This window comes from Cannabis sativa, chromosome 9, assembly GCF_029168945.1.
Source record: "Cannabis sativa cultivar Pink pepper isolate KNU-18-1 chromosome 9, ASM2916894v1, whole genome shotgun sequence".
NCBI lineage: Eukaryota > Viridiplantae > Streptophyta > Magnoliopsida > Rosales > Cannabaceae > Cannabis > Cannabis sativa.
In genome coordinates, this window is record NC_083609.1 from 24,647,351 (window position 1) to 24,719,439 (window position 72,089).

A 72,089-nucleotide genomic window follows, 5' to 3' on the forward strand; every position below is an offset into this window, starting at 1 on the left:
GGCACTGACCTCCAGATTGACCTTTCTTGCGGCGACAAACTGTCTCTGGAAGTTGGTCTTTAGCTTGTTCCAGCAGCCCACGGATCCCGGTTCCAGTTTTTTGAACCATTCCTCCGCGGACCCACTTAGAGTAAGTGGGAAGCACAGACATTTGGCGTCATTGCTGACCCTCATGACCGTCATGACACGGTTGAACCGTGACAAGTGGTCGCTAGGATCGGAGTTCCCTGTATAAGCTGCCATTTCGGGCATCTTGAAGTTCTTAGGGAGCTCCGCCTCTAAGATGTGCTTAGCACATGGCTCCCGATCCTCGCTGTCTGAGTCGGAATCGTCTCCTTTCTGTCTCCGGGGGACTCGGGCAATGTCTTTTCGAAGTATGGCGAGTTCCGCCATGATTCCTTCATTTAACGTACCCGTGGAGGCAGCGGGTCCGTATCTTTTTTAGTCAAGGTGATCTCGGAGATCACCTTGGTTCCCATTGATTTGATTTCTCAGATCAACGGGAGGACACCTCTGTCCTCTTCTCCCTCTACCCCCGGGTTCTTGGTGCACGGAAACGCTTTTTCGGTCCTCTCGATCCTGAGGGCCAAAGCTCCCTTTTTGGGGCTTGCCCCTCTGCGGACCTTTCCCTTTAGGGAAATCTGAGCGGACCTTTCGCGGATCCTACGCCTTTTTCTTTCGCCTTGGGGTAGAAGTAGGGTTTTTTGTCTGGTTCCCTTAAGCAGGGTACCTTATAGGGCTAGGCTCCCTAGATTTCTGCTGTTGGGAACTAGGCGAAGACGTCGCTGGCTCCTTGCCAAGTCCAGCGGTCCTTGCCTTAGGGTGCACGTGAATGCCAGCTGCCTCCATGGCTTTTTGCATGGCCAGCATCACTTCTTGCATTTTCTGGTTTTGCACTTTCTGAGCTTCGATCTCGGCTTCGTGATCAATAGCTTTTTGTCTGAGAAGCACCAGTTCCGAGTAACTACCTTCGTCGTAGGCATACTCATCGAGGTTTCCCTCGTAGTCATCATCGGGGATTCCTTCCTCTTCCTCGGACCCCTCAGCTGCTCTTGAGGCTACATCTTCCTCATTCGGGTCTTGAGCATCTTCAAGAGGGCGAGGCTGACGAGTACTTCTAGTCTCCACCATGTTTGTGAAGTCAAGTGTTTGTTTAAAGTGGCTTTCTTCAGCTCTCAATGAAAGCACCAAAATATTGACCGAGGTTTTCGACAACTAATAAAATATTATAAAGTTACTGAGCTGTAAGAAAGTGAGAGAACGATTTTTACGTGGTTGGGGCGTTAATGAGCCTTAGTCCACGAGTCTTTGTTATTTATGGATGTCTTTAATACAGAGAATATATTTGGGAGAGTTTCACCCTTATAAATACAGAGAATGTTCTTGGTGAGTATTTACTCTACTTGCTCATATGCAGCCCAAGGTTCTCGATCCCATTTAATGAGTTTTGAGGGGGTATTTATAGTGTTTTTGGTGGGGTGATCCCTAGAATTATCCTTACAAGTGTATTTGTAAGTATCCATAAAGTTAGGTATTCCCAATGAATATACCATGGGTAATGCATGGTCAAATTCCTAGGTGCTGTAGGGTTTTTATGTGGAATGTCCTTATTGCCTTTTGATTGACGTGACTCTTCACAGTGTAGCCGTCGCTAGACTTAAATGATCATTACTGTGCCGCTGCTGGTTGGAGGTTGTGCCGTCAGACTTTATTGCGTGTAGCAGTCCCAACACGCTTCCTCCCATGCGGCATTTAATGCGACTTGATTGCTTAGGAGAAGCCTGACACCTCGCGGAGATGCCTTAGCGCTATTCGAGCTTCCGGGAGCATATGAAGTTCCATGTGCCTTCTCCGGGGGCTACGTCCTGGACGCTACCTTATGGCATAAAGACTTAGCAAATATTGTGAATTGCTTGATCCACGTGTCCTTATCTGGTTGGTCCACGTATATTGGGCAAAATCAGGGGCAACACTTATCTTTCAAGATTAAACGGTGCTAACTTGCTAATGAACGTTCCTCCATTAGGGAGGATTACTCACTAAAACAATAGCTATGTAAAACCAACAATGGAGATTGAATATCCTAATAATAATAAAGCTCATTATTTAATGAAAGTTGTATTTTCTTCTAATATTTATTTTAAATATATATTTAATTAAAATTTCTAATTTAGAATGAAAAATTCTAAATATAAATTTTAATGTAATATTTATAAATTATACTTAGATGGATATGAAAATAACGTGAATTATTTCCATCTTAGTAATAATTTCCATAAATATTTAGAAAAGTATTCAATTTAAGTTGTTTCAAAATTAATTTAAATTAATTTACAACTCAAATTTAATTTTCTATAAATATATATTTCATTTCGAAATATGAAGTGTATAAGAATACTACTTTCGAAAATGCTTTAAAATAAAATAAAAATAAATCCTGAAAAATTACTCTAATTTTATGTTGGCCCAAAATTAATAAAAGTTAATTTTCAACAAAAATATAATTTTCCTATTTAATTAAATATCTAAGAAAAATTTCAAATATTTAAGTATCATGATTAAGAATCAACTTAAATATTAATTTTCTATTTAATTAAATACACTAGAAAAATACTTCAAGCAAAACAGATAATATCTATCTAGACTTTCATGGACTAATTAATTCAATTTCTAATTATAATATATTTTAGTTCATTTATTTTAATTAATCATTAAATGAAAAAGTCATTGATTTAAGTTGGTCCAAAATAAATAATTTTCAACTTTAATCTATTTTTCAAATAAAATTCGAAATTTTTGCATCAAAATGATGCAATTTCGAAATTTTAGAAAAATGATTAATAAAATAAAATAAAATATATTTTGAAAATTATTCAGCTTTAAGTTATTCTGAAATAAGATTCCAAACTTAAGACAATTTTCAACTTTAATTAAGTAACATGAAATTAACAATATTTAAGTATCATGATGAAAATCAACTTAGATATTGAATTTTTAATTTAATTAAATGTATTAAATTCAAGAAATAAATAATTAAGTATAGAGGAAACTTAATTATTAATTCTAGTTTATTACTAGGTAAATATACTAATCTTAGATTGTACCAAAATTAATTATGAAACAATTAATTTCACAATCAATGATATTTTCCTATTTAATATTAGAAATAATAATTAGTATAAAAATAACTATCTAGAATATATATCATTAACTAAGTGTTTTTCTAAAAGTAACTTTAAAATATTAAAATGAAAAATAAATTTCATATATTTTAAAAGTTAATTATGTTGCTAATTCAATTTTAATTAGGTTAGACTAATATAATTAACCTAATACAATTATTTAAATAAGGCAAATGGGCCTTCACAATTGGGGTAGTTCATGTGAGGAGGAGCTGGGTTCAGTATGTCGTACCCACTTCTATTGGCCCCCAACTCTCACACAAGGCCCAAAAGAGAGGAATTTAACCTTTAAATAAATAATTATTATTCATTGAATAAGTCCAAATCTAATTGGGCTTAAATAAATTTACTTATGTCAAAATTTATTTTAGAAACCTAGTCCATTTACTTAGTAAAAATTTAAATGAGGTTCCTATATGCATCTAAGCCCAATAGCAAACATATAGGCTCACACAGGTCAAATGATTTGGATGGGCCCTATCATGTTACTAGGTTTACACAGATGAAAGAAGTATAAAAATTACCTGTTACAAATTATTTATAAGATCTATTGACAATTGGACTATGATTAAAATCAGATCATTGGATCTGTCAACAAGTTAATCATAGCAATTTAGATCAAATAAATAATAGGTTTGTTAAAAAAGTTTTGTATAAACAATATTAATAAACAAACATTGTCCATGTAACAGATGTGAAAATAAGATATTAATATAATTAAATTATTATTCTTAAACTAACCAAATAAAGGAAACTAATTTTAAAATATTTAGGTTTATTTGAATTAAATATTAAATAAGATCAATGTTTTGAAAGGAAAGAATCTTCAATATCACTTTCAGATCTTATAATTTAATAAAATAAGCCAATTTTAAAATAGATTTGGTTAGATAATTATTATTTTAGGAATAAAATAATAAATGAATAATACTTACCATAATTATATGTCAAAATATCTCAATTAAGCAATATTCAAATTTCTACAAAAATATCCAAGTTATTTAAATATTTAAGATATGATTTATAAATTTCCAATAAGAAAAAAAATGATATATATAGAAAAATATCATTTTTAAACTTATAATTTATAAATAATTAAATATTTAACAAAATAAAAAATTTGAATTTGAAAATATTATGGTAAGTATATCTATAAAAATATCTATGTTAATTTCAAATATATTAATTATTTAATTTGTCATATAAGATAATTTTAATATAATATTTTAAATAAAAAGATAAAGTTATCTTTAAATTTAAAATATGTCAAATATCAAACTATCTAATCTTATAATTAAATAATAAATAAATATTAAAGAAATTAACAAATTTTTAAATTTGACCATAATAGGAAATATTTAAAATTGGAAAAATTCCAAATTGAAAATATTTTAAAATTGGAAATATTTCAATTTAGAAATATTTAAAATTGGAAAAATGCATTTTGGGTAACAATCCCATGAAAAAATTGGATTTTTGGGAAAAAAAAACCCCAAAAATTCGCAATTTGTGGGGAACACCATTGAACCCCGATTTTCCAAAAATCATAACTCTTTCAATTTTTATCGGAATCGAGTTCCGTAAAAATGAAAAATTGCTCAATTTTTCACAAGGAATCCAAATAAAATATTTTAAAAAAATAAAAAAAAATATTTTTCATGGAAAAATTCGTACAACACAAACTTTCATCACATAAACACACAAACCAACATGAAACCATCCAAATCAACACAGAAACATATAAATCATCGTTTTAATTCATATTTCATGAAAGTAAATCATTACCATGGCTCTAGTGCCAGTTGTTGGAAATTATTTCACCAGGATCTAGATTTACTAACAAGTATGTTTGATTAACAACCTAATATGAATTCTAAAACAATGAAAAATAAACACATATAAAGTTTAGAAAACCTTACAGTGGGTGCAGCGGAATAATATGACTCCTTCCATTCAGATCTCTAGCCCTTAATTCCTTTCTGTAGCAGAGCATAATCAAGATCTGAATCTGGATCTTTTTTTCTCCTTCTTTGATGCAGATTTTCCATAGTCTTACATACTATGATTGAGATACCGCTTGATGTGTGTGGGCACTACTCATCACTCAAGGATTTTCGAAAATACAGAGAAGAAAAGAGAGAGAAGGTGGCGTGTGGCCTTTTTAGAAGGAAACTAATGTTCAAAGTTGTGTGTGTGTGTTTCCTGAAGCCAACACTTTCTATTTATAAAAAACCCTCTAGGTTTAGGTTAGAATTGTATGGCATTAAAATAATGGAAACTATAAATGGTATTTCTTGTGCATAGTGGCCGGCCATACAAAGGAATTGGGCCTCACTTTGCATCTTTCCCATTTTGTTATTTTCCATTCCCATTTTCTCAAAAAAGCCATTTTTCCAATTATTTAATAACTTAAAAATAATTATTAAATAATATTGCCATTTAATATATTTATTAATTTAGACATGTAAAGTCTCTTAATCAATAAATAAACCTAAAATCTCTTTTCTTTATAATTTCGCCCTTGCTTAGTGAAAATTCATAAAGTAGACATAGTCTAACTTTTAGAATTATAATTGATTAATTAAAATCAATTAACTGAGTCTTACAAGCAGTATGGTCTCAACTAGTGTGGGGACCATGGGTCTATATAACTGAGCTTCCAATAAGTCGAACCGAATTTACCAAGTAAATTCCCTAACTTATTAATTCCTCATTGAATCCACACTTAGAACTTGGAATTGCACTCTCAGTCATATAGAACGCTCTATATGTTCCATGATATAGACACGTCATTAGTTATCCATTGTTATAACCCTAATGTGATCAATGACCCTCTAATAGATGATCTACATTGAAAAGGCACTACTGTTACCGCTACACATTCAATGTATTTTATCCTTAAAACACTTAGCTCCGTATAAATGATATTTCAGCAAAGTGAAATGAGATCTCCACCATTGATTTCTGTTTAGCCAAACTCGAAGGATATCATCGTTTCACTTCTAAGTTCCTATAGAAGTTATAGATTCCATATTTATGGTAGCGCTCCCACTCAATTATACTGTCATGTTCCCAAAATGTACGTATCACCCTGACCCAAAAGTAGGCTTAACTAACAAATGAAAGAACATGTATAATACTCTTGAGATCGAACCTACCCATATCAGGATTAAGGTCATTTGATCTAGGATCAACAACTGATATTGAATTGGATAGATATTATGGTAAGTTTTAATATATCTAATCAAAGTTCAATATCGGTCCCTTCCGATGTATACTCCATACATCCGATACTGGTAAACTTTGCCAATGTCCTGGAAAGGACATAACACTTTTCCAAGGTGTAAGAATACGTATCGCTGATTATACCATGTCAGTCTAAATCCAGTGTTCTGACAAATCAGGGAATAAACTTTTGAACATATAATTAAGATTATATTCCACTGTGCTGACAACACTATAATCTTTAACAAACTCATATGTTCTGGACTTAAAAAGAATTCATACATTATATACATATAATCATGAAATAAATCATGTGAACCATGCAACATAAAATGTTATTTCTGATCTTTATTAATAAGTAAATCTGATTATATTGAATTGAGTTTTATTTAGGGCACAAAACCCAACAAAAACCATTGGTTTTACTTTGTGACAACACTGGAGCAATAGCCAATAGTGAAGAGCCTCGAAGCCATAAGAGAAGCAAACACATTGAGAGAATATACCACATCATCATGGAATATGTAGTAAGAAGGGACGTACTGGTAGAAAAAGTTGATACTGAAGACAACTTAGCTGATCCATTTACCAAAATCTTGATAGTCACTACATTTGAAAAGCACATAACAAATCTAGGATTAACTGAAATGTACTGATTGTTTTATGTTAGTGCAAGTGGGAGTTTGTTGGATTTTGTGCCCTAAATAAAACTCTATTTCAATGTAATCTTTTTATATTCATTTATCTATAAAGAAACAAATTTATTTCATTATTTGTTTAATGTGTTATTTGGTTCACGTGTTTATTTCATGATCATTTGTTTGATAAATAAATTCATCTGAATCCTTATCACATTGATATTCTTGTTTATTGTAATTTCAACACAGTGAAAAGTAATCAAGATTGTGTGATTAAATGTATTCCTACGATTTATCAGTACACAAGATTTAACTGATAGAATAATCTGCAATGCAGTTTACTTGCACCTTGAATAAGTGCTATGTCCTTTCCAGGGCATTGGTTAAAGTAAGCTTGGGTTGGATGTGTGGTGTATGCATCAAAAGGGACCGATATTGAACTTGGATAAGATATAATAAACTTACCGTAATATTTATGTAATTTAATATCACCTAGTTGATCTTAGATCAAATGATCTCAATCCTGAGATGGTTGGGTTCTAGTTCAGTTGTATTATTTATGTTCTTTAATCTGTTCGTTAAAGTCGACTAATGGATCTTCTCGTGACATATAGAGTAAGGACATCATAGTTCAATTGAGTGGGAACGCTAATCATAGACATGGAATCTATAGCTTCTATGTGGACATAGAAGTGAAATGATGATTTCCTTCGAACTTGGCTTAATAGAGATAAATGGTTGAGTACTCATTTAAGTAATTGTATTAGTTTACTGAAATATCATTTATAGGTAGCTAAGTGTTTTAAGGATAAAATACATTGAAGGGTGTAACGGTAAATTTGTCCCTACTCGATGTAGATCATCTGTAGAGGATCATTGATTATTAGGATTATAACAATGGATAATTCATAACGTATCTATATCGTGGAACATATAGAGTGCTCTATATAATTAAGAGTGCAATTCTGAATCTATAGTGGTGCAAGGAGAAATTAATAAGTTAGAGAATTTACTTGGTAAATTCTAGAGCTACTTATTGGAAGCTTGATTATATAGGCCCATTGTCCTCACACTAGGTGAGACAATAATGTTTGTAAGACTCATTTAATTGGTTTTAATTAATCAATTATAATTCTTAAATTATACTATGTCTTATTTATGAATTTTCACTAAGCAATGACTTAATTGTGAAGAAAAAAGATTTTAGGGTTTACTTGTTAATTAAGAGACTTTGTAAAGTCTAACTAATAAATAAGATAAATGACAATTTTATTTGATAATTAATTATAATTATTAAATAAATAATTTTGGCATTTATAAGATTAAAATTAAAAAAAAATATGGCATTTGTAAAATAAAAGATAAATAGTTGAAAAAAATGACAAAATTATAACTACTGGGACCCATTTACATGGACGACCACTTAAGGCTTATTTTTGCTATTAGTTTATCATTTTTTTATTCCATATAATTTAATCATAACCCTAGGTGAAATAGTTTAAAAGGAATAAGATGGTCTCATTATCCAATAATCTCTAATAACCTAGTTTACAATCTGTCAGACAACTAGAGCTCTTGAGATCTCCTTCTTCCTTCTTCTATTTTGAAATCTCCTTCATTGTTCTTCATTAAATTTCGAGCCTATAGTGAGTGAGTGCATGCTCACCCATAGCAAGTCTAGTACTCAATCATAGTGCCTAAGACTATGAAGAATCCAACACTTGAAGGAGAATCGGACTAAGATCTTGATAATACCTAGCGACAAAAAGTAACAAGGGTTAGAGATCTGAGTGGGAGGAGTCATATATTCCGCTGCAATCAATGTAAGGTTACTTAAACTTTATATGTGTTTAAATTCTACTATTTTAGAAATTCATATTTAGGATGTTAATAAACATACTTGTTAGTAAATCTAGATCCTGGTAAAATATATCCCAACAATAAACGTATAAATAAACAAATAAATGAAATCAAAGCTTCGAAAAGTAAAAAACAAAAGAAAAAAAAATCTCGAATGAATCAAAAAATAATAAATGTATTGATTATAAATTTTGAATGTAAAAAGAATAAATAAGTAAGTAATACACAATATTTACTTATCAAATATAACTCACAATCAATTATTAATATTTCTAATACAAAAATAAAATAAAAAATTATTTGAACTCCAGAATTGTTATGAAATGTAAATGTTAATGATATATAAAATGGGAATTTTTTTTCATACAGCTTTATTTTGGTAAAAATTTACTTATTTTGCTCTCATATACAAAATTAAAAAAAAAAAAAAACTCAATTTTTTTTCTTCAAAAATACAATCTCTACAATAACCTTTTCAAAATGGCTTTTCCAAATATTTATATCTGAAATCACCATGAACTCACCCAAATAATTCAAGATCTACTCCATAATCGACGTAGCTTCTCCAAACAACACCACTAACAATGTAGAAGCTTTTTTTGATCACCATGAATGTCGACGAGAAGCTTTTACCGACCACCATGAACTCCGGCAAGAAGCTTTTTCCGATCAGCCATGACAGCACGACCAACGATAGAGATTTCCATGAAAAGTTGACGAGAGAAGATCACGATTGAGGCAGATCTCCCTGAACGCTTAATTACTTGCCAAATTTTCTAGGTTTTTCTTAGTTAAAACAAATTTAATATTGATTAGTATGTTTGCTTTAATTATTTTCTTAATCAATTATTGTTGTTTAGTTGATTCACATATATTGGTGGTTTTAGTTCATAGATTTTAGTATTTTTTCGGTATTTTTCAAAAATCTGGGATGAAAACCAGTGAATTGAAGTTTCTGGGAAGTATAATGAGAATAATGAGTGTGTTTTAAAATTTCAAAATAAAATTATGTTGTTTTAACGTTGTTGTCATGTTTTTTTTTTTTTTGTTGTCCATGATCCTGAAATAAAAGATGTACAAAACATACAATAATAACACAAGATTAATGAGAAATTGATATAACTTTATTATTAAGAACAATAAATAATGAAATAAAGAAATAATTGTGTTCAATACAAGAGAAAAAAATATTGTATCATAACATCTTGACTCATCCTATCTAAAAATGATTAAATTATTATTCAGTAGGATTAATCTTTCCATAATTGTTAACATTAAGATGAAAGTATAAACATAAATTTCAAAATATAAAAAAAGAATAAAAAAATTATTTTCTTGTTGTTGTGAAGCTTCGTTTGCTATTTTGTAACATCTTATCTTCAACTTGAAAATATTATGATAAACTAAGTTATTTTCAACTTTTAGTAAAATATGTTATGAATTGTTTACACTATACTATCAAAAAATAGAAGGTACCAATACTTTAAATATTTTCCTTCATAACTAAGTTGTTATTTAATATTTCTAAAGTAGATCAAAGAAAATTCATACTGAAAAGTAGTTGATTTGAATAAATTGGTACATATAATTCATATTTAGAAAAATAGTGATACATTTAAGGTCATTTACTGATTAGTGTCATGAATAGTTATTTATACGTTGTTCTCATGTATTAAAATGGTTGCTTAACAATATTAAAAAATTGATACACTAGTTTCAGGTATGGAAACTCTGTAAATTTTGGTACAGAGCAATGATAATTGGGATAACAACAAATACTATGTTGATTACGAAGTAGAGAATTAATATCAAAAGATTATACTTTTGCTGAACTAGTGCAGATAATGATGGAGGAACTACAATGCAACTTCGAAAACAACTCAAAAATAACTAAAATACCAACTGAAGGAAGCTTGCCAACCACTCCAAGTCAAGGATGACAAAAATTTGTTGTTTTACATAAAGCTATTAACTAAGTAAACCGATTTTACATGGTATCCAGTGTGTGTGAACACATTCAGCAACACAGAAACATAATCATTTTTGGCAGCTACCCAAATAATAGTGTGCAACAATGTGATAATGACAGAAAGTGACAATGACTCAGTACACTCAGATGTGCAGCAACTTGAAAATAATAGAACAACAATAATTCAACAACTTTTATCTGCTCCACGGGGGGGATCGATTTCAAACGATATTATTTTGGGTGATACTGGCACTTTGACAGCAGGATAAACCATACAGCAACAAGAAAGCAACCAAAAACAAACCCCCGAGGAAACTGAATAATGAAAAAATAAAGACAATAACGATATCATGAAGAAGCTTAACTTAAAAGTGTTAGAGATTTTATTACAATGGAAGAAAATCAAGACATTACAACACTATTGCAATATAATACAAGGATCACCAAAGAGATTAAATAAATGTTACAAAAACATAATATACAACATATATACACTATATATATTATATATTAGAAATATAGAAGAAGATAAGAACACATGTAATATAAAATATGTATATATATATAACAAGAGAATAATATATATACACTCACTCACAACCTTGAGTGTAGATTAGTAGGGATCACCATGACTTGAACAAGGTATTACACCTTTGTCCAAAAGCTTATTTCCCCCTATCTCCAAGCACTAAGGGAACTCTCTAGGAAATAGCTTTGGGAATTATCAAGCCTTTTAGGGTTTTCTAGCAATGTGCTTTCTTGATAGAAAACTTCATCTCCAAAATGAGCACCTTAGACCTCTTTATATAGTGTTTAGGATATCATCACCATTTGAAATTCAAACTCATAACTCCATAGATGTTATGGACTCAAATGTAACTCCTATACACACCATAACTCCTATAGCATTAAGAATTTCAAATTAAGATGTGTAACATCTTTTTACACTCTTAATGTTGGTGATGATGGTGGAGGTTACTCATAGTAACAAGTAACTCCCAAATGTTCCAAAAAGATGACAACTAATATACATTGTCATATGTTACATATTATTAGTTTATTACACATATTTAATCTATATATTATATTATTATAAATAATATAACAATCCCCCACTAGATTAAATATTATCTCTTTAGTAACAAACTTGTAACTTTTGTAACATTTATTTAATCAATCAAAAATATTATATCAAAATATAACATTCCCCCACTTTGATTGAATAAATACACACTTTTAAAGAAGTCTTGCTTAGGTGCATTAGGTAAAATGTCTTTCGACTTGAATTTTACCTTAGTGTAGTTACCACAAAGTTTGATGAAATTTTGGTTGCCGTAGCATTGAACCACTATTCCTTTAGTACAAACCGGTGATAACACACACACCCTCGCTAATGCTCACTTGAGACCGCATGTCTCGCTCTTGCACCGTTAATGGCCATGTGTAAAATTCCAATTCATGGACTCTCTAGAGAATACTCCCAATTCTCATAAGAGGCGGCACCACCTCTAGCCCATATAGGTGGAGTTTTAGTCTCTCACCACTCTTTAGACACTTCTTAAGCTTAAGTGAGTTTTCTTAAGCTTAAGCTCCATTAAAAAACCTTTCGATTTTAACCCTCAATTTTTATAACATGTACTCATTCATAGGTGGGACAATTGAGTACCATATTCACTCTATTGACTTGTTACTACCTATTGAACTTAAGACTAGATGTTTACTAGTGTTAAGATAGGTTACCATCAATGAGAGAAACACTAAGGGAGTTTAGGTCCCATCCCTCGAAAATTCATGCTTTAATCTTGTACGGAGATTAAGCGATTTGTTATAACCTCTCACTATTGATTCCATGTGAATCATGCATGCCAAAATATAGTGTTCACTTTGTGACCACTTTTCTCCTTAAGTACTTAAGCTTTGAAAATTCAATCATAAAAGATTAATTTTCACACAACTCAAATTCTCAATAATTTTGATACCAAGCATATCAAAATTAAACACTAATTTAGACACCAAATATGTCTAAGTTACACTTTATTTTAAGACATCAAACACGTCTCAAATTCTCATATTAGAGTATACACCCCCACACTTTCACATTTCATTATCAAGACAATATCTTGATTTTAAAATATAGAAGACCACTTTGTCTCTATAACTCTTTTAATTAATTTCTTTCTTGAAATTATTTTTACTTAACTTTGACACCAAAATATGTCAAAATTTTACATATGCACATAGCCAAATTTGATTTAGAATTTGAATTCAAAATCAAATAAATTAATTAACAATGTCTCAATACATTTTGATTAAATTTGTGGCTCACCCCCACATTTTTACCATAAAGTGTATATAAAATATCACTTTTGTGTATTTTCCTCTTCAAATGACTCTTTAAGGCCACTTTAAAAATACCATTTGACATTTTTAGTTTTCTCAACAAAACTAAAATATCAAACTCACATTACTACGCATAACATAATGTGATTATTTTTACTCATAATTTTAAGGTTATCTCCTTATTGAGATTAGCCCAAAATTATACCAAAATTAACAAAATTCTCATCAATTTTGTTTACAACTTTGATTATTTAAGATTCAAAATTGCTTCACTATTTTTTGAATCCACATTGATTCATTTACTTTTGAGTCTGAAATTGCTCTTCCAATTTATGGCTCATTTCACAAGTTTGGATCCACTTTTAATCCATTTGTTCTTGCTATGACAAGACAATTCTCATAAGTGTAACTATCATATAGTTCACTTTTCTTATCTCATAATATGAGATGATTATCTCTTATAATCCAATAAAAGATGTAACTTCTCAAAAGTCATCTTTTATTATCTCATAAAGTGAGATGTTCACCACCAAATTGAAAAAGAATTTAAAATATTCTTTATTCACAAAATAGATGATAATAATTTCCACATCAATAGCAATAAACAATATTATATTATTACTATCAATATTATTATCATACTATATATAACTCGTATATTAATATAAAATGTATTTTACTAATTAACATCTCATATGTAGCATACACATAATATCAATATTAAATTAATAAATACATATGTTACATATCTCATATATATAACATATATACTATAATATACATATATATCATATGCACATAATATATACATTAATTACACAACTATATATGTTACATACCTCACACATATATAACATATATATGCACTTTAATACTCATGCATGATATATATTATATATAATATATGTATTATATATGCATGTCTCATATAAATACATAGAAATAATTATTTCTACATATTTAATCTCACTAATATATATTATGGCAGCCGATTTTGTGCCCATATGTGCAAAACACGGATTGGAGTCCGTTGTACGGCAGGGGGGTCCCACCGTACTTTTAAATATTTTTTAATTTTTGAAATTTTGGTGGTAACCGGTTGTTGTAGGTGTGGTTACCGGTTAGGAGTTTATTTTTTTAATTAAAAAATAATTAGGTACGAAAAAAGTACAAAATGGTACTGTTTGTGTTAGTTAGAGTACAAAAAGGTACATAAGTCTTCACTGTTCCTGACAGTTGATGGTACGAAAACACTGTAGGCAGTGGGTCCATGTTGTCGGATTAAGGCTATTTTGGTATTTTCCTTCATTCATAAGATCATATGTATTTGTGGGATGGTAATTAAGTACATTATATAGAGTACCGTGTACATTACTTGTTTCTGCGTGATGTTTAGTAAAATTAGTGTACATAATATCACGTACCGAGTACAAAATTTCACGTACCGAGTACGTTCATTTACGTTTCGTAGTATATTGTTTAGAATTTTTTTTTTTAGTGATGAATTTATTTGTTGTTATACATTGAGTTTTTAGTTGGTGTAATTTTTTAATTGTAAATATTTCGTATATTAAAAATTACCAGAAAAATATATTTTTTCACCTTATAAGATTCAGTTTTTTTTCCTAGGCATAATTTAGTTGTTCGTCAATAATAATTTTGAGATTTGGTGAAGATGAGAGAACTACCTTAAACACACCAAACATAACAAGAAGTATATAAATGTAGAATTTTTGAAGCAATAAGTAGAGTCATAAACGTTAAAACAACAATGGCTAAAAGTAGCTAGTTATAAGAATGACCATAGTAAGACTCTTGTGTGGAGGAAGGCCGTTCCGGGAAATACGCGTTGGAGTGGTCATTGAATGAATCAGATGCTGGTTGATTGTTTGGAGGTTGTTGCCCCTGAGATCCAGTGTTATGTTGACGATTTGGGCACCGTCGATAATCATGGTCTGATGAGCGACAAATGCGACAATGTCTTGAGTTTCTTGGGATCTGCTCCCCGTTTGGTCCTTCCCTTGTATTTCCCGTACCCTTTGTTCTCACAACTTCGGGGTCTTTAATAATGTTGGGGTTGCTACGATATCTTCCAGGTTGTGGCGTCTCTCCTTCCGGATTGGAATTCAAGTCAAATTCTTCCTTGAACATTAGAGTTAGCCGTTCAAGCTCTTCCTTTGCACAGTTGTACGAGTCCTCTGATTTTGCTGCATAGAAAGTGAAGTTATAAGTCAGTGAACTGAGAGATCCAAACCTAGCCATCTCGTAAATGTGCTGTTGTGGCTGTGCTGGCGGGTTAAAATGTAGGTGGAGATTTATCTTTGCGGATTTGCTCCATCACTTCATGAGAAGAGAATTAGGTATTCTTCTCATGTTTAATCTTTTCATTGTAGCCCATAAATGTCTACAAGGGTACCCTTGACTTTCATAGAGCAAGCAACTACAGTGTAGTGCTCTTCGGCCTTCACAGTAATGAACTCGGTATTGGACGTCCGGATGCTGGAACTTTCCAATGGTGAATATCTGCCACTCTCCTTCTTGCTCTTGAGTTATGACAAAATAGTTATTCTCTAAATCAAGCTGCTCAGCAACCTTGTGGTACATAGTTCTTGTGTAGAATTCAGCACATTGTTTGTAGTAAGTGGTCAAGCATGTAGGATTAGGTGGGTGAGGTCGTGTGCATCTGCTTTTGAAGTCATTTGCAGTCTCGTTGTGTCTGAGCTTTGAGACTGTCATATCTATGGTTGTTACAAATTCACGCAAGCAATAATTCTTCTCTAAAAATTTTTTTAGAGCGGAGTTGATGGATTCGCAACGTTGTGTGGTTCTCATTCCTGCAACGAATGAACCCCTTAAATAAGTTTCTGCCCATTGTTGTCTTGACTCGAATGTTGTTTGACACCATTCATTATCTGTTAGTTGTTGGGTTTGGATGACGTCTAACCATCTTGCTTCAAATTCTTCCTCCTCGTAGTAGTTGTACATGAGATCCTTAAATGTTTTTAAGAAGATCGGATCTTTAACCTTTTTCGAAGCATTTGTATTGAGATGCCAAGCGCAGAGACGGTGCGTAACATCGGGCATGTGTTCAACGATAGCCTGTTTCATGGCCGCATCTTGGTCAGTAACTACAACATTTGGCTTCTTATCTCCATGGCATTCTAGAAATTTTTGAAGTAGTCAAGAATATGATGGAAGCTTCTCGTGGAGGAGGAGAGCAAATCTGAAGATGCATGTGTTGAAATGGTGGTTGACGCCAATGAGAACAGTGAGGGGCTTATTGTACTCATTTGTCATGTAGGTTGTGTCAAATCCTAGTACATCCCCAAAAGCTACATAGTCCACGCGTGAGTTTCCATCTGCCCAGAATAAGTTAGCCAAGCGATTCTCGTCGTCAACCTGATAGACAACGAAGAAATTAGGATCCTTCTCTGCGAGACAATCAAGAAATCCCAGAGCCCCTTCTGAGTCCGTCTCTATCTTCTCTTCTCACTTCGCACCAGCAACCCTGTTGTACACATCTCGAAGTTGACATGGCATTTTCTCGTAATCTCCACTTTACAAAGCAACATGAGACATTATGTTGGCAGTTTTAATTCCTACGGAGTTCATCGACCTAACTTGGGCAAGCAACCCATTGGAGACAACTCTATATGATCTCAAAAATTGTACCTCACTTGATGAAGCCAGCTCGTGATTGTGTATTGTGCTGAACTCTTTGCATTTCCAAGTGTTACACGGTTGTGTGAGTAAAATACGCAATGCTGCCTGACATCCGGTTCTAGTGACATCATGAGGTCTTTTTTTTCTTGGTGTGTCCGGTGATGCGATTTTTTTCGAACCCTCGGAACAACAAACCCACCTCCGCATTACAATGACCCCATGAGAACGTCGTACATCGTCTTTCCTTGTGTCGAAACCCATCCGTTTCGCATACATTTCGTAGAATGCTTCCCATTTTTCCAGTTTGTCGAGACTCTTGCCTAGCACGTCCCGTATTTCAATCTCATTCACTGGTTTTATGATGTTTAGCTCTGCTGTGATGGTTTCCCATTCATAAGTGTGTTCGGCATTCATGTTGGCTTGTTATTGATTTGTAAGAATTGTAGATGAGGAGTAAGGTGTAGAGGGTGCTGAGGGGATTGAAATTAGATTTTGTGAGTTTAAAAGGCTGAGATAATAGGGTTGTGTGGAGTTGGTGATCACATTTAAAGTTGTTGGGCTGATATTAATGGGCCTCTACAATATTACAATCTGAACTCAACTCCTCTCGTACGTCAGAACAGTATAATAGTACAAATTGTTTTAATTTCATTCCACATGTAATTGTAAAATAAGGTTATTTGACGAAAAATTTAAAGGGTTGATGTTATTGAATTGAAAGGTTTGGTGGTGGGATTTAAATAGATTGGGGTTATGTTAATGGGCCTTCACCTAAGTTTTTCAATGAGTTGAACCATATTCGTACGTCCGAAATAAAACATTGTACTTTTTTTGTTTTTGAAAAAAAATATGTCAAGAAAAGAAGAAAATTTTAGTAAATGGTTAGTTGTTCACATTTAAATCCATTGGGCTTATTTTAATGGGCCTATACCAACATCTTTTAATGAATTCAACCATTCCTGTACTTTACAAAGATAACGCAGTACTATTATGAAAACCCCCTGCGTGTACACGTGTATTAAAGTGATGACTTTTTTTAGTAGAATGGGTAGTTTTACTGATTTATATATGTTGGGCATTTATTTATGTTGGGCTGATATTAATGGGCCCTTCACCTACATCTTCTTATAAGTTAAACCATCGTCGTACGTTAGAACAGTACCGTAGGACATTAGGTTTTTTGGAAAAACGGGATTGATGAATAATGTTAACATTTGACCATACTACGTATGCCTACACGTGTATTTAATTGTGTAATTCAGAGATTTAAGCACCCCTCTTTTGACACATCACATGTGCCCAATGGAGAACATCCCAATGGAGTACAGCTAACTAAAAAACGTACTATAGGGTTATTCTCCACGACTTATATAAGACGCTTGAGACGCTTTCCAATCCAGCATCAAGTTTAGAGAGAAATGAACTTGTAATTTAGTTATTAGCATTACAATATATCAAGTATGAGTTCAGGTCCACACTGGGTTATTTTCAATGGACCAAATGAAGGTATCTATAGTACGTACGAAGATGCTGTAAGCAAAAACACTACTTCTGATGCGTCCATAAAAATAATTCGTTATGAATCTTTCATAGAAGCTTTTTCTGCTTTATGTCTAAATGGAGAGACGGGACAATGCTTCACTGGGCAGCAAGTTAGAGAACTTTGCTGTGTTAATGAGTTTCCCTGCATGTGGGATTCTGATGATGATAATGATGAAGAGGCTATCCTTAATTCTGTTTGCTCACTGTTTGATGAGGGTGAATGTTCTGGTGCAAATAAATCACCCGAACAGGACAATGTGAAAGATTCGACTAAGAAAGGTGAGGACCGAAATGGAGATGATATAGAAGTTGGGGACAAAGGAGGAGTGGATACTTCTCCCAAAAACAGTAAATGATGCACTGTGTTAGTGTCCAAGTTATGTTATTTTATATTTTAAGCTATAATGTTGTACGATCAGTATTTGTTATGAAATATGTACTTTGGTTTATTTTGGAGTATTAATGTCACTTTCCTCATTAATTAATTGTGGAATTAAAAGTGAAGTGAATCATTGTGAAATCACAACTGCAAACAGAAAGCAAAAAAAACTTAAAATAATATAGTAGAGTTACAAACAACTACATATATAATAGAAGTGCTTCAATCTCATTAAATGGCCTAACAAAAAGTTGATTCAACGGCCATATGAGATGAGTTGTAACAAAAGTACAGTATATATATATAAAAAATACCACGATTGAAACCGAACGGATGTTCAATCAAGTTCTATAACTTGAGGGAACTTCCTTTGAGACGGAGGGCTATTGTCTCTGAACGGGGACTTTGGTCGTGAAGGGCTTTCTCTTGGAGTAGTATTTGGTGATTCTTGTTTCACATGAAGTGGGTAGTGGGGTATGGAAACCTCGGTGTAGTTGAGAATGTCATCCATGATACCCTCTAATTTTTCTCTTGAAGTGTTGGCTTCTTGCATGGTGTGGGCTGAATGGTACAGATGTTCCGCCAGTTTGTATGACTCTTGCTTGGCCTCCGTGGCTCGTAAATGAGCCTTCCTTATAAGTTTTTTCGTGTTCGTGGAGAACAGACTCGAGCCTTGCACAGTTAGGACATCCTGACATGGACGCTGAACGGAGTCTTGGACTCCGTGACGGTGTACCTACGGGTCTTGTGGAAGAAAAAGGATGCGGTGGGGATTTTTGAGGACTTGTTTCAAAAGGGTTGAAGTTTTGGTAAGGGTCCATTTGATGTAGGTAACAGTATAACGGGGTTTGAAAAAAATGCTTAGTTTGGATAACCTAACATTTACTTATATAGTGGGTTGGTGGGTTGATGTAGACGTGATTGGGTTCATGTAATAATATTGGTTTTCTTTTTCCGAATTTAACCATTTAATAGTTAATAAATTTTCACAATGGTAATATTTACCCATTTATTAGTTAACCAATTTTAATAGAAGGAGAAGGTGAATCAAATCCCACAAACAAAATCTAAGCAATATCGGGAAAGTACTAAGTGATGTGACATGTTTATATTAAAAACAAATATACGTACGGTTTTATGATTTAAATAATAATTTCCAGAAATAAAGTAAAAATAAAATGCTTTAAAGTATTAGTACACATGGAAGACATAATGAATGAAGTGAATTGATTTATTACAGCCGTATAAAAATGTCACATCACCATATTTAAATAATAAGTACATGGTTTAAATGGTGAAATTAAAAATGTGATGTGACATCCACTCATTTCAGTAGTGAATAATTTATTAAAATTTGAGATCATAATCGTTGTTGGTACTACTATCATAATTTATTAAATCTGACCTAATTGATTTGTCCAAATTTTAATAAGAAAAATGTCATATTAGTATATTAGAGCCCAACAAATATTAAATCTCCTTAAGTAATTACTGGTAGGTTTCGTGTTTTCAAATAGTATCTTAATTAACTCAAATCAGGGAATCCCATGAGATCTGCATGTCAGAATGTAGTCAGTTTGATTTGATGTTACACTGTGAAATCGCTGACGTACGTTATTTAAAGTATAGGAAATACTCCATTTAACGTCAGTGAGTACACTGTGGGACGTACACAGAAAATTAAATATTGATAAGACAACAATTGATTTTTTTAGTTAGTATCTACAAATTAAAGAGGAAATAGTCCATACTTGGTTAAGAAGATCACAATATTTGGACAATTTTTAAATAATTTCCAACAACTTAAAAACGTGGTCCTAAATAGGAAATGGTTTAAACTGTATTAAAATAAGTATTGTACGAATAAATATGTTCGAAATTATAGTTTACATTTGAAAAAAAATCTTATTATCTCATTAAATTCAAATATTGAGTAAACATAATTGCACCGTACTGTATTTTCGATGTAAGGTACTCTGCACGTATATTGATGTACGTTATTTTCAAACTTGAACTTATTGAGATATGGGAGATCCAGCTTCTGACGTACATTGAAATACGTTCCAAACATATTTTCATATAATTTATTTCTGTGACTGTTGAAATTGATTTTAGGGTTGGAAAGACATACGTAGAAATACGTTATTAGAATAAAGAAATCTTTTATATATGCTAATTAATTTGTAGGAACCACATTACAATTTCTCACTTCTTGATTACAATAAAGTATTCAACATTACAATTTTCAAATAATAAAAGTGAACAACCAACTACCATTACAATGAAGATGTTATGAATCCGTCTCGGTGAAATTAATATTAAATATTTACATTTAAAACCTGATTTGACTAGACTGTACAACCTATCAATGAAGATGACTTTGTGAATGCATTGGAAAAAGGCATTTGGATTAACCCAACAAAATGGATTATTTTTTGTCTTTTGTTAATAAAAACTCCTACAGTACATATGATGTGACATATATATTTAAAACTCACCCAAGTACGGTTTTATAATAAAATAATAATTTGACCTAAGAATGTAAAAACGCTGACATTTGCCTCCCGCGTATCATTTTGTTCGAGAGTCTGGCGCACCGTTGTGTCAAATATAATAACACTCATTCCTCGGTGGCCTTGTCGACTCGGGAGGTTTAGGTTCGGTAGGATGGCATATTTGGGTGGCCGTATTGGAAGTAGTTCCGTCCACCCTACTCCACCCATCCGAAACCTTCGTCAACATTTCCTGAATATACATATACCACATACAAAAAATTTTTAAGAAACAATTCGTAATAATATAATTTTAAAATAAATAGACATAAATAGTTGAGTTATTACCGAAATTTGTAATGAGATGATTGATTGAATTGCTGAAATTCCCTTGATGCACCTACAACACACGGTTGCAGTGCATACCAATCCTTTTGTTTACACATCTTCACTTCGGTGCAACAACAATACATAATTTACTTTTTTTATATATATTATCCCTATACATACGTCTAGAGATAGGGAGTGAGTTCTCTAGGAAAGAAAACAATACTAAATTGAGACGTGAAGGAGTAAGGAGAGGTAGAGGGGTATATATAGTACTTGTGGATGTGATTGTTGAGTGTAGTCTTGTCAAATATTACAAAATAATAATTAATATAACCCTAGGTACGGCTAAAAAAGGGGTGGTATAACCCCAAGATAAATTTGATTTTGTCAATCCCTTGAAAAACGTAATTTGAACAAACCCAACCCCCTATTAACTTTTTCTTGGAAGACGTAATTCGAACCAACGAAATTATCGATTTTGTTCTGGTTTGGTTGACTGTGGTTAGAAAAATTATTTATTTAAATAAGGTAAATGTTGTTCCCATTGTTCCCATACGTTATGAACAACAATGGCCACATAAAATTTTTACATGTATCAACAAATATCCTAATATTATGTCGAAATAAACATGTGTGGCGAAATGAATAAGAAATTAAATTAGGATGTTTACTAATAATGAGAACTCAATATTTTTTTTTTAAAACGATTTAAATATTTCATTAAAATATTATTCGTTGGAATAAATATTGCAATAATTTTTGTAAGATTACATTAACGTATTAATCGTTGTAATCAAGATTGTAATAATTTTTTGAATACTATACAAATATAGATATTTAATAAAAAAAAACAGTTTATTGTTATGAATACAATAGTAGTTTGAGACAAAAAGTGACTGTAGTAATAAAGTCTGGAGAATAGTGACTCTGGTACGCTTCATGATGAACTGAGTACATACTCAGCCCAAACAACCTAAATTCATAATGCGACTTCCGCCATAGTGCATCGGTGTCACTCCGTACAACCCTAGGTCGAACATGATTCGGTGAGTTCGTTAGGAGAGTAGTGAGTCCGGTACCCCAAAGCTAACTTGACTACATACTGTGTGTCACCGGGCCCGTAAACACCGGAAGTGACATTGTGAGTCGTACGAATGGTTGGGTGTCACTCAGTACAACCCAAGGTCGAACTGGATTCGGTGAGTACGTTGGGAGAGTAGTGACTCCGGTATCCCAAAGCTAACTTGACTACATACTGTGTGTCACCGGGCCCGTAAACACCGCAAGTCACAGTGTGAGTCGTACGAATGGTTGAGTGTCACTCAGTACAGCCCAAGGTCGAACTGGATTCGGTGAGTTCGTTGGGAGAGTAGTGACTCCGGTATCCCAATGCTAACTTGACTACATACTGTGTGTCACCGGGCCCGTAAACACCGCAAGTCACATTGTGAGTCGTACGAATGGTTGAGTGTCACTCAGTACAACCCAAGGTCGAACTGGATTCGGTGAGTTCGTTGGGAGAGTAGTGACTCCGGTATCCCAAAGCTAACTTGACTACATACTGTGTGTCACCGGGCCCGTAAACACCGCAAGTCACAGTGTGAGTCGTACGAATGGTTGAGTGTCACTCAGTACAACCCAAGGTCGAACTGGATTCGGTGAGTTCGTTGGGAGAGTAGTGACTCCGGTATCCCAAAGCTAACTTCACTACATACTGTGTCACAACGGGCCCGTAAACACCGCAAGTCACATTGTGAGTCGTACGAATGGTTGAGTGTCACTCAGTACAACCCAAGGTTGAACTGGATTCGGTGAGTTCGTTGGGAGAGTAGTGACTCCGGTATCCCAAAGCTAACTTGACTACATACTGTGTGTCACCGGGCCCGTAAACACCGCAAGTCACAGTGTGAGTCGTACGAATGGTTGAGTGTCACTCAGTACAACCCAAGGTCGAACTGGATTCGGTGAGTTCGTTGGGAGAGTAGTGACTCCGGTATCCCAAAGCTAACTTCACTACATACTGTGTCACAACGGGCCCGTAAACACCGCAAGTCACATTGTGAGTCGTACGAATGGTTGAGTGTCACTCAGTACAACCCAAGGTCGAACTGGATTCGGTGAGTTCGTTGGGAGAGTAGTGACTCCGGTATCCCAAAGCTAACTTGACTACATACTGTGTGTCACCGGGCCCGTAAACACCGCAAGTCACAGTGTGAGTCGTACGAATGGTTGAGTGTCACTCAGTACAACCCAAGGTCGAACTGGATTCGGTGAGTTCGTTGGGAGAGTAGTGACTCCGGTATCCCAAAGCTAACTTCACTACATACTGTGTCACAACGGGCCCGTAAACACCGCAAGTCACATTGTGAGTCGTACGAATGGTATAGTGTCACTCAGTACAACCCAAGGTCGAATTGGATTCGGTGAGTTCGTTGGGAGAGTAGTGACTCCGGTATCCCAAAGCTAACTTGACTACATACTGTGTGTCACCGGGCCCGTAAACACCGCAAGTCACAGTGTGAGTCGTACGAATGGTTGAGTGTCACTCAGTACAACCCAAGGTCGAACTGGATTCGGTGAGTTCGTTGGGAGAGTAGTGACTCCGGTATCCCAAAGCTAACTTCACTACATACTGTGTCACAACGGGCCCGTAAACACCGCAAGTCACATTGTGAGTCGTACGAATGGTTGAGTGTCACTCAGTACAACCCAAGGTCAAACTGGATTCGGTGAGTTCGTTGGGAGAGTAGTGACTCCGGTATCCCAAAGCTAACTTGACTACATACTGTAAAGGGATTAAATTACCGTTACACCCTACAATGTATGTATTCCTTAAAACACTTGACCACGTATAAATGATATTTCAGCTTATGTGAAATGAGTACTCCACCATTTATGTTCGTTTGGTCAACCTCGAAGGAGATCATCCTTTGCTTACTATTCGCCAGATAAAAGCTATAGATTCCATGTTTATGATAGCGCTCCCACTCAATTGCACTACCGTGTTCCCAAAATGTACGTATCACCCTCACCTAAAAGTAGGCTTAACTAACAAATCAAAGAACACGAATAGCCTCTCGAGATTGAGCGTAATCATATCAGGATTAAGATCATTTGATCTACGATCAACTAGGCGATATTGACTTGAATAGATATTACGGTAAGTTTAATAAATCTAAGTCAAAGTTCAATATCGGTCCCTTCCGATGCATACTCCATGCATCCAACCTGAGCTTTACTTTAACCAATGCTCTAGAAAGAACATAGCATTTGTCCAAATGCAAGTAAACTCTTGTTGTAGATTATCATATCAGTAAAACCCTATGTCTGATAAATGTAGGAAACTTTATTCACATAGTCATGTTTACTTTCCAATGTGTTGACGGGGCCCAACACTAGGTCGAACTCGGTTCAGTGAGTTCGTTTGGAGAGTATGGACTCCGGTATGGTGAACATTTATAATAATTAACATACATGTTGTCATATGATTAAAAGAAATAAACATACAAATTGCAAACTCAATTAATACAGAAAAAGTATTGCATAGTCTGTTTATTAATTTTGGCCAACATGTGTATTTGGACATAACATAAAATATAAGAAAGTTCATACAATTCCATTAAACCAAACTAAACCGGCTGTATATGTGGTTTATTCATGTGGGGAGAAATATTTATGTGTTGTACTTTTAACTGTTCATAGAGTTTACATAAAATATTATTTTAATTTGATTGGACTGCTTGTGATTGACACTACTTTTTTGTATATAAGTATAGTGGACCAAAGACTTTGAAGCAAAAATTTGAGAGGCAGCACGAAATATGCTCCCCAATTTTAATATACTTTCTAACGTTTTCAAAGAAATTCGGTTTCCCCCCTAAATTTATTTTCACAAGCCTATTTCCACCATAAGGTCGAGGGAAACACTCCTTTTCAAGCCTCACTAACACCCTAATTTGGTTTGTTAAAAAAAAAACATGGTGGGTGGTTCTGGAGAGGACCCCTACGGGTTCGAGAGGGATTTCCCTTCATGGAAAAATTCACTTGGGGGACACCCCCATTGCTACTGTGGTGATCTAGCTTATGTTTGGACTTCTAGCAGTAGAGCAAATCCGGGTCGTCGCTTCTTTGGATGTCCGCACTATGTAAGAGTTCGAACGCCTTAATAATATTTTAAACTAGGCTTTGTAAATATGGTGATGTACTTATTTTAAATTCAGGAGAACAACGAAAGTCGAGGATGTGATTACTTTTGTTGGATCGATCAAGCTCATCCTAAAAAACCTGCAGACACTACTCTCGGTTTGCGAAACCAAGTAAGGAGTTTGGAGAAAGAGAAGATGCACCATGAAAACATTATTAAAAAATTATATTTCATTATATTTATTTGCCTTTTCATCATTTGCCAACTTTTATTTCGTTAGAGATATTGTATGTGGTATGATGTTTATTTTATGTTTTTTAAGTATGTTGTCAAAGGAAAGGTAGCCATTTAAGTTGGTTCTATTAAAAATTTCTTAATTACTATTTGGTCATTGATTGTGAATGTCAATATGTGCGTAGTACAGTAATTAATGTAGTGTGAAATACTAGGATTTAAAGATAAATATCGGTAATTTTCACAATATAATCCAAAAAGTGTATAATAACTTAGTCAATATTGTTGTGTTTCACTATATTGCATTTTAAAAATACTTCAACTTTTTTTTCAAAGTTTTAAATTACATGATTTACTTACCTATGAGTTTAATGTTTAATAGATTGCTACCATTTTCAAACGTTGATGTTCAATACATTGCATTTTTGACAAACAGTAACCTTTATTTATTTTGATAGCTTTTAATTGCATTATTTACAAATGGTGAAATTGTGTGAACGCCAGAGTTATTATGTCTCATTACTGTACTGTACTTTAACTATGTGTTTAATGTTGAATAGATTGGTACCATTGTTTATAATTTTTAATATGTTGGAGGTATCCATATAATTGTTGTAAAGCTTGATGTTCAATACACTGCATTTTTGAAAAACAGTTTTTTTTTTTATAGCCTTTAATTACATTATTTAGAAGTGGTAAAATTGTTACAAAGGAAATTGTGTGACAGAGTTATTATTTCTCATTATTGTACTGTACTTACTCTTTTTGATCCAAATTTATGTCCAAGGCCAGAATTAATGCCTTCATCTCTGTAATGGGAAAGTACATAAGTGTAGGTATTTTTATTATTTTGGACATAATTGGAGTAAAATTGGTCAATTTCATTTTCAAAATAATGTACTTCACTATCCAAAACCTAACAGTACTGGCAAAATATAACAACAGTAATAATATTCACAATAATAATGGGAAAGTACATAAGTATAAGTATTTTTATTATTTTGGCTATGGACATCATTGGACTAAAACAGATAGTGCGAAAAAGAATGTAAAATTGGTTAATTTCATTTTCAGAATAATGTACTTCACATATTGTTATGGTAAAAAAAAATCCAAAACCTAATAGTAATGGCAAAATATAACAACCGAAATAATATTCACAATAATAGTAATAATGACCATACAGTAATAATAATCTGTTCCACCAAATTCTAAAAACTACCATAACTCTTACCCTATAGTAAATTATAAAATCACCAACATTAGTGCAATTCCAAATCACCTAACAGTAGTATGATGCAAGTATATAACATGACTCACTAAATATAATTTACGACCTAAAACCTAACTTTTGTAACCATTGTACTGAACATAGTAAATATATAAATAACGTAACTTTTGTAACCATTGTAATATACTACTTGTTACTTATGGCCAGCCTTTTAGAATGACGGGTTTTCGGGGACTTGCTCTTGCCAGTCCACATGTTTTCGGACCTGGCCTTCGCTGTGCTGAATCGGGGGTCTCGAGGAGACCTTGATGGACTACGTAATGGTATAGTTGTAGATGTTGATGGAAGAACTTTGGTTTTGCTCAATCCAAATTGCTTCTTAACTCCCTCCATCACAGCATGTTTAGCCTTGTTACTCTCGTGGGTGACAATTTTCCCAACACAATCCAGTCTGGCTTCAATAGGATCAAACTGCATTGTACATTAGGAAACCAATTCAGTAATACACATGACAACCAAATCCATAGAAACAAATCCATCAAAAAATAGATTGACAACTCAATTTTCAAAATATAAACAGTTAGTTAACTGGATGAAAACTTAAACTAAAGAAATCAACATTACATTACCTCTTCCAATATTTCATTTTCCTCGAATAGTGATTCCATGTACTTCATTACAAACATTCCACAATCGTGGCCATTTTGTTGTTGTGGGTAGTCCTTGCTTGAAGAAATAATTACAAACTCGCTGAAATTCAGGTCTCCTGGCTTGACAGGGGCAAACAATTGGTCCAAAGTCTGGAGCTGCAAAAAAATTAAAACAATCACAGTTGAGATTAGTGCAATTACACTAATAAAACGGCAAACCGTGTACACACGTGCATACCATCTCTACGCAGGTGCTCCGACGTGACCTCTTATGCATTGCAGAAGACAACGAGTCCCTAATTTCCACTGTTGTATTAACCATGCTCACATTCGCCGCAAACCAGTGCGGAGCACTGTCGGTATCCAGTAGGGGTACCACCATCTGCGACAAAGTAAAACAAAAAAAAGTCATTGGAAAATTGAACTACACACATTTGATTCAACACAAAAGTTTCAAGAAAATGCAAATTACAGTGTGACATAAACTCAAATCTGCATCGTAATAAAGAGTGGACCACTCTTGCTCCTTCGCCATCCTCTCCACAGTCATCGTTCTTCCAAGTAACTTGCTCTGCACAATAAGCACACATAATAGATTACATTTTGAATAAAAACATAGATTTAACAGAGTTTACAGCACAAATACAAAAGATTCATGTCCACTTTTAAATATCAAATTTCATACCGAAATTCTGGTGGGCATAAACCAAGTTCTCTTTCTTCCAATGCCGTTGCGCTTCTTCTCTCGAAAATTCATGATTTGAGCAAAGCAATCAATGACCTGACATTTACACAAACAATATCCGTTATGTTGTCATTCATACAATTTGTAAATGGCATTAACTAAAATAATGAACTACAAATTTCAAAGCACCCAAATGCCAACTTCTACGTACACTGTTTGATATATCGGTCTCCGGTTTCATGCATTTGAAAAACCTCCGCTCGACCTCAACCTTCCCAAAATGGGCTAACACTTCACTGAAATACAAAACAAATAATCAACAACGAAACGAATGTACTAATATCAACTACGTACACAGTAATCATGACACATGAGATTACCTCGGATCATTGGCGCTAGAGAAAATGTAACGGAACAACTCGTACTGTTGATTTGAGTAACCCTTCTTCACAGTGAACGGACCAATCACCTTCCCTCCAGATTCTTTGAATCTTTCGAACGCAGCATCATCAAAATCATCCTTCACGGTCTGCTCAACTTCCTCTTTTACAATAGCGGGGAGATCTTCTCCCCAAAAGTTCATAACCTCAAACGAATCATCAGAAACAACCACCTTAGTTGGAACAACGACCTTCTCTTCTGATAGATTAAGTGAAGGGACACTCTCTACATCATCAACATCCTCTTCCAATTGATCCTTCGTCCCTTCACCATCCTTTTCCTCGACACCCACGTCATCCTTCTTCTCGGTCTCCCCGTTGAACGAAAGCGAGCGCTGAACTTTGCTCGTCTCAGGTATCTCCAACACTTCTTTCATAGTCCCCTTCCCAAGGTAAGTGGAGAGTACCTTCAGTAACAGCTCTTTTGCGCTGCTCACCTTCAAATCAAGCCGGAAGACCTCATCTTTCAACTCACACACAGCTTTGTATATTGCGTCATTTGTGGGTTGCCCAACTGCAGCGGATTCAAAACTTGGCAGTAACACATACGTGTTAGTCAATTTCACTTGCTTAGTACACCAAAAAAACTAGTTAGCATATCTCTCAAATAAAATTCTAACGCATCAGAAAATTGAAGTACTAAATGTACCTTTCCACTTGTGTGACCACCGTGGTCTCGAATCCACTTGTACACTGACTTGCAGTGTTTTGTGGTCCAAAAGTCAATTGGAGCCACAGTCCGGTCCACGTGAGTAGCAGTCCAGTCTACGTGCGTCAAATATACAAGCTGCCACCAAACAAAAGTGCATACATATATTACCACATCAGTACACGAGAGAATAAAATTACTACCATCACAATAATTCGAAAACTTACCTGTAAAAATATCGTGCAACCGGAGACATTTTTGGTGTTCTTCGTCTTGTACCGGTGTAGAGAGCTCATTAGATATCGAAATTCGGCAGTCGCCCAATTCTTCTTCTTAATTGACCTTGTGTCAACTAAAGAATGCATGTAGCTAGTGCTGACCTCGATACCATTCTTCGGCAGCAACACAGTTCCAATACAGACAAGGAGAAACTTAATGAGAAACAGGTAGTCACTGTCGCTGGTTTCCTTAAGCTCATTCTCCAGCAAAGTCAGGGAATACCTATAGTCCTTGGCCTTAAAGAGGAGGTCAAACTCAACCAGGTCACGCTCACTTTCGGTTGCCACGGGTTCTCCGCCATCCCGGATTCCCATGACATCCTCAAACAGCTTGGAGGATAGTTGGATCGTTCTTCCAAATATCTCCAGCCGAGAAGAGGTTGGATCCACGTGATCGATCAGCCAACTAACTATCTTAGCGTCTATGTACGGGGCATCCTCCCTTAAAAATGTTGAGAAACCGGCATTTCTCACCATTTCTTTTTGAGCCTCGTTGAGCAGTGGGACTATTCTCCCCAAACGCTCGAATGAGCAACGGCCAGAAACTTGAACGTCCCCCACACCTTCGTTGTTATCAATCCCTGGCTCAGCAGATAATGTCTCCTTCACCTTCTTCCCTTTCCCTCTACCACCAACCTTAGAGGGGGAAGCCTCGACTTCGTATGAAGCCCAATTGTCAATCTCTTCATCGCTAAGAAGCTTGAATTGCTCCTTAAAACTACGAAGCACCTGCAATATTAAGACTCGATTATTAACAAAAGTACGCTAAATCAAAGATAAAAAATAAAAGATCCATAACACAGTCCAAGTCACTCTCATCTGCTTTAGGTTTTTCTTTGTGTGCATCAGCATAAGCATAGAAATTGGCTTGGCTGCATCAATTAAATAAAGGAATGGAATTATAAATATTATTTTCAAAACCAAAAAATATTACCACTAAAATAACTGCCACAAATAACTCACTAGTACTTCGCCCAAGCTTCCTTCGGATCCTTCTTCTTTATCTCTGCTGCATCCTTTTTGTCTGCAGCAGCCCCCCTCTTCCGTTTATATACCATTTTATAAACCTATTACACAAGACAAAATAACTTAAATTAACAAACATTCAAAACACTAAAATATTGGAAGACAAAGACTTTGAATAATTCATGCAATTGTCTAACATTTCAGTGTATTCATGACATCCCGACACTTAATTTTCTATATGTGTACAATAACAGGTAAGCATCTCTTCCCATATAACATAATTTCATAATATGTATTACATGGAAACTGTTAAGTACAATGTACCAATATGCCTAAATAATGGATTCTGTAAATTGTTAGTTTTGTTATAATTCTAATTTCCCAAAAGGAAAATTGAAATAAGATTAAAATTCAATTAAAAGCAATGTCAATTTCCCAAAATCGAGTGGGTTGTACCAAACCAACAACTCCAGTTACTGATTGGAACAAAAAAACCGCAAAGTACAGCAGTTCACAAACAATTAATAAAATAAACAAGTAATAATAACAATAAAAATCACTCATCTTGTTGCAAAATAGTCTCCCTTTGCTTCCAAGTTATCATATTTTCCTAAGATAATTTACTATTACAATACCATCCCAGCAAAGTCAGTTATACAGTATTCACTTTTAACATACAATGATGCCAACATATGTAATATAAAATATAGAAACAATTATATTAAGATTTTATTGTAGTATAAAGGTTCAAGGGTAAATAGGCATCTCAGTGTAGATGCAGAAGGAACATGAAAATATACACTGAGAAGAATAAATAATAAGGATCTACCACAATTTTTTAAACTTATTTTCTATCCCTTCCACATTTTTTCCCTATACCTAACATAGTCAAAAACTCCATAATTCTTCAAAGGAGAATGCAACTAATGTTTTACTTGCTAACTAGAGTACTTACTAATGTCTTATTACACTTCCTCAAGTATGAACATTAAGCTTTGATGGGGTTGCAAAATGGGACTTCTAAACCTTGTCCACTTCTATATTACTTTACAAAATAGCTTTCTTTTGATACTATTTTATAAGATGAATTCTATCTGCATGAGTGAAAAAATTTCGAAAGGGTTTTAATTTCATAAGGTCTCAAAAATGTACGAAAATTTTATTTTCTGTAGTACAAATATCTTTACAAAATTTAAAACATATATTTTTTTAAATTATTCTTATCCGAATTTTTAATAGTACTCCTAATTTATCTGTGTTAAGTTTTTAATTCAATACACAACTTGTTTGGTTTGATAATATCTCCTATTTCTATTAGGATATTTAAATTGTATGACATTATGCTCATTACCAATAAGTTTAGTGCCTCTAAAATTGGTACCATACTTACAAATACTTTTTTTTTTTTGAAAAATAAGCGTAAAGTTATATTGAATAAAGCTAGACCTCATGGTCATTACATAAAATGTTTTCCGGAACAGAATTGATCGGGATCGATCCATACACTTGGTGGGTAAAAGCCCACTTAGCGACATTGTGAGCCGCATAGTTACATGTCCTACTAATATTAGAAAAATTACAACATATTAAAGAAGGAGAAGACTTGGAACAAAAGGAGACATAGTTCTCAAGGGCCCAATGGGACGCCTTCCCATTGAGAGCATTGATTACTAATCTCGAGTCATTCTCCACAATTACATAATTATACTTCAAATCTAAGGCAACCGACACCGCCAGGCAACAGGCCGCCGCTTCTCCACAAAGAGCATCCGAGAAATCCAATCGGGACGTGTGAATAGAAACCACCCTTCCTAGATGATTTCTGGCCACAACAGCAGTGCACATACTCTCCAAACCCACGCGAACATCACAATTTAGCTTTATCCAGTCCAGAGGTGGAGGCGTCCAGCTATTCTTCACAGGCGGCGAATGACTAGGCAAGAGAGAAGTATGTGCCTCTGCAAAAGAAGAACAAATATGGTCAATACATTTTAGAACATTAGGAGAACAGTTATTATGTACCACGTCGTTGCGCATCCTCCAAATATTGTCCACCACAATCGAGGCATAAAGGAAGACATCCTCTACTCGGATGCCTCGCCCATTAAGACTCCAAATGAACTTCACCCAATCCCAAACCCGAATGCCATTATCACAAACAGGGAAGATCCCCCACGGAGAAGAACGCCACAAATGCATCGCTACATCACAGGAAAGGAACAAATGCTCCATAGTTTCCTCACCCCTGCCACACATCGGACAACTGGAATCATCAATCTGAAATCTTCTTTTAATCACTGCCCGAATAGGGAGAGCTTGAGAAAGAATGCACCACCAAAGAACTTTATGACGCTCCATGATGTTACTATTCCAAAGTTTATTCCAAAGAGCAGGAGCAACATTACACTGGGGAGCTCTTTCCAAAGCCTGAGACAGATAAGCCGATTTACTAGAGAAACGCCCATTACTTTCCAAGGTCCATAACCAGCTATCCTTTCCCAATCCAGGGGGGATTCCATTTTTCTGAATTGCTAAAACCGTCTCCTGGTCGAACAAACTTTTTAGCTTAGAGATATCCCACCCTCCCGTAGGCAAAAGTAGATCAGCAACACAGTTATTATCCAAAGCAACACTTCCATTTGGTTTCGGGATGAAACCTTTCAAGTGAGGGATCCACGGGTCCCTCCATATGCTAGTGTCTCTTCCATCACCCACTCTCTTGCAAGCCCCTTTCCGGATGATATCACTAGCTTTAACAACATTTTTCCAGAACCAGGAATCAGAGTCTTTGTACTTGCAATGGAGAAAGTCCTTACCCCGAAGGTATTTGGCTTTGAGGACCTTGCAACATAAGGACTGGCTCCCTGTCAGTAAATTCCAACCCCACTTAGCCAAAAAAGCAAGGTTCATTTCCTTGGTTTTCCGAAATCCCAGACCCCCCAAAGATTTTGGAAGACACAGCTTATCCCAAGCCTTGAGATAAAGACCATGGTTCCCTTTCTCAAAGCCCCACCAGAAATCACGGACCAAACCATCAATCCTATTCACAATCCGATTAGACAATTTGGTTGTTTGCATGGCATAGATGGGCATGGCCAGACCCACTGATTTGATTAGGGTAGCCCTTCCTGCTTTCGATAAAGTTTTAGCCTTCCACCCTTGAAGTTTAGATGTGAGGTTATCAAGGATGAAGTTAAAATCAGCATCCTTTTGCCTAGATCTGAAAAGAGGCAAACCCAAATATTTTATAACCCCCTCAGGAGTGCCAATTCCCAAAGCTTCCTTAATTCCTCTCCTCATACCATTCGGGGTATTTTTACTAAAAAATATTGAAGTCTTAAGCTTGTTGACCTTCTGCCCAGACCACGAACAAAACTTATCCAGACAATCCCACAAGGATTTAGCTTCATTAAGGTTAGCCCGGCCCACCAAGATGAGGTCATCAGCAAAGAAAATATGGGATAAGACCGGGCCCCCCCTACTTAGCTTAATCCCGTGGATAGCCCCCTTTCCAATCGCCTCTTCTAAAAGTCTGGATAGCACTTCCGCTGCACAGATGAAGAGGTAGGGGGATAAAGGGTCACCCTGGCGAATACCGCACGAGGGCACGATTTTACCAACCGGACCTCCATTGATACAAATATTGAGGGAGGCAGTTGAGATACACTGAGCGACCCAGCTGCAAACTTCTTGGGGGAAACCGAAACAGCCAAGGACGTGGTCAATAAAGTTCCAACTAAGCCTATCGTAAGCTTTGACCAGGTCTATCTTGATAGCAAAAAAACCTTCTTTTCCTCTCTTCTTGTTGAAAGAATGGATAATCTCTTGCACCAACACATTATTATCTTGAATATTCCTTCCTGGAACAAATGCAGCTTGAGTTGGGCAGATGAGGGAGGGGAGAATAGGCTTAATTCTATTTGCAATGATTTTAGAGATGACCTTATATATCACATTGCAGAGAGAAATGGGTCTAAAATGATTAGGTCTCGTCGGGTTTTGCACCTTAGGTATCAGCACAACGTTCGTGGAATTCACACCCTTGTGCATCCTACCCGATTCAAAGAAATCGCCGACAGCATCACAGAAGTCACTCCCTACTGACTCCCAGTAGTGTTTGAAAAATAAAACAGACATCCCATCAGGCCCAGGGGCTTTATGATTGCTCATAGCAAAGAGAGTACTTCTTATTTCTTCCCGGGAGGGGGCCTTGACCATTCCAACCTGGTCCTCATGAGAAATCCTTTCCCTAAATAAGTAGCCACAGTTCAGTGGCCTAGACACGTTAGATGCAGAAAATATGCCCTTAAAAAATTCCAAGAACTCCTGACCAATCGATTTCCGCTCATTAATCCAAACATTATGTTTGTTCAAAATGCAATCTATGGCATTTCTTCTTCCTCTAATAGCAGCCGAGAGAAAGAAAAATTTGGAGCATTTGTCTCCATCCTTGAGCCAATCAATTCTCGCCCTTTGTTTCCAGTAAACAGCTTTTCTGGTTCTTGCTTCATTTAGGCTCCGTCTGATATCACATTCTAAACTCCAATCTCTAGAACCAGCAGGCAACAACTGAATTCTATCAAGTTTAACCTCCAAATCTTTGATTACCTCATCAATTTTCCCAAATTGCGTTCTCTTCCATTGAAGGAGCGCCACTCTAGTAGCTCCTATCTTCTTAAAAACTCGGGCAGGAGCCCAAAGATGGCGCACAGAATCCCAAGCGTTAGCCACAACAAGATTACTTCTTTCATCCCTCGTCCAACTTTCTTCAAACTTGAAGCACTTCTTGAACTTGGGCACAGCCCCAACCGTATCGAGACATAGCGGTCTATGATCAGAAGTACTGGTCTGGATCGAGCAGAGAATGGCTTTGGGGAACAGATGAAGCCAAGTTTCATTAATAATGCCTTTATCCAAAGCCGACTTCACATGGCCCTCACCCGACCGGTGGTTGTCCCAGGTCATCATGTCTCCTTTAATATGCATATTGATTAGGCCCCGAGACTCTACCAGGTTAGAAATGAAAGGGATAAAGGGGTCACGACCCAGCGACCCCTCCCTCTCAGAGGGATTAAGGACAAAATTGGTATCACCAAATATCAACCAAGGACCTCCAAATCTATCCCCCAAAGTCATGATGTCGCTCCAAAATTGCTTCTTTGCATGGTTGTAGGGAGGACCGTACACACACGAGAGAAGCCAAGGGTGGGTTGGGGGGTCCGAATAGACTAAACCCGAAATATGATTACGAGAGGAAGCTATACATTCAAAGCAAAAACCAACCTTCCAAGCTAAAATTATTCCCCCCGCATTGCCTCTGGGCGGCACAGAGATATGAAAATAAAAGTGAAAAGCTTTCAGAATACGTACCAGGGGATTGGCATCCACCTTGAGCTCAGTCAAAAACACAAAATCCGGAGAGCGCGATCTGAGCAGGGACTTCGCCCCGAATCGAGCGCCCGAGGTGCCCCACTGACCTGCGGGTTCCCGAGCAACACCTCTCATGGCGCCTGTGGAGGAGATTTGACATACTCCTCCACAGGGTTAATCGAGTGAACAGATAAGCTAGATCCAGATTCTTCAATCACAAAGGAGCCAATCAGGTGATTCCTTGAAACTCCATTGTTGCAACTAGAGCTCTCACCAGAGGGCTCCTCCGAAGGTTCCTCAGAAAGATCATCACCGGCCGCACGATTTTCTTGAATTTTTTTCTTAGTGTCCCAAGGAAAGTCTCGAACTACACCATGATAAGTTCTCACTAATTTGTGAGGTCTCGAGCATAGAGAAGCGGATCCCTCAAATTTCCTCTTTTTAAAAGGTGTAGTACGCTCATTGGTTTCAGAAGAAGGCGGCACACCAATATCACCACCCAATTGTTTGATCTCATACAAATCCAACTTACCAAAGTGTTTCAAATCATAAAGTAATTCTTCTTGTGCTTTAAAAAATTGAGACAAGAAAGAAAGCAAAATCAGTTACATAATGATAAGATCACTAAAACAATATCCAACCTAATATTATAGAACTTGTGAATTATATTTTTGGGGTGTTGCTCAAAAACATATGATACATTTATATCTTTAGTCTTCACCGTACACATAACTGAAAAAGATAACATCTTTTTCTCTAATACCTATACATAAGGCCATAATAATAATAACAATACAACTATTTTTATTTTTTTTGGGTTCAGATTTTTAAATTGAAATGAGTTTTGTCATATTGCTCAAAAAATCTCCATTTATCCAATCCCCAAATATTTAAAATCCAACCAAATCAACTAACACATTCCATAAATACATACATCAAAATACCCAAATCAAAACCCCTAAATTATAGTACAATGCAACTAATTCAATTTAAACAATGCAACTCTTTATTGCAACAAACTCAATCAAAATACCAAATCACATATTCATAAATAACTAAAATAAAAAACTCATAACACACAGTACATTCCACACTAAGAACCACAACACATGCACGGGGGGAGACAGAGAAAGAAATGCAAACTCCCTTAAACACAGAACCAGAGACAGAGAGATAGAGAGAGAGAGAGAGACAAAGAAATACCTCGACAAAGATATGCAAACTCCCTTCACCACCTCACCCTCCACACCTGAGACAAAATGAAACTATTAAGTACACGAAAATGGAAAAACACCACATTCCCTTCAAAAAAATATTTTTTTTTCTGTCAATAAGAAAATGTATGTAAAGTAGAACGGAGTAATGTATAACTCACCGTCGACACCCCCCCTCTAACAACTCCAACAATGGCACTTCGAGTAATGTACACCACAATGTACAATATGGGTTTTACTACCTCAAACGAAAATAGAAAATGGAAAAACAAAATGGAAAATGAAAAGAAAATGGAAGAGGAAGAACTTTGCCCTAGCAGAGATGAAAATGGAAAAACGAATGACAAATAGAACAATAAAAGAAAATGAAAGTGAAGAAGTGGAGGAGTGGAGGAGTACGACGGTTGATTAGACTTGATTGATGGATGGATGTCACTTTTCACTTTTCCATTTTTAATAAATTTAAATTTCAAAAAAAGTAACCGGTAGCCATTTTTTCATACCTAATTACCCCTACATGAACCCCTACATGAACCCCAACCGTTGGATCAAATTAACTACCCATCAAACGGTTACAGTACATCACGGATTGAAATCCGTGTCCGTACAGTAACGGGACGAAATCCGGTCCCTATATATTATATCACATGCTCTACATATATATAATATATATTACTCATATATATACATGTTATATATTATATATCTCACATATATACATAAAATAACATGATATAAATTTCAAATATCATATATATAATATGATATAAACACATGATCACATATATATAACTCATATATATATATTATATATTACTATTATATAAAATATAGTAAATCACATAACATACACGACCATGCTCACCCATGAATGGTTTTTACATAAAATCTCTTATCCTTGTATTCTCATAATCTTGATTTATCACCTCTTCCATTGAAAAGGGATAAGCTTTTGATTGTTAAAGATTTTATTACAATGGAAGAAAATCAAGACATTACAACACTATTGCAATATAATACAAGGATCAACAAAGAGATTAAATAAATGTTACAACAACATAATATACAACATATATACACTATATATATATATTATATATAAGAAATATAGAAGAAGATAAGAACACATGTAATATAAAATATGTATATATATATAACAAGAGAATAATATATATACACTCACTCACAACCTTGAGTGTAGATTAGTAGGGATCACCATGACTTGAACAAGGTATCACACCTTTGTCCAAAAGCTTATTTCCCCCTATCTCTAAGCACTAAGGGAACTCTCTAGGAAATAGCTTTGGGAATTATCAAGTCTTTTAGGGTTTTCTAGCAATGTGCTTTCTTGATAGAAAACTTCATCTCCAAAATGAGCACCTTAGACCTCTTTATATAGTGTTTAGGATATCATCACCATTTGAAATTCAAACTCATAACCCTATAGATGTTATGGATTCAAATGTAACTCCTACACACACCATAACTCCTATAGCATTAAGAATTTCAAATTAAGATGTGTAACATCTTTTTACACTCTTAATGTTTGTGATGATGGTGGAGGTTACTCATAGTAACAAGTAACTCCCAAATGTTCCAAAAAGATGACAACTAATATACATTGTCATATGTTACATATTATTAGTTTATTACACATATTTAATCTATATATTATATTATTATAAATAATATAACAAAAAGATGAAAAAAAGCGGCCCTCTTTCTTTTGGGCATTATATCAAACACATAACATGCATTTCTTTATATACATATACACAAAAATTAACTTAAAGAATAAGAAAAACAAATACAATAATTGTGCATAAATATTTAGATTCAAGCTTATACTAATGTAATATACATCAAAGAAGAACAAAAAAGAAGAATAATTTGGAATGTTAACTAGGGTAGATACTTGACTCAGATTGGAGGCGTGCGATGGCAATTGTTGGAGTCGATGATCTCTGCTCAATGGAGGGATGCTGGCGACGACAAAGAAGCTTCGATAAAGGAGGGGATATAGTTTTATTTATTTATTTATTTATTTTTATTTTTTATAATGAAGAATGGGTTGTAGTTTTTTTTTTTTTTTTTTGAGAAAAATCTGTTATTATTAATGTGAAGAATCAGTAACAATAACAGAAACGATTGGGGATAGAGTTTCCCCCAACCAAAACATATCTTTGTCCAATCGAAGAGCAAACTTAGCTAAGCCATTAGCCGCTTGGTTAGCATCTCTTTTAACATGAGATACTTTTACTCTAGGAAAAAAGGACATAAGATAATTTATATCCTCTATCAAAACTTAAAAAAAAAAAATAAGTGTATATCAATATGTTTGTAATTTTCAAAACTTAAAAATATATAAAAAAAAATTGAGAAAATATAAATATAAAATTTTCTTTATATAATATAATTGTAACATTTAACTAAATTTTAACATGTGGTATAAAAATTTCATATAAATATATAATATTATTTTAGTAATATAAAATTAAAGTATTAATATAGTAATATAAAATTAAATGTAATGATAAATATATTTATTTTTTTAAAAAAATTGATTTATTTATTTTCTTGTTGAATTATTATTTCTTTATTTAAAAGAAGAAAAACAAGGAGAGAGAACAAGAGCAACCGCCAATTCTTAGGAAAACAGGTGTACATACCAGTCAGTCATGCAAACCAAACCTGTCATTCTTCTTATTTCTTCTTCCGTACTTCTTCCTTTTTCCCACATTTTCCTTCTCTTTTTCCCAATAACCAAACAAACTATCTTTGTTTCCTTTCAGCAAAAAAAAAGTACTATCTTCATTTTCCATTTCTCAATTTTCAATTTCGCGAGTAGTCCCCAAATAAAAGGTAAATATTCAGCTTTAACAGCTTTGATTGCGAATTTCTTGCTTTTTCATTTCGAAGAAGCCCATTCCTGGGTTTTGGCTAAGATTCAATTGTTAGAGTTGTCCTCAAATTGAAGGAAGGCTGACTCTTCTCTTATATTATTATAGTTCAGAAGCTATTTTCCATGGATTCAAGATCGGCAACTAGTGAGGGAAATGACTCTAAGACGGAAAACGTTTCTCGTCGGGTTGAAGAAACAAGTCCTGAATTATTGAAGAACACGCCGTCGAATATTGCGAGATTGGAGGATGAGATTGAACAGTGTATAGGTCGCCAGAAGTATCTTGCTCAGACTAGGAGTCCCTCTGATGGCGTCGATGTTCGCTGGTTCTTTTGCAAGGTTCCTTTAGCTGAGAATGGTAGAAATTTTCGTTTCTCTGTCTATTCCAGTATATATATGTTGTGTATGTATAGACTCTATTTGAACTTTTAATTAGTTTTACCAAAATATATCATAAACTAGATGCTTCCTTGTGTATACTTAGAGTTGGCTGCTTCAGTTCCCCGGGCTGAGATAGTAGGGAAAGGAGAGTATTTTCGGTTTGGCAGAAGGGATTCTCTTGCAATAGAGGCTTCTTTTTTACAGGTTAACTAACTTGTAAACACCACACACTTTTGTTAATTTTATATATCTCAGAAGATGTTGATGATGCTTTTTGGAATATGAACATTATATTCTGAGTTAATGGTAGTTAATTTTTCATCAGACTATAGATATATGCTAAACATAGTGGAATTTAACTCGATGGGAAGACTTTCTTATACGTGTAGAATATCAAGCTTTTAATAATCGAGCTTGTTAGTGCTGATTTAACTTAACAACTAGGTAATGGATTGTTTAAGTGTTTGCTGAACTCACATTTACAGAGGGAGGAAGAGTTGCTTGGTTGTTGGTGGAAAGAGTATGCAGAATGCAGTGAAGGTCCAATAGAACGGCCTAGTTCCCGCAATAAATTGAATAAACAAGTCAACATCTCTTCCTCAGAGGGTGGTCCATCAACCAAATTATATGAAATGGAGGAAGAGAGAGTTGGTATTCCAGTGAAGGGAGGACTTTATGAGGTAGGCTTCCTGTGTTCCTTTTATGGTGTTTCTTATGGAGCCACCCCTCCTCGTGAAGTGGGTGGGGCTATTTGTTATTATTTAGTTTCGGAGGGGCTAAACTAATAATTTAAATTAAAATTACTCAACCTATTACTAAAATTTTGAAAAATAAAAAAATAATGTCTTGAGGTCCCTCTAACTATTACTTGGCTTCGGTGTAATTAGCCTTGTCTTAGTTTAGTAATGCCTTGCTGTCATTATGTATGTATTTTGATTGGCTATTAGGGAGCTGAATGAAGTTGTAAGTAGCCTAGGGGGAGGATTTAGGAGTGGACAGAACTCAGAAGGTTGAGTACAAATAAATCTCAGTAGTCTCATTTGAGGAGATCTGATTATTTGTGTATTTTGGAAGAGTTAAACTCTTTTTGGGAGATCTCCAAGTGTCCTAAAAACTTGGAAAATTGTAATTCTATCTTTGATGTCAATGAATATTATTCTTTAGCTTTCATATTTGGTCTAGTGTTTATCATGTTCTTTGCGATGATTTGCAAAAATTGAATGAATACATCCAATCTTTCTTAAAAATAGCATTACTAGCTATTTATTAGCTAGACATTCATACAATGGATTAAAACATGGTTTTACATCAGCCAGTTCTACATATATGCTTGCATTATCCTTCAATGCGAATATATTAATGCGAGATTAATAGATATTGAAAGTTACACTTTAAACTTTGATGTTATTTATCTAAGGGATATTCTGTTTGGAAGACAACAGAAAAAATAATTAGGTTTGCCTCATCTTTCTAATTGGTTATTTTTATATCAAAACAAACTGAGCTTTTGTTTGAAAAAAATAAAAGAAGAAAAAAATTGGTTCTTGTTAATTGGGGTACTGTAATTATGCTTGAATTTTTTTGGGTGCTTTGCCTGCAATTACTAATGTTTCCATACCCTCTTTAAGCAATGTAATGTACCTACTATACATATCTTCACACATATTGTAAGATTCAACTTTAAAACTTATATCTATAAGTTAAATGACATGGTTAATGCAGGTAGATTTAGAGAAAAGGTATTCTTTCCCAGTTTACTGGAGTGGAGAAAATCGGCGTGTTTTAAGAGGTCATTGGTTTGCTCGTAAAGGGGGTCTAGATTGGCTCCCTCTTCGTGAGGATGTTGCTGAACAGTTGGAGATTGCATATCGTAGCAAGGTTTGAAGCAGAGATTTCCTACTTTGAAAGTCATAAACTAAAATATTGTTTGTTAGACATTCGAGCTGGGGCCAGTCAAAGACAAGTGGTCCCTCTCTCTCTCTCTCTCTAAAAAAAAAAATTATTTGTTAGACGTTTTCAATCAGCCTAATTTTCTACATGTACGGGAGCAGAGATTTTGATGAATACTGCTCCCATCATCTTTGGTTTATCGACCTTTGTTCGTTTTCAATAAATAGTGGAACTCACCATTTTCTGACTGAGGTTTACTTTGAGTGCCCTCTGTTGTTAGTTTGCAAAGTAATGAATACATTGGCTTATTCAATAATTACCTCCAGGTTTGGCACCGAAGAAGATTCCAACCATCAGGTCTTTTTGCAGCTCGAGTTGATTTGCAAGGTTCCCTGGTACATAGTAAAGCTTTATGAAGTAGTTTACAATGTTTTCCTTCTACATAAAGGATTTGATAATCTCAGTTAATATTTGATTCATAATTGCATTTTGGGTTGCAATTGTAGGGATTGCATGCTCTTTTTACTGGAGAAGATGATACTTGGGAGGCTTGGCTCAATACTGAGGCTTCTGGATTTTCTAGTGTCATTACTTTAGGGGCAAAGGGAATCAAATTAAGACGTGGATATTCAACATCTCACTCAGCAAAACCTACTCAAGTCTCTGCCTGAAACTTTATTTTTCTTTGTGCTTCTCTCTTATTTTAATCTTTTCATGAGAAAGGAAATTAAACATGGCTTAGAGTAGACAGTAGAAATTATGGTGACAACATTTGCTTATACTTTTCCTCCTTTGTTCATTATTTTTCTAACTGTAACATTTTGAGCATATGATTAGGTAAGTAACAAAATTATCTATTTTATATCTTGCCACTATTTTGTGAATTGTTGATTTATGACTATGTTTTTCTCCTATTTTTTAACAAATATTGAATAATGTATACTCTTGCTAAATGCCTTTTCTCTTTGCACTCCAATTCAGGATGAAATACGCCAACGGAAGGAGGAAGAAATGGATGATTACTGTTCACAGGTTTGCACTCTTGCATTTCTGTTTGCTATATCATGGTTTCCAGATTCATTTTCAATATTTGGCTAGTAAAATTATTTTGGTTATCGTGGTTTCAAGGGAAATTCAGTATTTATAGATGATGACTTCAGATTTTTTTTCCTTTGCAAAGTCATAACAGTTTTGCTTGGTTATCTGATAAAATTGAAAGTAATAAAAATGCTTTTGATTGGCTATTTAATGGAGAGGGGATAAAGAGACATAAATCATGAACAATGAATATTCCTTTCTTATTATGAGTTGGCTTGAGGCAGTTTATTAGCATCATGAATGATGACTGACTTGACAATGTTTTTTTTAATAACAATAAGAGAAAGCTGTGGATAAATAGGAGATGATTTGTGATTTAATTTAGGAGATTTGATTGTATGTGCACATGTTTTGGTAACCAGCCCTAGAAAGCTAGGCCTTCTAACCTACAAAGGAGTATTGAATCTCTATGAATTGTCAAGGAAGGCTAGAATTACGTTCATAATATTGAGCTCATGGTATTATAGTAGGAGATCAGGTGTTCAGAACATCGCTATTTGTGTATACTTTCCTTTGCTCTTTTTTTTTTTTTTAAAACTAGGATCCCTGGTGTATACAAGTAGGGCTGTTTTTCTTCCCAAAAAAATCCTTACAATTTGCAACTCTCTAGCTTGTCTCTTGATGGGCCAATTGTTCTTTATTATTATTTTTTATTTTCATCTAGCCCTCTGATCTTTGTTTGATGTAGACCCACACGTGAAAGGGAGTGAGAGTATCTAAGTGAATGGAATTCAACCTACGCGGGTGTACACCCCAACACAGTATTGAGCTACTAACTTGTAATGTTATACGTGGTATAGCCCAGTAGAGTCTTTGGTGGAGCGCAGTTGTCGATACCTAGTGTGATTTAAAGCTTTAAAGAAAAAGGAGAACACTCAGAAGATTTTGAGGGAAATAAGGGGAGTGTTTGGGATAAAATAAGGCATTGGATAGCTATTTGGCTATCTAATATAAGGAGTGCTTAGTAAGATATTTATGTTTTTTGATGTGACTTTGCAAAATAGCATTATTTTTATTATTGTTTTCAAAATAGCCTTCCCAGCACACTTGATACTTTCGAATTTATTGAAACCCTGTCAAATTTATGTTCACAAGTTCAGATTGATGGTTAATCTGCAACAAAGTAATCTTTTCCTATCAACACTAATTTGAGCCTTATAATGCTGCAAAGAGTACTGAAAGTATTGGAAAAATGTTTGGGGGCTTCTAAGCCATGACAACTCCATTCTCATATTCATCAAGGTCATGTATATATTGCATACTTGGCTTTATATATTTTATTATCATATGGTGATAATGAGAGTTCAATTTACAACATATAAATTGTTGCAACTCAAATATTAGTTCATGCTGAGACTTGCAATTACTTATAACTCAAATCCAACTAGTTGATGTAACAACTTGAGCCATTTACAAGTGAGGATTTTCAATATATAGCAGAGAGGGTCCTGTCTGAGACAAGAGGTCCCTTTCTCTTTTTCAAAAAAAAAAAAAAAAAAAATAAATTAAATTATCAAGGGATCGAGACTAAGAGTTTCTCTCTCCTTAGTTTCTCGCTTCATGTTCTCTTTGATTATGGCTTTCTTAAATTATAAACGGTTAAGATCCTACATCGACTACGTATGGGAATAGTTGGTGGTTTATAAGGCACTCCTTTCATAGGCATGTCTTTTGGGAGTGAGCTCTACCCCATGTAGTTGTATACCACCAACCAATTCATACTCATGTGGGATCTTCAAAATGATGCTCGCTCCTTCAAAGTATTGTACTAAGTCCCAAAGAAATGTGTCAATTTTTCAAGAACTTATACCCACAAAGGCTTTCAGTTTAGGCACTTCTCCACCTTTTGTGATACCATGCCGAACCTGGCTGCCACCATAAGGGCTACAACCCATTTACTTGGCAATTGTCTAGTCTGCTTGGTCTTTGCCAAGCCTTGCCATATTGCTTGCTAGCTCATGTTGATGATTTTTACATTTTTTACGAAAGTTCACATTGATGATTGCCACAAGGTAGTAATCTCTCCTAACCAGTATATAATTCTGTACAAATAAGATGGCAGTCAGAAGTAAATTATTTCTTTTGCTCCTGTATCTTCCAAAAGGAAAAAAAATCTCTGTTGACACAAAATAACTCTCGCTGTTGAATTTGTACAGAATAGAAAAGCGAGTTGCTTGATGAAATAGCGAGTGCATAGCTCCTTTGATTTTGTAATATAATGCTTGATGAATAGAGTGTGTAGTTGCAAAGCTCCTTCAATCTACTATAATTTGTTTCATGTAATCTAATCATACTGTGTAATGTTCTAAATTTGATGATTAAGTACACTAATCTGCATTTGGGGATGCATACTTGTGTCAGTGTATCTTTTTCTTTTTTGGTTCATTCCTTATTAAAGAAACAATATTAAAGTGTTCTATCACATAATCAGATGGATCTTGTTGTGGCCTGTTTTAACAGGGTCACACCAACATAAGAGAAAACAAATCTAAATTTGTGCATTCTTGATAAGAAATACAGTTTAAAGTTGTGTATTTGGTGTAGGTTCCTGTACGACACCTGGTCTTCATGGTTCATGGAATTGGACAGAGATTGGAGAAATCTAATTTAGTCGATGATGTTGGTACATTTCGCCATATCACAGCAAGTCTAGCAGAACGCCACATTACTCAACACCAGAGTGGCATTCAGAGAGTTTTATTCATCCCATGCCAGGTAAGAGATTTTTTTATATGTTAGATCATTTTTCCTTCCTCACCATCACCTTATTCATATGATTGATTAAATTATCAGTATACACGTTGTCTAACATTTGTTATTCTTATCCATGGGTTTGGTTTTCAGTGGAGAAAAGGTTTAAAGCTTAGTGGAGAAACAGCAGTGGAAAAATGCACTTTAGATGGTGTTAGGGGCCTGCGTGTCATGTTGAGTGCAACTGCTCATGATGTGCTATACTACATGAGCCCCATCTACTGCCAGGATATCATCAACTCGGTAGCACATACTTGATCCCTAATGTACTACTACCTGGATTGTTAGACATTCAACCATTTTTTTAATTGTTTGTATTAAAAAATTAATACGTGGATGGAGGATAAACTTGCATATTAATTACTGTGTTTTCAATCTTTTTACAGTCGGAGTATTTGAAGTCTGTTTAGTTAATCTTTACTTTCCATTAACCCCCCTCCATCATAATCAAATAGCGGTAAAGTCCTGGGTAGCTTTTTGGATATTTACTACTTCAGATTTTAAAATTGTTTTCTTAGGTCAGTTAGGTGTCAAACATCGATGGGTGATACGTTTTTTTTTTCCTTGTTAATATTATACAACATATTGTTTCTTATTTTTTTTAAAAAATGTAATATAATCCAATTGAATGAATGCATTGTCCTAAAGTGATCATTCAAAATTGTGCTATGGGGGGATTTTAAATTAGTTGCATCATGAATACACTGCATGAACTTTTCTCTAACAAAACTATTCTTCTATGAACTACTACAGGAAATCGTTTATAATAAAATGCCTTTTATGTTAGAGATAACAGCCACTTTTATGTCGTAAATAACTGAAGAGTAATATTCTTGACCAGGTATCCAATCAATTAAATCAGTTGTATTTGAAGTTTCTTAAGAGGAACCCTGGTTATGATGGAAAGGTACACACATAAATAAATATATATTGATTTAAAGTTATAAATATATATATATATATATATATATATTTATATCATGCTAAGACTTGTACAGGTTTCTATATACGGTCATTCTTTGGGAAGTGTTCTCTCCTATGATATCCTCTGCCACCAGGAAAATTTGTCCTCTCCATTTCCTATGGACTCAATGTACAGGGAACATGCTGAAGGTGACCAGTCTTCTGCAAGCAACTCTTCACTCAATCTGGAAGTTAAAACATCTGCAAGTAACAATATTGAAGACATGGTGGGTTCAATTGATGCTAAAAATCAGAGGTCATCACCAGCTCTTTTGATACATGAGAAAGGCATATCAAGCCTTGTATCTAATCAGGGGGAAAAAGATTCCTCCGTACCTGCTACAGCAGATGATGAAAAAAAGAGTATGCTGCCAACTCTTTTAGTACATGATGTATCAAATGGAAATACTGAAGGTGTTTCTACCATTGTGGATACTGTTGCACCTGACTTCAATATATTATCTGAAAGTGTTTTCAACTCCAATCAATCAAGTTGTAATGAAGATGTTCCTGAATCAATTTATGATCCTAGGGGCTTGGTTCTTGATAACAGGGACAACTTTTATGGAACTACGGATTATAGTTCTGGAGTCTGTAATGATGCCTCAGAACTAGTGTCTGAAGAAATATGTGCAGAGAAAAACGATCCGGAAAAAAAAATTAAAGCACTGAGTAAAGAGGTAAGAAAAATCATTATTTCGAGTACCCGTCTATGAGAACCCTATATCTCATATATGGTAACTTTCTTCCTCCGCCAGCTTGAATCCCTGAAGGTCAAAATAGCAGAATTGGAATTGCAATGTGATGGCGAAGATAGGACTATGAGGCTCCACAAAGGTGATTGCTAGATTATTTAGTATCTCTTTCTTGCTTTATTTTCTTTATTCTGCCTTTTGTTCTAGCTTTGGAAAGAAGTTTTGATGTACTTGATAACAGAAAACGAAGCAGCACCTACAACTGTAGTAAAGCAACCCATATGTAACAAGCTGCCAGCTGATCATCATGATTCCCTGAAGAGTTATACCCCGTATATCACCTACACAAAACTTGAATTCAAGGTGCTGGAGGCAGACTCTATATGCCTCTCTCTCTCTAATTTAATTTTTATGACATATTGTCTCTTCATTTTGCTTTGAAAGTCAAAATTTCAAGTTTCCTGAAGGATCCTGAAGGAATTAAAATGACTGTTGTATTGCAATAATCCTATCTCATTTAGTTATTTTACTTTTCTTTTCTTTCTTTCAGGTTGACACTTTTTTTGCTGTCGGATCTCCTCTTGGTGTCTTTCTTGCTCTTCGTAACATTCGTATTGGAATTGGTAATAGTTAATGACTATTTGTATGTAATCTTACATAATAATGTAGTCTCGCTTTTTGTGCAGAAATTTTTTAATGCTCATTTTCTATGTATTTTCTCAAAGTGGGGCTCTATTCATAGTATTCTCAAGAAAATTTGAAAGAACAAAAAATGAAAAAAATACTTCAGATTATGACCAAAATTAATTTTGCATCTCTTAATGCTCCTCTAACTCTTTCCTTTGGTATGTTTTTTCAATCTATGTAATTCTATTTTGTATCTATTTCCCTGTTTTTCTCTAAATTCCTCTTCTTTATATGTACTTCTCATCTTCCTCTTTCTATATGTTCTTATCATCTTCCTCTTTACCCTTCTCAATTCTCTCCCTGGCTTACCTCAACTAAATTTGAAATTATGAGATATGTACCTTCTAACATCCATGTGCTTGTGTATCTTCTCTTGTTGATCCTAGATTACTCTTTTTTTTTCTTTCTTATTAACGTTAGAGAATTGGGTAGGCTAGTGGATGTGTTGAGGTGCATCTTTTGCATTTAAACTTTTCACGATTCCTTATTTCTTTACCTATTTTAAAAATGAACCATTAACCAATATGAGTTTTCTTATGCTTTCTTCTCCAGGAAGGGGGCAAGATTATTGGGGAGAGGAAAATATTAATGAGGAGTTTCCAGCTTGTCAGAGAATGTTCAACATATTTCACCCTTTTGATCCTGTAGCATATCGGTATGTTTCTTTCCCTCCCCCTGTTTTCTTAAGAGGTTCATTTGAATTCTTTCCCCTCTGTGAAGAATCAGAAGTGAACTTGATCTATTGGAATACCATGATTGTTGTGTGTAATTTTTTTTTTCTAACAAAGGGCTTTGAGAAAATTAGGTTATAAAAGTTATCAGGATTGAAAATTATATGGAAAAGAAAAGGAAAATAAAAAAAAACGTGAAAAGAGAGAGGCAACGGACTAGGTGAAAGGACAAACAGAAATTAAATTCCATCATTAAAATTGACAACATCGTTGCTTGAAAATGGGAAATTGCCTTTGGGAGTTAAATTGCTTGTGAGATCTGTATTGATATGTAAGAACCCTTGAATTCAGACTCCAACTAAATAACTTTTATACTGGAAAGCAGCACTCATAATAGGTTATAAATTTCACAAGAACATGCAAAGGCTCCAAGACCAAGTTTAATTATCGGACCTCATACGGGACCAAGACAAAATATCTTCTTGTTTCCTTTCACTTAGAAATCAAGCATGTAAAAATGCTATCTTTTATACTGGTTTCAATATAACCTACCTTGTAATAAAATTATCTCCATTGGATGCCACATGAGCGTCCTATGAAGAATTTTGGATTAAAACTTACATAGTCCAAATCCTTTAAGTGGTTACATAGCTCAACTATCTACCTCTCACTTCACTCACTCTAACTCTTCTTTTCTTGTACTAGACACTAAACATGAAGCATGGTAGCATAATCGTTTTTCTGCTACTTGGATTTATAAAACAAAAGATTTTGTAGATTTTTCTTTTAAAGATGTGTAGAGACGGGAAACCTACTGTACTAGTTTCTGTTTGGTAGTTTGTAATTTAGGAGACCATGTTTTCATCTGTGTTTACTAGAGTTTTGATTGTTTCTACTAGACTATTCCCAAGTTTTCTTGTCACCAAGGTTTTCCTTCGCCATAAGCAAGGGTTCTCAATAAACTTGGGAGGTGGTCAGTCCTAGAACTTGTCTCGTTTTCAGAAAATTTAAATAAAAATCTGCATTGGATAAATTCTTCTATGGTTTTTCTTTTTGATTAGAGACGAAGGTCAAGTCATGGACTGACCTCCTCCCAACTTTATGTAGGGAGCCTCACTTACGGCGGAGGAAAACCGTGGTAACAAAAATTGTAACATTAAAACATACAGCTAGAAAATACTAGAACATTATAGCACAACATGTCTAAACCAGAAAGGAGGTGTCCTGGGATAGAATACAACCCCACTCTCTAAGGTAAGGAGATCTTGAGACAACAGGTTATCAAAAGCTATTGTTCTATAAACCCATGTTGCAATCCAAAATTTAATCTTATCCCACAAATCTTCTCCCTTATTTTCTATTATTTTCGAAAATTCTGCCATTCCTTTCTAATCAAACAGCCCACAAAATAGCTAAAACTGCTGCTGTCCAAAGTCTAGAACTCCTCTTCCCTCCTCTTGCAAGACAATGGCTGACTACAATTTTGTACAGTATACCAAACTCTCTCGACAATCTACTCCGCAAATGTTGACTTGAATGACACTCAAGAAATAAACGTGAGAGTTTCCTCACTGCTCTTGCAACAAACACACCAAGCCGGGGAAAGCGCCTAATATGGCCTTCTCTTTTGCAACACCTCATGAATGTTCAGCTTTTGCACTGGTAGCAACCATCCAAACACCTTGACTTTAGATAGAGCACAGCTTTTCCACACCATCTTAGCCCACCTTTCCTCTTTCACAGGCTGATCTGAAACCAAACTTTGGAAGGTGCCTGTTAGATATTAGATGTATATTAGCTGTAAAAGAATTAGATATTTAGTAGATATTTAGTAGATATTTAGTCTCCTAACTTTGTATATAAATATGTATTATTCTATGAAATCAACACACAATTCGAATCACTATTTTCTACATGGTATCAGAGCATTGTGATTCAAAATTCGAAATCCGAAATTAGGGTTCTTAAAAAAAAAAAAAAAGCAAAAATTAGGGTTTGAGTTTAGGGTTGTTTTTCGGAAACCCTATTTGGAGTGCGAATTTAGTCTCACCGCCCACTCAGCCGTGTTGCCTAGCCACCGATCTACGAAACCCCAAAGTCCGGTCGCCGGATTCCTCGCGCGTGGGGCTCACGCGCCGCCTGAAGTTTCTGCGCGTGGGGCTCACGCGCCGGCGCGTGGAGGCGCGTGTGACGGTGCCTTCGACGGCGTTTTTTTGCCGATTCTTTACTGGGTTCTTCTAAGCCCACTCGCATCTGTTCTAGGTTGTAATTTGGTATTTGCTTGTCTTCTTCGTGTTTGGGTGTTCATTCTTTGGTGTTCTTTTGTTCTTTTTCTCTGTCCTTTGTGTTTGCTTTTGAGATTATGGCAGAGATAAGATCAGATTCAAAATCAGTTGTTGTTTCTGATGTTGTTCCCGTGATGTCTAAAATCACAGACCATAAGTTGATTGGTTCGAATTATTTGGAATGGAGTAAGACGATTCGACTGTATTTGAGGAGTATTGACAAAGATGATCACTTGACTGACGATCCTCCTGAAGAAACAAACGATTCAAGGAAAATATGGCTCCGTGAGGATGCTCGCTTGTTCCTTCAAATTCGAAATTCTATCGATAATGAGGTAATTAGTTTGATTAATAATTGTGAATTGGTTAAAGAACTAATGGGTTACTTGGAGTTTTTGTATTCTGGCAAAGACAACATATCTCGCATATATGATGTTTGCAAAGCTTTTTATCGCGCGGAGAAACAAGATAAGTCTCTTATGAATTATTTTATGGCTTTCAAGAAAACATATGAAGAACTTAATGTGCTATTACCGTTTAGTCCTGATGTAAAAGTTCAACAGCGCCAACGAGAACAGATGGCTATTATGAGTTTTCTTGCAGGACTCTCATCTGAATTTGACTCTGCAAAGTCACAAGTTCTCTCTGGTTCTGATGTCTCCTCTTTACAAGATGTGTTTACTCGTGTTCTTCGCACAGAGACTACCTCTTCAACTCCTCTTAATAGCGCCTTGGTGAGTCGTAATAATTCTGCACCGGAAAGAAATTCTACTCCAAGTGGATTTAAAGGAGGTAATTCACAAGGACCTGATAATCGCACACCAAATTCTGGGAGCATCATGTGCAATTATTGTAAGAAACCAGGCCACACCAAGTTTGAGTGTAGGAAGTTACAATTTAAGAATCGACAACAACACTCTGCCAATATTGCAAGCACTAGTGATGCATCTGACAAATCGGTCCTTATTTCTGCTGATGAATTTGCCAAGTTCTCAAGGTATCAGGAAACACTTAAGTCTTCATCTTCTTCTGTCACTGCGATTGCTGATTCAGGTAACTTTAATGCATGCCTTCTTTCCAAATCCTCAAAATGGGTCATTGATTCTGGTGCCACAGATCATATGACAGGTAATTCCCGTCTCTTTTCCACTTTTCAGTCTCACAGTCCCACTTCTGTTGTCACCTTAGCTGATGGGTCAACAGCTTCTGTTCTTGGATCTGGCACTATTGTTCCTACACCTATGTTATCTTTGTCATCAGTCTTACATTTACCTGATTTGTCCTTTAATTTGCTTTCTGTTAGTCAATTCACTCGTAATCTAAATTGTTGCATCTCATTCTTTCCTGATCATTGTTTGTTTCAGGATCTTATGACGAAGAAGATTATTGGTAAAGGACATGAATCTGGTGGCTTGTATGTTCTTGACCCACTTCCGCCAACCTCTATTGCTTGTTCGAGTGTTGCTTCCGCTTTTGAGGCTCATTGTCGTTTAGGTCATCCATCCCTTCCTTTGCTCAAGAAACTGTGTCCCCAATATAGTAGTTTATCTTCGTTAGATTGTGAGTCATGTCAGTTTGCCAAACATCATCGTGTTAGTTTGAGTCCACGTGTCAATAAATGTGCTAGTGTTCCTTTTGAGTTAGTTCATTCTGATGTTTGGGGTTCTTCTCCTATTTTGTCTCATCCTGGATTCAGATATTTTGTTACTTTTGTAGATGATTATTCTCGTGTAACTTGGTTATATTTAATGAAAAATCGTTCTGAGTTGTTTTCTATATTCTGTGCTTTTTGTGCTGAGATTCAAACTCAATTTAATGTATCTATTCGTACTTTGAGAAGTGATAATGCCAAAGAGTACACGTCTGCTCAATTTCAATCTTATATGACCTCTAATGGCATGCTTCATGAAACTTCTTGTGTTGATACGGCACCTCAGAATGGTGTTGCAGAACGTAAAAACAGACATCTTCTTGAAACTGCACATGCTCTCTTGTTTCAAATGAAAGTCCCTAAACCTTTTTGGGCCGATGCCGTTTCCACGGCATGCTTTCTTATTAATCGCATGCCATCCTCTGTTCTTAATGGTGAAATTCCATTTAAAATTCTTTTTCCTAATAAGTCATTATTTTCCGTTGCTCCGCGAGTATTTGGTAGTGTTTGTTTTGCTCGCGATGTCCGTCCATCTGTCACCAAATTAGACCCTAAGGCCCTAAAGTGTGTCTTTCTTGGTTATTCTCGTCTTCAGAAAGGGTATAGGTGTTATTGTTCTGATCTCAACAAATATCTTGTTTACATTGATGTTACATTTGTAGAAAATACACCTTATTTTTCATCTTCCACTACTTCTACTAGTCAGGGGGAGGATGATGATTTGTTAGTTTATTCTGTCACATCCTATGCGCCTGCTACATGTTCTGGCGGGTCTCTTGTTCCTTCATCTGCCTCGGTCGTCACCCCCACAATGTCTACACCTCCACCACCTTCACCACCTCTACCACCTCCACCACTCCCTCGGCCTCCTATAGTGTACACCAGGCGCCCCCTTCCTCCACCTCCTGTTTCATGTCCTGCACCTGCATCTTCGTCATCAGATCCGAAAATCTCAGATGATCTTCCCATTGCACTACGTAAAGGTAAACGCCAATGTACTTTTCCTATTACTTCTTTTGTGTCTTATAATCATCTCTCCTCTTCTTCTTGTTCTTTTATTGCTTCTCTTGATTCTATCACTATTCCTAAAACTGTTCGAGAAGCGATGTCTCATCCTGGTTGGCTTGCTGCAATGATAGAAGAGATGAATGCTTTGGTTGCGAATGGTACTTGGGTCTTGGTTGATTTACCTTCCGGAAAACAGGCCATTGGGTGTAAATGGGTGTTCACGGTTAAATTCAATCCAGACGGCACAGTTGCTCGCTTAAAGGCCCGTCTTGTTGCCAAGGGTTATGCTCAAACCTATGGAGTGGACTATTGTGATACTTTTTCTCCTGTTGCTAAACTCACATCTGTTCGACTGTTCATTTCCATGGCAGCTACTCATCATTGGCCTTTGCATCAGCTTGATATTAAAAATGTTTTTCTTCATGGAGATCTTGAGGAAGAAGTATATATGGAGCAACCTCCTAGGTTTGTTGCTCAGGGGGAGTTAGGGCGAGTTTGTCATCTTCGCAAATCTTTATATGGATTGAAACAAAGCCCTCGTGCTTGGTTTGGTAAATTTAGTCAGGCTGTTGAGAAGTTTGGTTTGGTGAAAAGTAAGTCAGATCATTCTGTGTTTTATAAAAGATCAACTGTTGGTATCATTTTGTTAGTGGTGTATGTTGATGACATCGTTATTACTGGAAATGATACTGAAGGCATCTCATCCCTTAAGTCTTTCATTCACACCCAGTTTAACACGAAAGATTTAGGGGAGCTCAAGTATTTCTTGGGGATTGAAGTTACTCGGAGTAAACAAGGTATTTTTCTGTCTCAAAGAAAGTATGTACTTGATTTGCTAACTGAGACAGGGAAATTGGGATCAAAACCTTGCAATGCTCCAATGAATCCAGCTGTGCATTTTACACGTGATGGGAAACCATTTGAAGATCCTGAGAAATATCGCAGGTTAGTTGGAAAATTGAATTATTTAACTGTGACTCGTCCAGATATTGCATTCCCGGTTAGTGTTATCAGTCAGTTCATGTCTTCTCCAACAATTCATCATTGGGCAGCATTAGAACAAATTTTATGTTACTTAAAAGGAGCACTAGGACGAGGTATAGTTTACAAGGATCATGGACATACCCAGATTGAGTGTTTTTCTGATGCAGATTGGGCAGGCTCCAAGGTAGATAGACGATCCACTTCAGGATATTGTGTATTTGTTGGGGGCAATCTGGTCTCTTGGAAGAGTAAGAAACAAAATGTTGTATCTAGATCCAGTGCTGAATCAGAATATAGAGCTATGGCCCAGTCTGTATGTGAGGTAATATGGATTTATCAGCTTTTGACTGAATTCGGGTTTAAGACTTCTATTCCAGCAAAATTATGGTGTGATAATCAAGCTGCTCTTCATATTGCCTCGAATCCCGTATTCCACGAGCGAACTAAGCACATTGAGATTGATTGTCATTTTGTTCGTGAGAAAATTCAACAAGGTCTGATCTCCACAGGATATGTGAAGACCGGAGAACAACTAGGAGATATTTTTACAAAGGCTTTGAATGGGGTGCGGGGTTGATTATCTTTGTAATAAGCTGGGCATGATTAACATCTATGCTCCAGCTTGAGGGGGAGTGTTAGATATTAGATGTATATTAGCTGTAAAAGAATTAGATATTTAGTAGATATTTAGTAGATATTTAGTCTCCTAACTTTGTATATAAATATGTATTATTCTATGAAATCAACACACAATTCGAATCACTATTTTCTACAGTGCCCTTACAAGAAAAAATTCCACTAGAACCTGGAGGCCAAACTCTCGAATCCTCCATAAATTGGTTTCTACTCTAGTATTTGAATCAGAAGTAATAACTCTAATACCTCTCTATCTCTCAAATTTCTTCTGAAATGGAATTCCCATCTAGAGTTAGAGCTGACACTCCTTCACCCCCAACAGACATCTCCTTAATACTTTTGTTTCTCGCATTAGAGATTAGTACCAAATCAGGAAATAACCTCTTAAAAGCTTCATAAATACTTATGTTTAACTTTATGGTTTTTGTTAAGTTTTCTCTCTTTTCTTCTTCTCCCTTCTTTTCTACTTTCTCATGCATCATCATGTTATTTATTTTCCTAAAAAAGTTCCCGAAAATGAGATGAGAAACAAAACATAATGCAGGCTTGCTTCTCCATTATTTCTACCTTTTTTTTTTTCAAATACACCTGTTGGTTTCATTTCTCCACAGTTCCTTGTTTGTTGTCATCTCAAACATATAAAAAGTTGCTCACAAGCATGTACGAGAGATTATTATACATTACTTGTTTTGAACATTCTTCTTTATGTGATAGCTCCTGTTAAATGTAGAAAAAATAATGAATTAAGTTGTGATTCATACAGGGTAGAACCTCTTGTTTGTAAAGATTACATCGGCAAACGACCTGTCCTTGTACCATACCACAAAGGTGGAAAAAGGTTGCACATTGGGTTACAGGTAATGCGTCTAAATGTGTATTTTTGTAAAAATATCTATCTTTTCTTTCCCGTAAAGAGATCACACAATGTGGTGTAGGAATTTGCTGAAGACGTAGCTTCTCGTTCTCAAGCTATGGTGGATCGCCTAAGCTCTGTTAGGGTGCGCTATTCTCTTTGCTAATATATTCTAATGTTAGTCCTTGTCATTCATGAGTTTTACATATGTATAAAGTAAAACTGTCAGTAGTCAAATTGTATGATTGAATTGATCATTAGTTTCCTAAAATGTGTGAAGCTTGACACTCTAACTTCTCTATGTTTGAACAGAATAAAGTGCTTACGGTTTGCCAGTCAAGAAATGACTCAGAAGGTAAATGGTTCTACTATCTGTTTGGCTTGCATTACTTTTCCTTTGTTTCCTGGTATAATCTTAAGTGAAAGAAACTTAAGTAGGCATTTATCTTTGCCAACAGTGAATTTTATTATGCTTCCTGATACAGGTTAGGTGGATTTAGATCAATAATTTTGAGTTTGTTTTTGGTATAAGTTTTCAGAAATGATGAACCAATCAAGTTTTTTAATTAGGTCCCACAGTTTTTAAGAACATCAAATCAAATTTGAACCCTATACAAAGTATACCCTAAACTACCCAGCTCTAAAATTTAGTTATTCTATCTAATCTAATCATGCCATTTTCTCACTTCCCCTGCTTGTTGTAGGAGAAGAAACAGCCGAAGTCAGAGAAGAGAGATCATACGGCTCTCTGATGATGGAGAAATTAACAGGAAGCACAGAAGGACGTATCGATCACATGCTTCAAGTGGGTAGTTTTACCTTATCATGGCTTCTCTTCATTTATATGCGAAGTAGCTTTAGCTCTCCAGCCAGTTGGATTTTTCTAAGCCATATTTTCTTAAATTTTCCTTTATTAGATTTATCATTCCAAAATATAAAATGTTTTAGAAACAAGTAATTTTTCTTTCATTGAACAATAAGACATTATCTTTGGTTTCAGGCTGTTAGGTGTTACTCTTGTAGGAAATGAATTATGATTGTGTCTGTGAAGCTGCCGTTAGTCCTGAAGAGTTGTCACAGTGTTATTCTGTTATATTATGGTATTAATTAATATTGGAAGCACCCAAAGCCATTCCCAATAATATTGAAAATAACAAAAAACCATGTGCTTCATCCCCTTCAATTTACCTTGTTACCTCAGAAGTTGGACCATATAGATAGATATAGGACATCTGGTTTTTAGTTAGAGGGTGTGTTAAGTGGGGCAAGTCTTGTTCTGAGATTTCAATTAAAGGTTGGCACATCTTAATAGTGTATTCTTATCTTCACGTTCTTGTCAGATTATAAAATACAATAGTAAACATCCCATTAGTGAATTTTTAATCACGAATGATTTGTAATACTACTTGTTTTTTTCCTTTTGAGAAGGAGACAAAAGTCACATGTCCATGGCTAACCTCCTACACTTATTATCAGTAGAAATCAGATGTTCTCTCGTAATATTAGAATGAATTCCTCTGATTTCTGAAAGTCTTTGTTGTTGATTGTGCAGGATAAAACGTTCCAGCATCCATATATAGCTGCCATTGGATCACATACGTACGGATAGTTTATTTATTAATTTATAGATCAATTTTTTAAATAAACCCTTCTGATCAGAATTGCATTTCTTTAAAAGATTAATTACCGTTCAATGACTGGAACGGTAATTATTTGCAGAAGTTTTTATTTCCCACGTCCATTTCTTGAACAATCAAAGAAACAACTGATATCATAGGTTCAGATTTCTTTGTTATGTGGGCTTCAAGTTCTTTTAATACAAGTCTAAATATATTATCCTTCTAACTAGTCCAACTTTGGCTACAGAAACTATTGGAGGGATCATGATACTGCTCTTTTCATTTTGAAACACTTGTATCATGATATACCTGAAGATCCTAATTCAACTGAAGCATCTCATGGAGAGGACATGAAAGAGGCAAGCGACACCATAGGTTTGTCTGATCAAAGAGAAACTATTGAGGAGGAGCTTCCTTTGACATTCTCTGACAAAAGCGTTGTTAGGAACTTCTCTAGTAGAGCAAATAAGCTATTGAAGAAACATTGAATTTTGAATTGCATCTACTTCTCACCGTTACCCAAGTGGAACAACTGGGCTATGAGCCTATGACCGTTTGCTATGTTGCGAGCCAAATCATTCCGGCTGTTTAAAGAGAAAAATGATTGGCCCTTCTGCTATGGATCTGGCTAACCATACTGTAGAGATGCTTTGCAGAGATTAAGTGATTTCTAACACTAAAATGACCCTTCTGAAGATGATCCTCCAGTCCTCACAGATGACATGAAAAATTGTTGGGCATTTTTGGTATGGATAAGTTGCAACTCATTTTCTTTTACATTACAACGTATAGTATAGTTATAGCGGATCAAGTTTACAAGAAATTTCTCATGATTTAATATTTCAAAATCAGAATTTAAATAGCTTCTTGCACGTGTGTTTGTTTCAATACTTTTACACCCGTGCCACAAGTTGTTTGAATTTTGATTGGCATTTTAAATTATTTGAAATTTTCTTAAAAATTTGTCGGAGCTTGTAACTAATTATGCACTGTTATGTTGAAATATATATATTTATATATAAATATATGTATACAAGTAGATTTTCATATTATGGAAAATACCAAAGGTACCAATAGTTAGTGATTAAAAAGCAATTCCTTATTTATATATAAATATATATGTTCCATATATATAATCTGAGTACATGTAAGAGAATGAAAGGTTGATTGAGATTTGCTTGTGGAAGTTGTTGTTTTGAATGGAATCATGACTCACGAGTGGTCCACCTTTACCATCCTGGATAAGAAATTTCTTACACAAATATTTTTCTATTTTTCTGGTTACCTTTCATCTGTTATAATAGGTATCTGTTAGTAATATAACACTGCATTTTCTCCTTTACTTCGAGATGAATATTGTTTACTTTGATTCTTTTTTCTAGAGAGAATTTTTTATGGTGCCAAAGATAGTCTTTCTTTGGTTGTATTTCTTCTTTCTTCCTTTTCCCTTTTCTGCTTGTGGCGAGAGCATTATTTGCTTAGTTGATGCCCAAAACTAACACCACATCACCTAAGGTTGGAGCCACCATTCATACATATTCTATTAATTTTCAACCTCTAGAAGCTCCTAAAATTTCTTTATTATGATTACCGAGCAATACATTATTTTTTAATTTTAGTGGAAAGATATAGATTTCCTAGAAGCTCAAGCACTATTGGAGTTTGCTATTGCAGCTTTAAACAGAGACTAATACAACAATAAATAATTCTTAGTGGTTCAACTTTTCTAGTTCATGGGGCTGCCCCCAGATTATAGACTTGATTAGAAAGATTTATGACAGAAGGCACTTGACTAAGTAAAAGAACACTCCTTCTGAACAAGAGTGCAAGTTTATTTTTACAACCAACACTTTGCTAAGTTTTTGGAGTTACTAATCAGTTAGAAATTCCTTCAACAAACAGTGAGTATTTTGTGCTAAAGATGCAACTAGCTTTCTCTCAAAGAAAGTGACGTGAAATTCTTCTCCCGAAAGAATACAAGCTATGGAAAGTGCAGAATGTGCAGTAACACAAGTTACAAACTCATTAAGATACACAACTTAAAGTGCGTTTGGTAATATTTTTTCAATTAATCTTTTGTTTTTTTTTAAATTAGAAAAGTAAAAATATATTTTTTTAAATAATGTTCTATTAAATGGTTTTTTTTTTTTTTTTTTTTAAAAAAAAAGTCTGCTATTATAAATTTAAAGAGTCATTTACAACAATAGAGAAAATGGTAGGGAGAATATCCTCATACCATATACAATCATTATCTAACACTAAAGTTTGCTTAGCCAAGCCATGAGCAGCCTAGTTTGCATCTCTTCGAACGTGAGATACACAAACATTAGGAAAATAGGATAATTAATTTTTAACATCTGAAATAAGATTATTAAAACCTAAATTTCTAGATGCTAAACCATTAAGAGAAGTAACCACCATCAACGAATCTGTTTCCACCATATCTAATTGAATATGCAGATTTTTGCCCATTGTAGACCATGGTAGAGAGCCTTAGCCTCCATTTCATGAGCCTTGAAGTTCCCAGCAACTGGTTTAGAAAGTGCAGCCTTCACATGTCCATAGGAGTCCCTTATTATAGCTCCAAAACCCGTCTGATTGCTGGCAGAAGCAACATGTAAAGACCGCTTAGCTTTAATTTGAAAATTAGCAGATAATTAGGGTTTAATTATGAAAATTGTTTATTAACTTTGAATTATTAATTTATGATTTATTTGAATGCATTTTATTTGTCATATATGAAATTTCATCAATTTTGAATGTTTTGTGCCCGACAACATTGGAACACGGTGTTTGGCTATTAGAATCACATCTTGGTATTTTTAGTATAGCGAGGCAATATATTTAGACATTAAAAATGTCGGGAATAGTCGAGATTTTAGAATTGTCAAAAATATCCCTAAGTGACTTTTAGTGTGGAGGGGCAAAATGGTCTTTTTGCCCATTTGTGTTTTGTCCTTTAGTGAACTTATAATTGGGTTTTCATTTGATTTTATTAATTAATAGGCTGAGAATAATATTAATAAAACAAGTTTTTATTTTATTTATTCAAAAAAATAAGAAATTTGAAAAAAAAACATTTCTCTCTCTTTCAACTCTCTCTCTCTTTTCGAACCCCCTAGACCAGCTAGGGTTTGCTGGTTTTTGCTACTCAATTAGGAAATCAGCAAGGTTGTAGTGACTTCCAAGCCAAGGTAAAGTCTTTAAGCAACTCCCTCTTAAGTTCCTTGAGTTTTAAGTGGTAGTTTTTGCATTTTTTGAGAGATTGAGTTCAGTAGCTACTGTTAGTGTTTGATATTGTTTTTTGAAGTTTATTTATGTTTAGATATGTTAAATTAAGCATGTTTTGATGGTTGGTTTGTTGATTGAGCAAGCTTTGAGTTTTGGAACTCAAGCTTGGCTCTTTAATGGTGAAATTTGATTCTGAGCTTGGGTAGTTGTTATATTTCTTGGAATATGTCTATTGGTGTATAATATGCAGGTTTGGAAGGTTTGGCAAAGTTTGGAATCGATTTGGTTAGGTTTTGGAATTTTTGGATAAACCAGCTAACCGGTTTTACAATGCCTGTAAAACCGGTTACCTGGATTTGTTGCTAGGTTCCCCGAGAAATTTGTGTTGTCGATTCGTGCTAGTTTCAGAGTTTTGGTTGGTTAATTCCTTGCTAGTTTAGGGTATTACCATGTTAAGTTGCAGTAGATAGGATTTTAGTTTAAAACCTAAGTCCCCGGTTGTGATTTAGCGTATCACTTATCCATATTGTTATCGATGTGATTTAAGAGCCTGTAATTTGCCGAGTAGTTGTTCCACTCAGGTTGGTCGGCACACCTGAATTCAGAATTGAGGTAAGATTAGTATAATATTGTAACACCCTAACTATCATAGGCGTATTACGTGATTTTTAAACGTACTGTGCAGCTCGTTGCTAATCAACGAGGTTTATGGAAAAACGTGATTAATTAAAATTTTGCTTTTTAATTAAACTTGTAAAACATATTATAAAAGTCTCGGGATCCCGATTTATAAAATCATTTACAAACGTTTTAACTGATTAACTTTTACATCAAAATGAAAGTCGTCTAACGACAGTTACAAAAATCTCAGCCGTGCTGTCCCGAGGATCGTACGCTCCAGGCCTAACCGCCCCGACATGTACAATCTCATAAGCTCGCTCACGGTCCATTAGCTACAGCCTTGCCTTTACCTACACATGAACATAAACTGTGAGTCGACAGACTCAGTAAGAAAAGCATAATAATATCATACATAAAACTGACTGCCGTGTCCAACACGATACTGAGTCCCGCTACTGCCATGTCCAACATGGTACTGAGCACTACTGCCATGTCCAACATGGTACTGAGTTTTGAACGTTCAGGGGACGGTACTATTGACAAGTATCGTCCTGATCGGTCGAACCGGTCATACTCCGGCTGCTGGTCATACTCCAGCCTGTACCGACGGGATAGGTCAATAGCACTGAACCACCAACCAAGTGTCAGCCTGATCGGTCGAACCGGTCATACTCCGGCTGCTGGTCATACTCCAGCCTGTACCGACGTGACATGGTTGGATGGTTCGAAGCCTAAATACATAACTAATGTAATCTAGCAGGCTTCCTACATGCACGCTAAACATGTAATCTACATATGCATACTGTTATACTAATCTTACCTGGATTCCGATTTCGTGTGTGCCACAACCCGACCGGAACTCGAAGCTGAACGGCGGATTACTGGCTCCTAAACCATAAAAATCACAACGCTATAAGTGACACGCTAAATCACTTCCCGGGGACTAAAACTAGGAACTAAAAGTTTCCCTATCGATAAAAAGCATGGCAATACCCCTAAAAACCCAAAAACGAGGAAAACTAGGGTTCTGAAAAATCCCCCAACCGGTAGACCGGTTGCCCAACCGGAATTCCGGTTCTGGGAAATTCAGGACCCCCATCCGAATTCGGATGCTCAACCGGAATTCCGGTTCCTCGCAGGCAGCCAACTAAAAATCCCATAACTCGACCAATTCAACCCCAATTGGTCCCAAACTTTCCAGACCTGTTCTAAACTACCCCTAGAACAAATCCAAGGCATCAAATTCACCCAGAAAACACATATACAAAATTCACCATTGGAGCTCAAGCTTTGAGTTCCAAACTCAAGCTTGAGCAAATCCACCTAACATGCATCCTAGCCTAGTTAATTCTACTTAACTAAGCATAATAACACCTCTGAAAACATACAAGAACATCCAGCAATTCACAGAAACAAAATATAACATTTCTTTCCAAAATTCATAACTTTTTCACATAAAAACTACAAGCTTGAACAACCTAACTAATATGCTTTCAACACAGCTCAATCAACATCAATAATCATGCTTTGAATCACACAAATTAACCACAAAAACACAGCAGCAAAATCAACTAAAAACTCATGCATGCATCATCATTTTTCATCATATTTTTCAAGAAATTAAAGAAGGAGAGACATGAACCAACCTAGCTTGCAATGGACCTTAAAAGATGATGAATTAGCAAGCCAAAATCAAAGGAGAAATCCCCCTCCTTGCTGCTCAAAGCCTGGCCGAAAATGGAAGGGAAAGAAAGAGAGAGTTTGAAAGTTTTGGAATTTTTTCTAAGTGTTTGTAAAATGAAAGAAATAAAAGGAATAAAGCCATTTAACCCAAAATCATTTCAGCCAACAATTAACCATTAAAATAAACATTTATTCCAATTAATAATCACTAAAAGACAAAATATCATTGGGGCAAAAAGACCATTTTGCCCCTCCATACTAAACCACATAATAACCACTAAAGGGGTATTTTTGGGAAATTCTAAATTCCCGGCCATTCCCGACATTCCCAATGTCTAAAACCCGCCCCCAAAATACTAACATACTAAGTTGTGATTTCTACTGAGCCAAACGCCGAGTTCCAAAATACCGGACACCGGAAATGCGAAATATAAAAACTACTGATGACATAATCATGCATATCTGAATTCCATAAATAACAGTAATAAATTATTTAAATAACTATAAATAATTTCATAATTAACATAAACAGCTGCTAATTTCCAAATTAACTAAGCGGGCTTTACAAATATCATGCATATGTTATTACATATTTAGCATACATGTTATTATTATGCTTGTTAAATTACATTGATAGCAGTGATAGTATACTTAGAGTTGTACTGATTACTGATAAATGTTTGTTGGCTGAAATACTGATCGATGCTGTCACATCAATATGGCTAGAGTATGACTAGCATATTGAGTATAGGTTGACATTATGGTCGATAGTATTGTTGTATGAACATTCTAGACTCAGTACCGTGTGGGACACGGGGATAGGGTTATGATCAGGTGTATGGGTACCTGATTATAACCCGAGATATTATTATGTATTATGTTATGCTTTTCTTACTGAGTCTGTTGACTCACAGTGTTATTTCCATGTGTAGGTAAGGGCAAGGCTAAAGCTGAGGAACCGTGAGAGCGAGCAAATGAAGATTGTACATGTCGGGGTGGTTAGACCTGGAGCGTACGATCTTTGGGATATCAGGACTTTTTGCTGTATAGTCGTTAGGCGACAAAACTTTTGTATACGGATAGCAAACTTTTGTAAATGTATTTTATAAATGGGATCTCGGGATTTTATAAATGTATTACTTTATGTTTCCAATGAAATAAGCAAATTTTAATTAATCACATTTTTCATTAACCTCCCTGATTAGCAACGAGCTGCGCAGTATATTAAAAATCACACTGACACGCCTAAATTAGGTCTATGCCAATCATAATTGAGGATAGAGAGTTGAGTGCTGACTTAATAGAAATGAATTTAGCAGATTTTGATATTATACTGGGGATGGATTTCTTATCCAAGTATTCAACCAGCATTGATTATAAGAGGAAGATGGTGGTCTTCCAACTAGAAGGCGAAGAACCGTTTGTTTTTGTCGGATCGGTTCAGGGATCTCGGATCCCGGTAATTTCAGTACTAACAGCTAGGGAATTGTTACGAGATGGATGTCTAGGGTTTCTGGTAGTGGTATTGGATACCACTCGACCTGACTCCGTTCGGCCAGAAGACATCAAGGTGTTTGGGAATTTCTAGATGTTTTTCCTGATGAACTTCTGGGTTTACCACCGCAGAGAGAAATTGATTTTGTCATTGACTTGGCACCTGAAGCAGAACCGATTTCTAAGGCCCCTTATAGAATGGCTCCAGCAGAACTTAAAGAATTAAAAATTCAACTCCAAGGGTTACTTGACATAGGGTTTTCGCAGCCTAGTGTGTCACCCTAGGAAGCTCTGGTACTGTTTGTTAAGAAGAAAGATGGGTCTTTGCGAATGTGCATTGATTATCGGGAATTGAATAAGCTAACAATCAAGAATAAATATCCTTTACCTAGGATCGACGATCTCTTCGATCAACTTCAGAGAAAGACGGTCTTTTCAAAGATTGATCTTCGATTGGGCTATCATCAATTGAGAATCTGGGAGGAGGACATCCCAAAGACAGCTTTCTGCACTAGGTATGGACATTATGAATTTTTGGTTATGTCTTTTGGACTGACCAATGCTCCCGCAGCTTTCATTGATTTGATGAATAGGGTATTCAAGGACTTCCTCGATATCTGTGTTAATGTATTTATCGACGACATCCATGTGTACTCTTAATCAGAAGAGGAGCATGAGCAACATCTCCGAATGGTTCTGCAACGGCTTCGAGAACATAAGTTATATGCCAAATTCAAGAAGTGCAAAATTTGGCTATCTCAGGTGTCCTTTCTTGGGCACATTGTTAGCAAAGACGGGATCAAGGTGGATCTGGTAAAGATAGAATCCCTCAGGCATTGGCCGAGACCGAAAACAGTTTCTGAAGTTAGAAGTTTCTTGGGTCTGGCTGGTTATTATCGTCAGTTCATAGAAGGGTTCTCTAAAATTTCAACACCCTTAACCGAGCTCACTAAAAAGAATCAGCATTTTGTGTGGACAAATAAGTGTGAAGCAAGTTTTCAGGAGCTGAAACAGAGATTAATCACAGCTCTAGTGTTAGCCCTACATTCTGATAAAGAGAAGTTCGTGATTTATTGTGATGCATCCAGACAGGGTCTGGGGTGTGTACTGATGCAGGCCGATTGGGTTATTGCCTATGCCTCTCGTCAGTTGAAAGAATATGAGCAGCGGTACCCGACTCATGACCTAGAACTTGCCGCGATAGTATTTGCTTTGAAGATTTAGCGGCACTACCTCTACAGGAGAAATGTGAAATTTATGCTAACCATAAGAGCCTCAAATACTTCTTTACTCAGAAAGATTTGAAATGAGACAGAGGCGTTAGTTAGAGTTGGTTAAGGATTACGACTGTGAGATCCTTTACCATCCAGGGAAAGCCAATGTAGTGGCTGATGCCCTGAGCATTAAGGGTCCCAGGCAGGTTACTAGCATGATTCAGATTTTGCCTCAATTAGCAGAAGACATGGTCAGATCAAGCATTGAGTTTGTTGTAGGAAAACTTCATAACTTGACGCTGCAATCTGATCTGTTAGAACGAATTAAAGCTGCTCAGTTAATGAATCCAGAGTTAGTAAAGATTAGAGAAGAGGTTTCAGCTGGTCAAGCTAGAGATTTTACAGTGTCAGATAGTGGGATGCTGTTATTTAAGGCTAGGGTTTGTATTCCAAGTAGTGCAGAACTTATAAATGAAATTCTTGAAGAGGCCCATACCACTCCATATTCCTTGTATCCCGGCACCACCAAGATGTATCAAGATCTTAAACCCTACTTCTGGTGGAGCAGAATGAAGAAGAATGTGGTAGAATTCGTATCGTGATGCCTAACTTGTCAGCAGATCAAGGTTGAACATCAGAGACTGGTAGGTTTGTTGCAGCCTTTAACACTACCTGAGTGGAAGTGGGAAGATATCACGATGGACTTTGTGGTTGGATTACCTAGAACCACGAGTTTGTTAGATTCAATTTGGGTTGTGGTAGATCAATTCACAAAGTTTGCACATTTTCTACCAGTTAAGACAACCTTTTCAGTGGATCATTATGCAGACTTGTACGTTAAAGAGATAGAAAGATTGCATGGGGTACCAAAGTCAATAGTTTCGGATAGAGATCCGAAGTTTACCTCTAAATTCTGGCAGAGTTTGTAATGGGCTATGGGTACCAAATTGAAGTTCAGTACAGCTTTCCATCCTCAAACTGATGGACAATCCGAAAGGACAATTCAAATACTGGAAGATATGTTACGAGCCTATGTTATGGATTTCGAGGGCTCCTGAAGTAAGTATCTGCCATTGATAGAGTTCTCGTACAATAAGAGTTATCAAAGTACAATAGGGATGGCTCCCTATGAATTGTTATATGGCAGAAAGTGTAGATCTCCCATCCACTTGGATGAGACAGGGGAGAGGAAATACTTAGGTCCGGAATCAGTACAGCGGACCAATGAAGCAATTGAAAAGATTAAAGCCAAAATGCTTACCTCTTAGAGCAGGCAAAAGAGTTATGCAAATCCAAAACGCAGAAAGGTAGAGTTTCAAGTAGGGGATCATGTGTTCTTACGAGTGTCTCCAATGAAGGGGATTAAGCGTTTCGGGAAAAGAGGCAAGTTATGCCTTAGATTTATAGGACCTTTCGAGATTCTCAAGAAGGTTGGACAAGTGGCATATCGATTTGCTTCGCCTCCAACTCTCTCAGCAGTTCACAACGTATTCCATGTCTCCATGCTAAGGAAGTACGTTTCAGACCCTGCTCATGTACTAAGTTATGAAAATCTTGAGCTGCAGCCGGACATGTCATATGAAGAACAGCCAGTTCAGATACTTGACAGAAAGGATAAGGTCCTTCGGAACAAGACCATACCTTTGGTCAAAGTACTCTAGAGAAATGGCAAGGTGGAGGTATTGGGAATATTTTACCAGAATCTAGATTTACTAACAAGTATGTTGATTAACATCCTAAATATGAATTCTCTAAAACAATGAAATAAACACATAAGGGTTTAAGAAAACCTTACATTGATTGCAGCGGAATATAATGACTCCTTCCGTTCAGATCTCTAGCCCTTGATTCCTTTCTGTAGCAGAGCATTATCAAGATCTGAACCTGGAACTCTTTCTCTCCTTCAGGTTTGGTTACTGCCGTCTTACTCACTATGATTGAGTACTTGACTTGCTATGTGTGGGCATGGCACTCATCACTCAAGGTTCGAATAAGTGAAGAACAATGAAGGAGGTTCGAATTAATAATAATCTATTAAAAATTAAATATTATTAATTTAAAATTGATATTTAAGTTTAAATATATTAAAAATAATATTTTATTTTAATTTTAGAGTTTGAAAATTGAGAAAATTCAGAAAATTGGAAAAATCCCACAATTTTTGCACTTTGTGCGTGTGCTGCCTAGGAGGCTGCACGTGCAGCCCTCGAGAGGCTGCTAGCAGCCCAATATGTGCGCGGGAGGAGGGTGCCATGCCGAGAAATCTTAGCGCCTGTAGGGTATGCTCGGGCGGACAACAGGGTTACGTGGGCGTGCATTCAGACAATCCATGTCTGAGATCCGCGCGCGTGCTGCCTTGTCCGAGTGCTTGGTGCACTCGACGCACCCACTCGACAGCCATGGCTTCCAAAACTTCCTCAATTTTCATCAGAATTGAGTTCCATAAAAAGTAAAATTGCTTAATTTTTCACAAGGAATCCAAATAAAATATTTTCAGAACGAAAATAAAATTATTTTCGTGGAAAAATTTCGTAATATACATACATTCATCAAATAATCACATAAACCAACATGAACACATCCAAATCAACATGCAAACAATATTCATCATTTTAAATCCATATTTCATGAAAGTAAATCATTACCATGACTCTGAGTCTAGTTGTTGGGAATATTTTACCAGGATCTAGATTTACTAACAAGTATGTTGATTAACATCCTAAATATGAATTCTCTAAAACAATGAAATAAACACATAAGGGTTTAAGAAAACCTTACATTGATTGCAGCAAAATATAATGACTCCTTCCGTTCAGATCTCTTGCCCTTGATTCCTTTCTGTAGTAGAGCATTATCAAGATCTGAACTTGGATCTCTTTCTCTCCTTCGGGTTTGGTTACCACCGTCTTACTCACTATGATTGAGTACTTGACTTGCTATGTGTGGGCATGGCACTCATCACTCAAGGTTCGAATAAGTGAAGAACAATCAAGGAGGTGAAATGTCTATAGAAGGAACTCTCTCATCTAGGTTTGGTTGAATAGTCAGATTGACATTAATTGGATGAGTGAGAGTATCATGTTCCTTTTATAGTGTTTCAACTAGGGCTTAGGGTTGAATTATATGGATTAAAAAAGAATAAAATATTGGGCAAAAAATCAACCTTGGTCGTACAAGATAGTGGACCTCTTTCTAGTTAGATTTTTACCACTTTATTTCAACCACTTATTCTTCTTTTAAATAATACCATATTTTCCAATTCAATCCTATAAATGCTAAAACTATTTATTTAATAATTAAAATTAATTACTAAATAAAATTACAGTTTATGTAGTTTATTAATTAGACCATACAAAGTCTCTTAATTAACAAATTGACCCTAAAAACTCTTTTCTTCACAATTAAGCCATTGCTTAGTAAAAATTCATAAATAAGACATAGTCTAATTTTAGAATTATAATTGATTAATTAAAATCAATTAACTCACTCTGCAATCAGTATTATCTCAACTAGTGAGGGGACCATGGGCCTATATAACCGAGCTTTCAATAAGTAGATCTAGAATTCACCAAGTAAATTCTCAACTTATTAATTCCTCATTGAACCACTATAGAACTTGGAATTGAATACACTCTCAGTTATATAGAGTGCTCTATATGTACCACGATATAGATATGTTATGATTATCCATTGTTACAATCCTAATAGTCAAGGATCCTCTATAGATGATCTACACTGAATAGGAACAAATTTACCGTTCTACCCTTCAATGTATTTTCTAGATGTTCATATGCTGTCTATAACGAAAAGCGATAAACATTTAATCACAAAAGTAGTTAAGCATTTACTCTCAATACTTACTGCACCACGAGTTAAGCTTGTCTTTAAAGATGATTGTACATGTTCAGTCAGTCTACAAGAAGTTTAAAAACCTTAGCGCTCTGATACTAAATTGTAATGCCCTAACAATGGGAATGCCACGAACTGCGACTAAACATATGTTAATCCCGCTAAACTGGGATTTACTAGAGAAATGTATTTTAGGCCCCGAACCCGGTTTGGCCCAAAATACCTGTAGTAAGACACCGGCAGTAAGACAGAATAAACATACTATATAATAATATAGTCCATAAGCATAGTATACCATAAAATTACGATTTTACCCTTCTCGGGTCAAAATTATAAAAATGCCACTGACACACCAGCGGGGTCTTAAAATGCAATAAATCATAATAGTTTTACATTTTAAATCATATAATAATATAATTTTTTATTAATACATAATTAACCTAGTTAGGATTGCTAATCCGGTTATTAAACCTTAGGGTATTACACAAAACTTTTGCTACTTGAGGATTTACCTTTTCATACTTGTTAGACACACAACACGAATTAACTCCCCAGATAAACTATATTTTCCTTACCGTGCAAAGTAGTAGCATCGATATTTATCTTAGTTATATTAGTGTTAGGTATTATACCTTGAAAAGCACGTAAAAATATTTAATGTTAAATATAAGTTGAATAATTTGATGTATGTTTAAATGTTGAGTTATTTTTTAATAATTTATTTATAAATATTGTAAAGTCCTTTTTTGGCAAGTTAGGTGACAAAATAATTTTTCCTTTTTATGGTAAGATTGCTATGCATTCAGTTTCGAAATCTTACCTCTCTTATTCGGTTTTTAGTTGCCATTTTCCTTATTTGGAAAGTTGCACTTTCAGCTGAACTTTCCTTTGTTGAAAACTTCTCAAAAGAGAAGGAATTCTCTTTTGGAAAGTTGTCCTTTTAAGGGAAACTTTGATTATTGCCTTTTCCTTATTAATTTCGATTGTATCTTGATACAATCAGTATATCTAATCTGTTTTTGGCAGGAATCAAGCTTTGAAAGAAGATCGGACCCGATTTCAGTAAGTTTCCCGTTTCTGGGCAGATCTGCTTCGTCAGCAACCGAATCTGATGTAGCAGATTGTGTTTGTTTTTGGAAAGTCTTTATACAGCTGCTAATTCGATCTTGTGGTTGCCTCTTTGGTTTCTATGATCTATAAATAGAGCCTAGAGAGCAACCATTCGAATTACCTCTTCCATTATTCATTTTCTACATTTATCTTTTGAGAGAAGAGAGTTTTTCTTTGTTTTGTGAGAGCCTAGTTATTCATCAAGGTTCTAGTTGTTCTATTTCTGTTCTTACTCTATCCTAGAGGTTGTGAAGAACTACTTGACTGAACAAGAGATTGGTCTTCGGGAGAAGACTTGATAAAGCCTTACTTCGGGAGGAAGTAAGCACTTG

At 35.3% G+C, this 72,089-nt stretch overlaps 4 protein-coding genes across 9 annotated transcripts; 1 reads left to right on the forward strand and 3 right to left on the reverse strand.

Moving 5' to 3' along the window:
- Nucleotides 1-15,551: 15,551 nt before the first annotated feature.
- LOC133031314 (protein FAR1-RELATED SEQUENCE 5-like) lies at nucleotides 15,552-16,322 on the reverse strand. Its single transcript, XM_061104796.1, has one exon. The coding sequence runs from the start codon at nucleotides 16,320-16,322 to the stop codon at nucleotides 15,552-15,554; it is 771 nt and encodes a 256-aa protein (XP_060960779.1).
- A 9,958-nt stretch (nucleotides 16,323-26,280) lies between these two features.
- Nucleotides 26,281-29,556, reverse strand: LOC133031163 (uncharacterized). Its single transcript, XM_061104589.1, has 7 exons — nucleotides 28,945-29,556; nucleotides 28,776-28,860; nucleotides 28,565-28,660; nucleotides 28,352-28,450; nucleotides 28,118-28,261; nucleotides 27,859-28,035; nucleotides 26,281-27,700 (listed from the first exon to the last, which is right to left on the reverse strand). Exons 1-7 carry the CDS (start codon nucleotides 29,379-29,381, stop codon nucleotides 27,416-27,418), a joined length of 1,323 nt encoding a protein of 440 aa, XP_060960572.1. The 5' UTR covers nucleotides 29,382-29,556; the 3' UTR covers nucleotides 26,281-27,415.
- Nucleotides 29,556-30,727, reverse strand: LOC133031164 (uncharacterized). The gene is made up of 2 exons (XM_061104590.1): nucleotides 29,881-30,727; nucleotides 29,556-29,791 (listed from the first exon to the last, which is right to left on the reverse strand). Exons 1-2 carry the CDS (start codon nucleotides 30,406-30,408, stop codon nucleotides 29,567-29,569), a joined length of 753 nt encoding a protein of 250 aa, XP_060960573.1. The 5' UTR covers nucleotides 30,409-30,727; the 3' UTR covers nucleotides 29,556-29,566.
- Nucleotides 30,728-40,111: 9,384 nt separating this feature from the next.
- Nucleotides 40,112-59,897, forward strand: LOC115724200 (phospholipase SGR2). Of its 6 annotated transcripts, none has more exons than XM_030653683.2 (22): nucleotides 40,112-40,343; nucleotides 40,490-40,741; nucleotides 40,868-40,968; nucleotides 41,250-41,444; nucleotides 42,487-42,642; nucleotides 42,981-43,049; nucleotides 43,161-43,313; nucleotides 43,636-43,686; nucleotides 46,297-46,467; nucleotides 46,597-46,746; nucleotides 47,345-47,410; nucleotides 47,502-48,146; nucleotides 48,225-48,303; nucleotides 48,403-48,524; nucleotides 48,712-48,784; nucleotides 49,401-49,503; nucleotides 56,847-56,940; nucleotides 57,019-57,081; nucleotides 57,249-57,291; nucleotides 57,641-57,741; nucleotides 58,489-58,535; nucleotides 58,803-59,897. In XM_030653683.2, the coding sequence occupies exons 1-22, from the start codon at nucleotides 40,160-40,162 to the stop codon at nucleotides 59,041-59,043; spliced, it is 3,159 nt and encodes a 1,052-aa protein (XP_030509543.2). In that variant the 5' UTR covers nucleotides 40,112-40,159; the 3' UTR covers nucleotides 59,044-59,897. The 6 variants fall into 6 exon arrangements, 4 of the variants coding, with proteins under 4 accessions (XP_030509543.2, XP_030509544.2, XP_060960574.1 ...); XM_030653684.2 differs by having other exon boundaries at nucleotides 48,415-48,524; XR_004013018.2 differs by lacking the exons at nucleotides 58,489-58,535; nucleotides 58,803-59,897 and having other exon boundaries at nucleotides 57,019-57,113; nucleotides 57,641-57,742.
- The last annotated feature ends 12,192 nt before the right edge of the window (nucleotides 59,898-72,089 follow it).

What these genes read in the sequence shown, in the direction of transcription:
- LOC133031314 (XM_061104796.1), bottom strand. Translation starts at nt 16,322, where the DNA reads ATGAAACAGGCTATCGTTGAACACATGCCCGATGTTACGCACCGTCTC.
- LOC133031163 (XM_061104589.1), bottom strand. Translation starts at nt 29,381, where the DNA reads ATGAAAGAAGTGTTGGAGATACCTGAGACGAGCAAAGTTCAGCGCTCG. An exon ending in TCTAGCGCCAATGATCCGAG is followed by an intron (nt 28,861 to 28,944) that starts GTAATCTCATGT and finishes TTTGTATTTCAG; the next exon opens with TGAAGTGTTAGCCCATTTTG. An exon ending in GGAGCACCTGCGTAGAGATG is followed by an intron (nt 28,036 to 28,117) that starts GTATGCACGTGT and finishes ATTTTTTTGCAG; the next exon opens with CTCCAGACTTTGGACCAATT.
- LOC133031164 (XM_061104590.1), bottom strand. Translation starts at nt 30,408, where the DNA reads ATGGTGAGAAATGCCGGTTTCTCAACATTTTTAAGGGAGGATGCCCCG. An exon ending in GTTGCACGATATTTTTACAG is followed by an intron (nt 29,792 to 29,880) that starts GTAAGTTTTCGA and finishes GTTTGGTGGCAG; the next exon opens with CTTGTATATTTGACGCACGT.
- LOC115724200 (XM_030653683.2), top strand. Translation starts at nt 40,160, where the DNA reads ATGCAAACCAAACCTGTCATTCTTCTTATTTCTTCTTCCGTACTTCTT. An exon ending in TAGAGGCTTCTTTTTTACAG is followed by an intron (nt 40,969 to 41,249) that starts GTTAACTAACTT and finishes TCACATTTACAG; the next exon opens with AGGGAGGAAGAGTTGCTTGG. An exon ending in TTAAAGCACTGAGTAAAGAG is followed by an intron (nt 48,147 to 48,224) that starts GTAAGAAAAATC and finishes TTCCTCCGCCAG; the next exon opens with CTTGAATCCCTGAAGGTCAA.